The 71,617-nt window shown below is 48.3% G+C and overlaps 2 protein-coding genes across 2 annotated transcripts in view; both read left to right on the forward strand.

Annotated features, from left to right (window-relative positions):
- Positions 1–11,108: 11,108 nt before the first annotated feature.
- LOC142469835 (cadherin-1-like) lies at positions 11,109–26,414 on the forward strand. Its single transcript, XM_075576508.1, has 3 exons — positions 11,109–11,332; positions 12,896–13,004; positions 26,118–26,414. Exons 1-3 carry the CDS (start codon positions 11,291–11,293, stop codon positions 26,327–26,329), a joined length of 363 nt encoding a protein of 120 aa, XP_075432623.1. The 5' UTR covers positions 11,109–11,290; the 3' UTR covers positions 26,330–26,414.
- A 30,389-nt stretch (positions 26,415–56,803) lies between these two features.
- LOC142470274 (cadherin-1-like) overlaps positions 56,804–71,617 on the forward strand; it is a 28,642-nt gene continuing 13,828 nt past the window's right edge. Inside the window, exons 1-11 of the mRNA XM_075577214.1 lie at positions 56,804–56,959; positions 57,382–57,490; positions 57,978–58,192; positions 62,568–62,705; positions 63,215–63,370; positions 63,481–63,625; positions 63,733–63,908; positions 64,171–64,299; positions 65,313–65,495; positions 67,385–67,629; positions 68,172–68,314. Of these exons, the coding sequence (XP_075433329.1) occupies positions 56,906–56,959; positions 57,382–57,490; positions 57,978–58,192; positions 62,568–62,705; positions 63,215–63,370; positions 63,481–63,625; positions 63,733–63,908; positions 64,171–64,299; positions 65,313–65,495; positions 67,385–67,629; positions 68,172–68,314 (1,693 nt within the window). The 5' untranslated portion in view covers positions 56,804–56,905. The remainder of the gene's footprint in view (positions 56,960–57,381; positions 57,491–57,977; positions 58,193–62,567; positions 62,706–63,214; positions 63,371–63,480; positions 63,626–63,732; positions 63,909–64,170; positions 64,300–65,312; positions 65,496–67,384; positions 67,630–68,171; positions 68,315–71,617) is intronic.

Below are 71,617 nucleotides of genomic sequence, written 5' to 3' on the forward strand. Positions count from 1 at the left end.
AAAGATTGTACACTTTCTTCCCTCTTTCGATCAAACGTTTGGCGTCCCTTATAGCGTTCACATGTTCACCTCTGCGCACTTTCAGCGGACGTATGGTTTTCCCAATGTAATACTTATCACACGGGCAAGTGACCATATAGACAACGAAATTGCTGCGGCCATTAATAAAGTGGCTAATTCTGTATTCCTTCCCAGTACAACGATCTCTGAAAGATTTGTCCCGTGACATGAAGTGACACGTGACACATTTCCCACATGGCAAATTTCCCAGTGGTTTATCCAAACATTGAGTACCTGGGGTGACACTAGATGTTTTCTTTAAAACACCCGGAGACAATATAGTCTTCAAATTCTTTGCTTCTCTAAAGATCACTTTTGGTTTGGCGGAAAGTGTTTGCTTCAGGATTGGGTCAATTTTAAGGACATCCCAATGTGTATATAAAATCTTTCTAATGAAAGTCTCTTGTTTGCAATAATTTGCAATAAACATGGGAGTGACAACCTCCCACCCCCCAAACATGAGACACATACACACAGGGACATGAGATCCCCCCCTCCAAACTTGACACACCCATCACTACACCTCCTTCAGCTGCTGCTTATTTTAGTGAGGGCTGTTTCAGTGGAGTGAGCAGTGCGGAAGCCAGATTGTAGAGGGTCTAGGAGAGAATAAGTGTTGAGAAAATGGAGCAAGTGAAAGAATACAAGACGTTCAAGGAGTTTAGAGGCAAAAGGCAGGAGGGAGACAGCGGTCAATAGTTATAAAGACAGGTAGGGTCAAGCTTGCTGTTTTTGAGTAATGGTATAACTGTTGCATGTTTGAAGGAAGCGGGAAAAGTACCAGATTAGAGGGAGGAGTTAAAAATGTGTGTGTACACTGTGTGTACACTTATCCCCTCCCCTGGGACCCCCATCACCCTGTCCTTATGGACTCTCACCCCCTCCCCTGGGACACTCACCAGGATCCTCCTCACCCCCTCCCCTGGGACACCCTTACCTGGATCCTCCTCACCCCTCCCCTGGGACACACTCACCTGGATCCCCCTCATCCCCTCCCCTGAGACTCTCTCACCCCAGACCGAGCAGAGAAACGTTCCGTGGGATGAACAGCTACAAATAGAACAGAAATCTCGAGATCTCAATATCATCATCTATACTGTACCCCAAATGTGTAACTGCCCCAGCGACGAGGCAAATGTGTAACTCCTCCAGCGACGAGACAAATGTGTATCTGCCCCAGTGATTAGGCAAATCTGTAACTGCCCCAGAGACGAGGCAAATGTGTAACTGCCCCAGCGACGAGGCAAATGTGTAACTGCCCCAGCGACGAGGCAAATCTGTAAGTGCCCCAGCAACGAGGCAAATGTGTATCTGCCCCAGCGACGAGACAAATCTGTAACTGCCCCAGAGACGAGGCAAATGTGTAACTGCCCCAGAGACGAGGCAAATGTGTAACTGCCCCAGCGACGAGGCAAATCTGTAAGTGCCCCAGCAACGAGGCAAATGTGTATCTGCCCCAGTGATTAGGCAAATCTGTAACTGCCCCAGAGACGAGGCAAATGTGTATCTGCCCCAGTGATTAGGCAAATCTGTAACTGCCCCAGAGACGAGGCAAATGTGTATCTGCCCCAGCGACGAGGCAAATCTGTAACTGCCCCAGCGAAGAGGCAAATCTGTAACTGCCCCAGCGAAGAGGCAAATCTGTAACTGCCCCAGCGATGAGGCAAATCTGTAACTGCCCCAGCGAAGAGGCAAATCTGTAACTGCCCCAGCGATGAGGCAAATTGGTAAATGCCCCAGCGATGAGGCAAATCTGTAACTGCCCCAGCGAAGAGGCAAATCTGTAACTGCCCCAGCGATGAGGCAAATTGGTAAATGCCCCAGCGACGAGGCAAATCTGTAACTGCCCCAGCGATGAGGCAAATTGGTAAATGCCCCAGAGATTAGGCAAATCTGTAACTGCCCCAGCGATGAGGCAAATCTGTAACTGCCCCAGCGAAGAGGCACATCTGTAACTGCCCCAGCGATGAGGCAAATTGGTAAATGCCCCAGAGATTAGGCAAATCTGTAACTGCCCCAGCGACGAGGCAAATTTGTAACTTTGTTTGGGCATGTTATAGGGTTAGGGCATGCCTATTGAGTTTTCCATGCGCTATGGTACGAAGGGGTTAATAACATCCGAGGTGACTTTTAATCACAGGATGGGTGACATCTGGTCTATTGGGCAAATGATTATTCGGTGTGTTGGTTTTGCACCTGTAATTTCCCATCAGCCCCTGCGGCTACATCTCCTTCCTATAACACTAGCTCAACTGGACCAACCAATCAAGTGCCACAGTGCCACCTGGTGGGGAGTGGGTGCCAACATCCACACCTGGGGTTTGAAGGGGAGACATGGGCTTCTGCTGCCATCTGGTGGACAACCATAGTCAGTGCTGCACTATGTTGAGGGGGGTTGTGGTGGAATTGACACCCTGACTAATAAATCCCCAATGCTGTGCGGACTAATCCCTTTCATTGGGACGGAGCTGGACTCTCCTCCAGCACTGGGAAAACGGGTTCATAGCATTCAGACCAGTGGGAAAAAGTTCACATATAATCATACAGTGGAGGGTTTTTGTCACTTTTTTTGACCCCCCCCCCCCATAACTTATTTACTGTGGGGTTGAAACCTATTCCAGATTTACATTGCAAAGCCAGTAAAACCAGTCTCACAATGACGAGACCCAGAAGGCTGAAACGGCTGTCTGTGAGGAGGGTTGCTGGTTCTGCACTTCTTTAAGTGTGTGTGTCTGTGTGTGTGTGTGTGTAGGGGGGTGGGGGGAGAGCAGTGATACGTATGGGGGAAGGGATGTGTATGTGGGAGGGGGGATGGGATGTGGGAGGGGGTGGGATGTGTATGTGTGAGGGGGGGATGGGATGTGTATGTGTGAGGGGGGGATGGGATGTGTATGTGGGAGGGGGGGGTGGGATGTGTATGTGGGAGGGGGGGATGGGATGTGTATGTGGGAGGGGGGGATGGGATGTGTATGTGTGAGGGGGGGATGGGATGTGTATGTGGGGGGGGGTGTATGTGTGAGGGGGGGATGGGATGTGTATGTGTGAGGGGGGGTGTATGTGGGAGGGGGGTGGGATGTGTATGTGGGAGGGGGGGATGGGATGTGTAGTGTGAGGGGGGGATGGGATGTGTATGTGGGAGGGGGGGGTGTGTATGTGGGAGGGGGGGATGCGATGTGTATGTGGGAGGGGGGATGAGATGTGTATGTGGGGGGGGGGGTGGCATGTGTATGTGAGAGGAGGGGATGTGTATGTGGGAGGGGGGGTGGGATGTGTATGTGGGAGGGGGGGTGGGATGTGTATGTGGGAGGGTGGGATGTGTATGTGGGAGGGGGGGTGGGATGTGTCATGTGGGAGGGGGGGTGGGATGTGTATGTGGGAGGGTGGGATGTGTATGTGGGAGGGTGGTGGGATGTGTATGTGGGAGGGGGGGATGTGTATGTGGGAGGGGGATGTGTATGTGGGAGGGGGGGTGTATGTGGGAGGGGGGATGGGATGTGTATGTGGGAGGGGGGGATGGGATGTGTATGTGGGAGGGGGGGATGGGATGTGTATGTGGGAGGGGGGGATGGGATGGGATGTGGGGGGGGATGTGTATGTGGGAGGGGGGGTGGGATGTGTATGTGGGAGGGGGGGTGGGATGTGTATGTGGGAGGGGGGGGTGGGATGTGTATGTGGGAGGGGGGATGGGATGTGTATGTGGGAGGGGGGTGGGATGTGTATGTGGGAGGGGGGTGTGTGTATGTGGGAGGGGGGATGGGATGTGTATGTGGGAGGGGGGGATGGGATGTGTATGTGGGAGTGTGAATGGGATGTGTATGTGGGAGGGGGTGTGTGTGTATGTGGGAGGGGGTGTGTGTGTATGTGGGAGGGGGATGGGATGTGTATGTGGGAGGGGGGGATGGGATGTGTATGTGGGAGGGGGATGGGATGTGTATGTGGGAGGGGGGATGGGATGTGTATGTGGGAGGGGGGATGGGATGTGTATGTGGGAGGGGGGATGGGATGTGTATGTGGGAGGGGGGGATGGGATGTGTATGTGGGTGGGGGGATGTGTATTTGGGAGGGGGGGATGTGTATGTGGGAGGGGGGGATGTGTATGTGGGAGGGGGGATGGGATGTGTATGTGGGAGGGGGGATGTGTATGTGGGAGGGGGGATGTGTATGTGGGAGGGGGGGATGGGATGTGTATGTGGGAGGGGGGGATGGGATGTTTATGTGGGAGGGGGGATGGGATGTGTATGTGGGAGGGGGGATGGGATGTGTATGTGGGAGGGGGGGATGTGTATGTGGGAGGGGGGATGTGTATGTGGGAGGGGGGATGGGATGTGTATGTGGGAGGGGGGGATGGGATGTGTATGTGGGAGGGGGGATGGGATGTGTATGTGGGAGGGGGGATGGGATGTGTATGTGGGAGGGGGGGATGGGATGTGTATGTGGGAGGGGGATGGGATGTGTATGTGGGAGGGGGGATGGGATGTGTATGTGGGAGGGGGGGATGTGTATGTGGGAGGGGGGATGTGTATGTGGGAGGGGGTGTGTGTGTATGTGGGAGGGGGGATGGGGTGTGTATGTGGGAGGGGGGATGGGATGTGTATGTGGGAGGGGGGGATGGGATGTGTATGTGGGAGGGGGGATGGGATGTGTATGTGGGAGGGGGGATGTGTATGTGGGAGGGGGGATGTGTATGTGGGAGGGGGGGATGGGATGTGTATGTGGGAGGTGGGATGTGTATGTGGGAGGGGGGATGGGATGTGTATGTGGGAGGGGGGATGGGATGTGTATGTGGGAGGGGGGATGGGATGTGTATGTGGGAGGGGGGGATGGGATGTGTATGTGGGAGGGGGGGATGGGATGTGTATGTGGGAGGGGGGATGGGATGTGTATGTGGGAGGTGGGATGTGTATGTGGGAGGGGGGGATGGGATGTGTATGTGGGAGGGGGGGATGGGATGTGTATGTGGGAGGGGGGTGGGATGTGTATGTGGGAGGGGGGATGTGTATGTGGGAGGGGGAGGGGATGTGTATGTGGGAGGGGGGGATGGGATGTGTATGTGGGAGGGGGGATGGGATGTGTATGTGGGAGGGGGGATGGGATGTGTATGTGGGAGGGGGGGATGTGTATGTGGGAGGGGGGATGTGTATGTGGGAGGGGGGATGGGATGTGTATGTGGGAGGGGGGGATGGGATGTGTATGTGGGAGGGGGGATGGGATGTGTATGTGGGAGGGGGGGATGGGATGTGTATGTGGGAGGGGGATGTGTATGTGGGAGGGGGTGTGTGTGTATGTGGGAGGGGGGATGGGGTGTGTATGTGGGAGGGGGGATGGGATGTGTATGTGGGAGGGGGGGATGGGATGTGTATGTGGGAGGGGGGATGGGATGTGTATGTGGGAGGGGGGATGTGTATGTGGGAGGGGGGATGTGTATGTGGGAGGGGGGATGTGTATGTGGGAGGGGGGATGGGATGTGTATGTGGGAGGGGGGGATGGGATGTGTATGTGGGAGGGGGGATGGGATGTGTATGTGGGAGGGGGGATGTGTATGTGGGAGGGGGGGATGGGATGTGTATGTGGGAGGGGGGGATGGGATGTGTATGTGGGAGGGGGGATGGGATGTGTATGTGGGAGGGGGGATGGGATGTGTATGTGGGAGGGGGGGATGTGTATGTGGGAGGGGGGTGTGTATGTGGGAGGGGGGATGGGATGTGTATGTGGGAGGGGGGGGGTGGGATGTGTATGTGGGAGGGGGGATGGGGTGTGTATGTGGGAGGGGGGATGGGATGTGTATGTGTGAGGGGGGGATGGGATGTGTATGTGGGAGGGGGGATGGGATGTGTATGTGGGAGGGGGGGATGGGATGTGTATGTGGGAGGGGGGGATGGGATGTGTATGTGGGAGGGGGATGGGATGTGTATGTGGGAGGGGGGATGGGATGTGTATGTGGGAGGGGGTGTGTGTGTATGTGGGAGGGGGGATGTGTATGTGGGAGGGGGTGTGTGTGTATGTGGGAGGGGGGATGTGTATGTGGGAGGGGGTGTGTGTGTATGTGGGAGGGGGGATGGGGTGTGTATGTGGGAGGGGGGATGGGATGTGTATGTGGGAGGGGGGATGGGATGTGTATGTTTTGTGTATGATGGGGCAGAGATGTTTATGTGGGAGGGGGGGATGGATGTGTATGTGGGAGGGGGGATGGGGTGTGTATGTGGGAGGGGGGATGGGGTGTGTATGTGGGAGGGGGGGATGGATGTGTATGTGGGAGGGGGGGATGGGATGTGTATGTGGGAGGGGGGGATGTGTATGTGGGAGGGGGGATGTGTATGTGGGAGGGGGTGTGTGTGTATGTGGGAGGGGGGATGGGGTGTGTATGTGGGAGGGGGGATGGGATGTGTATGATGGGGGCAGGGATGTTTATGTGGGGTGGGTCCAGGGCCGCCGATAGGGGGGAGAGCCGGGATAAGTGTCCCAGGACAGGCGGCTACGGGGACCCGACTTGCCGGCCGGCGTTAGAATTAGGGTTAGGCCCAACTTCTGCGTCGGCCTCCAGACCCCGGCTCTCCCCAGCTCCTGCGGTCGTCTCCCCCACACCGCACCGCTCTCTCTCACCGCTGCACGCCGGAAGGCAGGCTCCCCAGGAGCTGGGGAGAGCCGGGGCACCCGACCACCAACAAGGAGGAGGGAGGGGTTATATTTTGCATGGGAGGAGGGGGTACTGTATTTTGTGTGTGGTTGTGTTTAGCAAGGGGGGGAACAGGGAATGAGTGTGTTTGGCAAGGGGGGGATCAGGGAATGAGTGTGTTTGGCAAGGGGGGGATCAGGGAATGAGTGTGAGGAGGGGATTGAGGAAGTGGGATTGAGTGAGAAGGGGTAATTACGTGATAGTAGAGGGGGGGAGTGTGGGAGGAGAAGGGGTGGAAGAGGGAGGTGGGAGAGTGCGAGGGTGGAAGGGGGGGGGGGCTTGCAAGGCTGCCGACATGGAGGGGGGTCCCCGGATGAAAGTCTAGTCCTTTGCTCCCAGGGAAATGAGTCAGGGACCCTGGATGAGGCAGGGATGTATGTGGGGTTGGTGGTGGTGGGGGGGGAGGGGTGAATGTGTGTGGGGGGAAAGGGTTGTTTATGGGGAGAGAGATGGGGATGTTTATGTGGGGGGCAGGGATGTATGTGGGGCTTTGGGGGGGTTTGTGTGGGGGGGATGGAATATTTATGTGGGAGGGGGCATGGATGTACCTGGGGGGACGGGATGTTTATGTGGGGGGGGGGGGGGTAGGGCTGTATCTGGGGGGGACAGGATGTTTATGTGGGGGGGACAGGATGTTTAAGTGGGGGGGCATGGATGTATTTGGGGGGGACGGGATGTATCTGGGGGGATGGAATATTTATGTGGGGAGGAGGGGAATGTTTATGTGGGTGGGGGGGCAGGGATGTATGTGGGTGGGGGGGCAGGGATGTATGTGGGTGGGGGGCAGCTGTGTATGTGAAGGGGATTTTTATCTGGGGGGCAGGGATGTATGTGGGTGGGGGGACAGGGATGTATGTGGGTGGGGGGCAGGGATGTATGTGGGTGGGGGGGCAGGGATGTATGTGGGTGGGGGGCAGGGATGTATGTGGGTGGGGGGCAGGGATGTATGTGGGTGGGGGACAGGGATGTATGTGGGTGGGGGGCAGGGATGTATGTGGGTGGGGGGCAGGGATGTATGTGGGTGGGGGGCAGGGATGTATGTGGGTGGGGGACAGGGATGTATGTGGGTGGGGGGCAGGGATGTATGTGGGTGGGGGGACAGGGATGTATGTGGGTGGGGGGCAGGGATGTATGTGGGTGGGGGGCAGGGATGTATGTGGGTGGGGGGCAGGGATGTATGTGGGTGGGGGGGCAGGGATGTATGTGGGTGGGGGGGCAGGGATGTATGTTATGTATGTGGGTGGGGGGCAGGGATGTATGTGGGTAGGGGGCAGGGATGTATGTGGGTGGGATGGGATGTTTATGTGGGTGGGGGGGGCAGGGATGTATGTGGGTGGGATGGGATGTTTATGTGGGTGGGGGGGGCAGGGATGTATGTGGGTGGGGGGCAGGGATGTATGTGGGTGGGATGGGATGTTTATGTGGGTGGGGGGGCAGGGATGTATGTGGGTGGGGGGGCAGGGATGTATGTGGGTGGGGGGCAGGGATGTATGTGGGTGGGGGGCAGGGATATATGTGGGTGGGGGGGCAGGGATGTATGTGGGTGGGGGGCAGGGATGTATGTGGGTGGGGGGGCAGGGATGTATGTGGGTGGGGGGGGCAGGGATGTATGTGGGTGGGGGGGCAGGGATGTATGTGGGTGGGGGGCAGGGATGTATGTGGGTGGGGGGGGCAGGGATGTATGTGGGTGGGGGGGCAGGGATGTATGTGGGTGGGGGGCAGGGATGTATGTGGGTGGGGGGGCAGGGATGTATGTGGGTGGGGGGCAGGGATGTATGTGGGTGGGATGGGATGTTTATGTGGGTGGGGGGGCAGGGATGTATGTGGCTGGGGGCAGGGATGTATGTGGGTGGGGGGCAGGGATGTATGTGGGTGGGGGGCAGGGATGTATGTGGGTGGGGGGGCAGGGATGTATGTGGGTGGGGGGGGCAGGGATGTATGTGGGTGGGGGGCAGGGATGTATATGGGTGGGGGGCAGGGATGTATGTGGGTGGGGGGCAGGGATGTATGTGGGTGGGGGGTCAGGGATGTATGTGGGTGAGGGGCAGGGGTGTATGTTATGTATGTGGGTGGGGGGCAGGGATGTATGTGGGTGGGGGGCAGGGATGTATGTGGGTGGGACGGGATGTTTATGTGGGCGGGGGGCAGGGATGTATGTGGGTGGGGGGCAGGGATGTATGTGGGTGGGGGGCAGGGATGTATGTGGGTGGGGGGCAGGGATGTATGTGGGTGGGGGACAGGGATGTATGTGGGTGGGGGGGCAGGGATGTATGTGGGTGGGGGGGGCAGGGATGTATGTGGGTGGGGGGCAGGGATGTATGTGGGTGGGGGGCAGGGATGTATGTGGGTGGGGGGTCAGGGATGTATGTGGGTGGGGGGCAGGGGTGTATGTTATGTATGTGGGTGGGGGGCAGGGATGTATGTGGGTGGGGGGCAGGGATGTATGTGGGTGGGACGGGATGTTTATGTGGGCGGGGGGCAGGGATGTATGTGGGTGGGGGGCAGGGATGTATGTGGGTGGGGGGGCAGGGATGTATGTGGGTGGGGGGGGCAGGGATGTATGTGGGTGGGGGGCAGGGATGTATGTGGGTGGGGGGCAGGGATGTATGTGGGTGGGACGGGATGTTTATGTGGGCGGGGGGCAGGGATGTATGTGGGTGGGGGGCAGGGATGTATGTGGGTGGGGGGCAGGGATGTATGTGGGTGGGGGGCAGGGATGTATGTGGGGGGTTTATGTATCAGGCTGTCTCTGTGGCACTTATCCTGCCCTCTTGCACCAAAGTATCACCGTGTGTCCCTGCGCTCCCGTTTGGGATTCTTGTTGCAGCTGATGTATGTGAAGGGGATTTTTATCTGGGGGGCAGGGATGTATGTGGGTGGGGGGACAGGGATGTATGTGGGTGGGGGGCAGGGATGTATGTGGGTGGGCAGGGATGTATGTGGGTGGGGGGCAGGGATGTATGTGGGTGGGGGGCAGGGATGTATGTGGGTGGGGGACAGGGATGTATGTGGGTGGGGGGCAGGGATGTATGTGGGTGGGGGGCAGGGATGTATGTGGGTGGGGGGCAGGGATGTATGTGGGTGGGGGGGCAGGGATGTATGTGGGTGGGGGGGCAGGGATGTATGTTATGTATGTGGGTGGGGGGCAGGGATGTATGTGGGTAGGGGGCAGGGATGTATGTGGGTGGGATGGGATGTTTATGTGGGTGGGGGGGCAGGGATATATGTGGGTGGGGGGGCAGGGATGTATGTGGGTGGGGGGCAGGGATGTATGTGGGTGGGGGGCAGGGATGTATGTGGGTGGGATGGGATGTTTATGTGGGTGGGGGGGCAGGGATGTATGTGGGTGGGGGGCAGGGATGTATGTGGGTGGGGGGGCAGGGGTGTATGTATTTGTATGTGGGTGGGGGGGCAGGGATGTATGTGGGTGGGGGGGCAGGGATGTATGTGGGTGGGGGGCAGGGATGTATGTGGGTGGGATGGGATGTTTATGTGGGTGGGGGGGCAGGGATGTATGTGGGTGGGGGGCAGGGATGTATGTGGGTGGGGGGCAGGGATGTATGTGGGTGGGGGGCAGGGATGTATGTGGGTGGGGGGCAGGGATGTATGTGGGTGGGGGGGCAGGGATGTATGTGGGTGGGGGGGCAGGGATGTATGTGGGTGGGGGGGCAGGGATGTATGTGGGTGGGGGGCAGGGATGTATGTGGGTGGGGGGGCAGGGATGTATGTGGGTGGGGGACAGGGATGTTTATGTGGGTGGGGGGGCAGGGATGTATGTATTTGTATGTGGGTGGGGGGGCAGGGATGTATGTGGGTGGGATGGGATGTTTATGTGGGTGGGGGGGCAGGGATGTATGTGGGTGGGGGGCAGGGATGTATGTGGGTGGGGGGCAGGGATGTATGTGGGTGGGGGGGCAGGGATGTATGTGGGTGGGGGGGGCAGGGATGTATGTGGGTGGGGGGCAGGGATGTATATGGGTGGGGGGCAGGGATGTATGTGGGTGGGGGGTCAGGGATGTATGTGGGTGGGGGGGCAGGGGTGTATGTTATGTATGTGGGTGGGGGGCAGGGATGTATGTGGGTGGGGGGCAGGGATGTATGTGGGTGGGGGGCAGGGATGTATGTGGGTGGGGGGCAGGGATGTATGTGGGTGGGACGGGATGTTTATGTGGGCGGGGGGCAGGGATGTATGTGGGTGGGGGGCAGGGATGTATGTGGGTGGGGGGCAGGGATGTATGTGGGGGGTTTATGTATCAGGCTGTCTCTGTGGCACTTATCCTGCCCTCTTGCACCAAAGTATCACCGTGTGTCCCTGCGCTCCCGTTTGGGATTCTTGTTGCAGCTGTTTGGGAAGTTATACGTCACTGGGGGAGTTCGGGAAACCGCTGGCTCAGCTGCATTACACATCTGTCTCTGACTGACCCTCACGTGTTTCCAAAAAATCCTGCAGCCCACTCCCTGTTTCTGGAGAGGAAGAGGGGGGGATAAGAAGACCCTCTCCTCATTCACACAGCACACCCCTCGCCGCTAGGAACCAGCCGCAGGATCTCTGTGAAAATGATGTTCTCACATCTGGTGCTCTTAATATTCCTGATTCAGGTAACAAGAGGGTGAGACTCACAGGTCAGGTATAGGGTGAGGGGTCCCTGTGATAGAGGAGTGATAGGTACAGGACAGGTATAGGGTGAGGGGTCCCTGTGATAGAGGAGTGATAGGTACGGGACAGTTATAGGGTGAGGGGTCCCTGTGATAGAGGAGTGATAGGTACAGGACAGTTATAGGGTGAGGGGTCCCTGTAATAGAGGAGTGATAGGTACAGGACAGTTATAGGGTGAGGGGTCCCTGTAATAGAGGAGAGATAGGTACAGGATAGTTATAGGGGGAGGGGTCCCTGTGATAGAGGAGAGATAGGTACAGGACAGTTATAGGGTGAGGGGTCCTTGTGATAGAGGAGTGATAGGTACAGGACAGTTATAGGGTGAGGGGTCCCTGTAATAGAGGAGTGATAGGTACAGGACAGTTATAGGGTGAGGGGTCCCTGTAATAGAGGAGTGATAGGTACAGGACAGTTATAGGGTGAGGGATCCCTGTAATAGAGGAGAGATAGGTACAGGATAGTTATAGGGGGAGGGGTCCCTGTAATAGAGGAGTGATAGGTACAGGACCGTTATAGGGGGAGGGGTCCCTGTAATAGGGATATAGGTACAGGACAGTTATAGGGTGAGGGGTCCTTGTGATAGATGTGTGAGGTACAGGACAGTTATAGGGTGAGGGGTCCCTGTAATAGATGAGTGATAGGTACAGGACAGTTATAGGGTGAGGGGTCCCTGTAATAGATGAGTGATAGGTACAGGACAGTTATAGGGTGAGGGTTCCCTGTAATAGAGTGATGGGTACAGGACAGTTATAGGGTGAGGGGTCCCTGTAATAGAGTGATAGGTACAGGACAGTTATAGGGTGAGGGGTCCCTGTAATAGAGTGATAGGTACAGGACAGTTATAGGGTGAGGGGTCCCTGTAATAGAGTGATAGGTACAGGACAGTTATAGGGTGAGGGGTCCCTGTAATAGAGTGATAGGTACAGGACAGTTATAGGGTGAGGGGTCCTGTAATAGAGTGATAGGTACAGGACAGTTATAGGGTGAGGGGTCCCTGTAATAGAGTGATAGGTACAGGACAGTTATAGGGTGAGGTGTCCCTGTAATAGAGGAGTGATAGGTACAGGACAGTTATAGGGTGAGGGGTCCTGTAATAGAGAAGTGATAGGTACAGGACAGTTATAGGGTGAGGTGTCCCTGTAATAGAGGAGTGATAGGTACAGGACAGTTATAGGGTGAGGGGTCCCTGTAATAGAGTGATGGGTACAGGACAGTTATAGGGTGAGGGGTCCCTGTAATAGAGTGATAGGTACAGGACAGTTATAGGGTGAGGGGTCTCTGCGGCGGTATGATTGTACTAATAGATAAGAATCCTCACTACTTTTAATAAGTACAAACGTTACAATGGTACATGCATTGTAATAAAAGGGGCTTTCCTGATGTTTACATTACAAACATAGTAGGTACATCTGTGTAAAGCTCTGTAATCAGTGTTTGGGAAATGGGACCATTCTCGGTGCCCCGGCTTATAAGTCCGTTTGATCGTTGGGTCTCCCGGTTTGTAGGTGACCCGCGGGCTCTCAGAGCAGCAGTGTGACCCGGGGTTCCGGGAGCAGCGCGTCACGTTCACTGTGTCGCGCACGGTGCTGGAGAGAGGGAGAGTGCTGGGGAAAGGTGAGTGAGACATCGCTCAGTGCACAGGACACAGAGTGACAGTAATATATAGTACTCCCTCTGGGACACTACAGGAGCTAGGTTATCACACACAGATTAACACTCGCTCACAGACATACTTACACTCACATTATAAATAACTCCCACAAACACACTCACACTGCACAGGCTCCGTAAAACACGCACACACACACACACGCTGCACAGGCTCCGTAAAACACACACACACACACACACGCTGCACAGGCTCCGTAACACACACACACACACACTGCACAGGCTCCGTAAAACACACACACACACACACTGCACAGGCTCCGTAACACACACACACACACACTGCACAGGCTCCATTGGGCTACGCTTATAGTGCCGGCGACGTGACGGTCGCTGGAAAATCAAATAGAGATGACTTCCAGCGATCGCGACCAGTCCGTCGCTCCGTCACGCCGCACTTACTATAAGCGCACGCAACGGCGGCAATGAATGTTTTGCCGCGACGTCGGGTCGCTGTCGCCAGAACTATAAGCGCAGCCTAACACACTCACACTGCATAGACTCTATTACACACTCACACACTGCACAGGCTCCATTACACACTCACACACTGCACAGGCTTAATTACACACTCACACTGCACAGGCTCCATTGCACAAGCTCATTTACACACTCACATGGCACAGGCTCCATTACACACACACACACACACACACACACACACACACACACACACACACACACACACACACACACACACACACACACACACACACACACACACACACACACACACACACACACACACACACACTGCACAGGCTTAGTTACACACTCACACTGCACAGGCTCCGTTACACACTCACACACACATACATACTCAGCCAGAAATCTCATGCAAACCCCACGAGAGCCTCAGGAACTCAGCCCAGAAATTCCAGGCTGTTAACAGTCCCGTAACCATCTTGTCTTTTCCTCTATGTTTATTTCACCATCTTTCTCTCTCCTCTGCTCACACTTTCTCTCTCCTCTGCTCACACTTTCTCTTCCTTCTGCTCACACTTTCTCTTTCCTCTTCTCACACTTTCTCTTCCTCTCTCCTCTGCTCACACTTTCTCTTCCTTCTGCTCACACTTTCTCTTCCTCTTTCCTCTGCTCACACTTTCTCTCTCCTCTGCTCACACTTTCTCTTCCTTCTGCTCACACTTTCTCGTCTCTCTCCTCTGCTCACACTTTCTCTTCCTCTTTCCTCTTCTCACACTTTCTCTTCCTCTCTCCTCTGCTCACACTTTCTCTTCCTCTTTCCTCTGCTCACACTTTCTCTCTCCTCTGCTCACACTTTCTCTTCCTTCTGCTCACACTTTCTCGTCTCTCTCCTCTGCTCACACTTTCTCTTCCTCTTTCCTCTTCTCACACTTTCTCTTCCTCTTTCCTCTGCTCGCTTTCTCTTCCTCTTTCCTCTGCTCACACTTTCTCTTCTCTCTCCTCTGCTCACACTTTCTCTCTCCTCCCTCTCCTCTGCTCACACCTTCTCTCATCTCCCTCTCCTCTGCTCACACTTTCTCTCTCTTCCCTCTCCTCTGCTCACACTTTCTCTCTCCTCCCTCTCCTCTGCTCACACTTTCTCTTCCTCTCTCATCTGCTCACACTTTCTCTTCCCTCTCCTCTGCTCACACTTTCTCTCTCCTCTGCTCACACTTTCTCTCTCCTCTGCTCACACTTTCTCTTCCCTCTGCTCACACTTTCTCTTCCCTCTACTCACACTTTCTCTTCCTCTTTCCTCTGCTCACACTTTCTCTTCTCTCTCCTCTGCTCCCACTTTCTCTCTCCTCTGCTCACACTTTCTCTTCCTTCTGCTCACACTTTCTCTTCCTCTTTCCTCTGCTCACACTTTCTCTTCTCTCTCCTTTGCTCACACTTTCTCTTCCTCTTTCCTCTGCTCACACTTTCTCTTCCTCTTTCCTCTGCTCACACTTTCTCTTCCTCTTCTCACACTTTCTCTTCCTCTCTCCTCTGCTCACACTTTCTCTTCCTCTTTCCTCTGCTCACACTTTCTCTTCCTTCTGCTCACACTTTCTCGTCTCTCTCCTCTGCTCACACTTTCTCTTCCTCTTTCCTCTGCTCACACTTTCTCTTCTCTCTCCTTTGCTCACACTTTCTCTCTCCTCTGCTCACACTTTCTCTTCCTTCTGCTCACACTTTCTCGTCTCTCTCCTCTGCTCACACTTTCTCTTCCTCTTTCCTCTTCTCACACTTTCTCTTCCTCTCTCCTCTGCTCACACTTTCTCTTCCTTCTGCTCACACTTTCTCTTCCTCTTTCCTCTGCTCACACTTTCTCTCTCCTCTGCTCACACTTTCTCTTCCTTCTGCTCACACTTTCTCGTCTCTCTCCTCTGCTCACACTTTCTCTTCCTCTTTCCTCTTCTCACACTTTCTCTTCCTCTCTCCTCTGCTCACACTTTCTCTTCCTCTTTCCTCTGCTCACACTTTCTCTCTCCTCTGCTCACACTTTCTCTTCCTTCTGCTCACACTTTCTCGTCTCTCTCCTCTGCTCACACTTTCTCTTCCTCTTTCCTCTTCTCACACTTTCTCTTCCTCTTTCCTCTGCTCGCTTTCTCTTCCTCTTTCCTCTGCTCACACTTTCTCTTCTCTCTCCTCTGCTCACACTTTCTCTCTCCTCCCTCTCCTCTGCTCACACCTTCTCTCATCTCCCTCTCCTCTGCTCACACTTTCTCTCTCTTCCCTCTCCTCTGCTCACACTTTCTCTCTCCTCCCTCTCCTCTGCTCACACTTTCTCTTCCTCTCTCATCTGCTCACACTTTCTCTTCCCTCTCCTCTGCTCACACTTTCTCTCTCCTCTGCTCACACTTTCTCTCTCCTCTGCTCACACTTTCTCTTCCCTCTGCTCACACTTTCTCTTCCCTCTACTCACACTTTCTCTTCCTCTTTCCTCTGCTCACACTTTCTCTTCTCTCTCCTCTGCTCCCACTTTCTCTCTCCTCTGCTCACACTTTCTCTTCCTTCTGCTCACACTTTCTCTTCCTCTTTCCTCTGCTCACACTTTCTCTTCTCTCTCCTTTGCTCACACTTTCTCTTCCTCTTTCCTCTGCTCACACTTTCTCTTCCTCTTTCCTCTGCTCACACTTTCTCTTCCTCTTCTCACACTTTCTCTTCCTCTCTCCTCTGCTCACACTTTCTCTTCCTCTTTCCTCTGCTCACACTTTCTCTTCCTTTTGCTCACACTTTCTCGTCTCTCTCCTCTGCTCACACTTTCTCTTCCTCTTTCCTCTGCTCACACTTTCTCTTCTCTCTCCTTTGCTCACACTTTCTCTTCCTCTTTCCTCTGCTCACACTTTCTCTTCCTCTTTCCTCTGCTCACACTTTCTCTTCCTCTTCTCACACTTTCTCTTCCTCTCTCCTCTGCTCACACTTTCTCTTCCTCTTTCCTCTGCTCACACTTTCTCTTCCTTCTGCTCACACTTTCTCGTCTCTCTCCTCTGCTCACACTTTCTCTTCCTCTTTCCTCTGCTCACACTTTCTCTTCTCTCTCCTCTGCTCACACTTTCTCTCTCCTCCCTCTCCTCTGCTCACACCTTCTCTCATCTCCCTCTCCTCTGCTCACACTTTCTCTCTCTTCCCTCTCCTCTGCTCACACTTTCTCTCTCCTCCCTCTCCTCTGCTCACACTTTCTCCTCCTCTCTCATCTGCTCACACTTTCTCTTCCCTCTCCTCTGCTCACACTTTCTCTCTCCTCTGCTCACACTTTCTCTCTCCTCTGCTCACACTTTCTCTTCCCTCTGCTCACACTTTCTCTTCCCTCTACTCACACTTTCTCTTCCTCTTTCCTCTGCTCACACTTTCTCTTCTCTCTCCTCTTCTCACACTTTCTCTTCCTCTTTCCTCTGCTCGCTTTCTCTTCCTCTTTCCTCTGCTCACACTTTCTCTTCTCTCTCCTCTGCTCACACTTTCTCTCTCCTCCCTCTCCTCTGCTCACACTTTCTCTCTCCTCCCTCTCCTCTGCTCACACTTTCTCCTCCTCTCTCATCTGCTCACACTTTCTCTTCCCTCTCCTCTGCTCACACTTTCTCTCTCCTCTGCTCACACTTTCTCTCTCCTCTGCTCACACTTTCTCTTCCCTCTGCTCACACTTTCTCTTCCCTCTACTCACACTTTCTCTTCCTCTTTCCTCTGCTCACACTTTCTCTCTCCTCTGCTCACACTTTCTCTTCCTTCTGCTCACACTTTCTCGTCTCTCTCCTCTGCTCACACTTTCTCTTCCTCTTTCCTCTTCTCACACTTTCTCTTCCTCTTTCCTCTGCTCGCTTTCTCTTCCTCTTTCCTCTGCTCACACTTTCTCTTCTCTCTCCTCTGCTCACACTTTCTCTCTCCTCCCTCTCCTCTGCTCACACCTTCTCTCATCTCCCTCTCCTCTGCTCACACTTTCTCTCTCTTCCCTCTCCTCTGCTCACACTTTCTCTCTCCTCCCTCTCCTCTGCTCACACTTTCTCTTCCTCTCTCATCTGCTCACACTTTCTCTTCCCTCTCCTCTGCTCACACTTTCTCTCTCCTCTGCTCACACTTTCTCTCTCCTCTGCTCACACTTTCTCTTCCCTCTGCTCACACTTTCTCTTCCCTCTACTCACACTTTCTCTTCCTCTTTCCTCTGCTCACACTTTCTCTTCTCTCTCCTCTGCTCCCACTTTCTCTCTCCTCTGCTCACACTTTCTCTTCCTTCTGCTCACACTTTCTCTTCCTCTTTCCTCTGCTCACACTTTCTCTTCTCTCTCCTTTGCTCACACTTTCTCTTCCTCTTTCCTCTGCTCACACTTTCTCTTCCTCTTTCCTCTGCTCACACTTTCTCTTCCTCTTCTCACACTTTCTCTTCCTCTCTCCTCTGCTCACACTTTCTCTTCCTCTTTCCTCTGCTCACACTTTCTCTTCCTTCTGCTCACACTTTCTCGTCTCTCTCCTCTGCTCACACTTTCTCTTCCTCTTTCCTCTGCTCACACTTTCTCTTCTCTCTCCTTTGCTCACACTTTCTCTCTCCTCTGCTCACACTTTCTCTTCCTTCTGCTCACACTTTTTCTTCCTCTTTCCTCTGCTCACACTTTCTCTCTCCTCTGTTCACACTTTCTCTTCCTTCTGCTCACACTTTCTCGTCTCTCTCCTCTGCTCACACTTTCTCTTCCTCTTTCCTCTTCTCACACTTTCTCTTCCTCTCTCCTCTGCTCACACTTTCTCTTCCTTCTGCTCACACTTTCTCTTCCTCTTTCCTCTGCTCACACTTTCTCTCTCCTCTGCTCACACTTTCTCTTCCTTCTGCTCACACTTTCTCGTCTCTCTCCTCTGCTCACACTTTCTCTTCCTCTTTCCTCTTCTCACACTTTCTCTTCCTCTCTCCTCTGCTCACACTTTCTCTTCCTCTTTCCTCTGCTCACACTTTCTCTCTCCTCTGCTCACACTTTCTCTTCCTTCTGCTCACACTTTCTCGTCTCTCTCCTCTGCTCACACTTTCTCTTCCTCTTTCCTCTTCTCACACTTTCTCTTCCTCTTTCCTCTGCTCACTTTCTCTTCCTCTTTCCTCTGCTCACACTTTCTCTTCTCTCTCCTCTGCTCACACTTTCTCTCTCCTCCCTCTCCTCTGCTCACACCTTCTCTCATCTCCCTCTCCTCTGCTCACACTTTCTCTCTCTTCCCTCTCCTCTGCTCACACTTTCTCTCTCCTCCCTCTCCTCTGCTCACACTTTCTCTTCCTCTCTCATCTGCTCACACTTTCTCTTCCCTCTCCTCTGCTCACACTTTCTCTCTCCTCTGCTCACACTTTCTCTCTCCTCTGCTCACACTTTCTCTTCCCTCTGCTCACACTTTCTCTTCCCTCTACTCACACTTTCTCTTCCTCTTTCCTCTGTTCACACTTTCTCTTCTCTCTCCTCTGCTCCCACTTTCTCTCTCCTCTGCTCACACTTTCTCTTCCTTCTGCTCACACTTTCTCTTCCTCTTTCCTCTGCTCACACTTTCTCTTCTCTCTCCTTTGCTCACACTTTCTCTTCCTCTTTCCTCTGCTCACACTTTCTCTTCCTCTTTCCTCTGCTCACACTTTCTCTTCCTCTTCTCACACTTTCTCTTCCTCTCTCCTCTGCTCACACTTTCTCTTCCTCTTTCCTCTGCTCACACTTTCTCTTCCTTCTGCTCACACTTTCTCGTCTCTCTCCTCTGCTCACACTTCCTCTTCCTCTTTCCTCTGCTCACACTTTCTCTTCTCTCTCCTTTGCTCACACTTTCTCTCTCCTCTGCTCACACTTTCTCTTCCTTCTGCTCACACTTTTTCTTCCTCTTTCCTCTGCTCACACTTTCTCTCTCCTCTGTTCACACTTTCTCTTCCTTCTGCTCACACTTTCTCGTCTCTCTCCTCTGCTCACACTTTCTCTTCCTCTTTCCTCTTCTCACACTTTCTCTTCCTCTCTCCTCTGCTCACACTTTCTCTTCCTTCTGCTCACACTTTCTCTTCCTCTTTCCTCTGCTCACACTTTCTCTCTCCTCTGCTCACACTTTCTCTTCCTTCTGCTCACACTTTCTCGTCTCTCTCCTCTGCTCACACTTTCTCTTCCTCTTTCCTCTTCTCACACTTTCTCTTCCTCTCTCCTCTGCTCACACTTTCTCTTCCTCTTTCCTCTGCTCACACTTTCTCTCTCCTCTGCTCACACTTTCTCTTCCTTCTGCTCACACTTTCTCGTCTCTCTCCTCTGCTCACACTTTCTCTTCCTCTTTCCTCTTCTCACACTTTCTCTTCCTCTTTCCTCTGCTCGCTTTCTCTTCCTCTTTCCTCTGCTCACACTTTCTCTTCTCTCTCCTCTGCTCACACTTTCTCTCTCCTCCCTCTCCTCTGCTCACACCTTCTCTCATCTCCCTCTCCTCTGCTCACACTTTCTCTCTCTTCCCTCTCCTCTGCTCACACTTTCTCTCTCCTCCCTCTCCTCTGCTCACACTTTCTCTTCCTCTCTCATCTGCTCACACTTTCTCTTCCCTCTCCTCTGCTCACACTTTCTCTCTCCTCTGCTCACACTTTCTCTCTCCTCTGCTCACACTTTCTCTTCCCTCTGCTCACACTTTCTCTTCCCTCTACTCACACTTTCTCTTCCTCTTTCCTCTGCTCACACTTTCTCTTCTCTCTCCTCTGCTCCCACTTTCTCTCTCCTCTGCTCACACTTTCTCTTCCTTCTGCTCACACTTTCTCTTCCTCTTTCCTCTGCTCACACTTTCTCTTCTCTCTCCTTTGCTCACACTTTCTCTTCCTCTTTCCTCTGCTCACACTTTCTCTTCCTCTTTCCTCTGCTCACACTTTCTCTTCCTCTTCTCACACTTTCTCTTCCTCTCTCCTCTGCTCACACTTTCTCTTCCTCTTTCCTCTGCTCACACTTTCTCTTCCTTCTGCTCACACTTTCTCGTCTCTCTCCTCTGCTCACACTTTCTCTTCCTCTTTCCTCTGCTCACACTTTCTCTTCTCTCTCCTTTGCTCACACTTTCTCTTCCTCTTTCCTCTGCTCACACTTTCTCTTCCTCTTTCCTCTGCTCACACTTTCTCTTCCTCTTCTCACACTTTCTCTTCCTCTCTCCTCTGCTCACACTTTCTCTTCCTCTTTCCTCTGCTCACACTTTCTCTTCCTTCTGCTCACACTTTCTCATCTCTCTCCTCTGCTCACACTTTCTCTTCCTCTTTCCTCTGCTCACACTTTCTCTTCTCTCTCCTCTGCTCACACTTTCTCTCTCCTCCCTCTCCTCTGCTCACACCTTCTCTTATCTCCCTCTCCTCTGCTCACACTTTCTCTCTCTTCCCTCTCCTCTGCTCACACTTTCTCTCTCCTCCCTCTCCTCTGCTCACACTTTCTCTTCCTCTCTCATCTGCTCACACTTTCTCTTCCCTCTCCTCTGCTCACACTTTCTCTCTCCTCTGCTCACACTTTCTCTCTCCTCTGCTCACACTTTCTCTTCCCTCTGCTCACACTTTCTCTTCCCTCTACTCACACTTTCTCTTCCTCTTTCCTCTGCTCACACTTTCTCTTCTCTCTCCTCTGCTCCCACTTTCTCTCTCCTCTGCTCACACTTTCTCTTCCTTCTGCTCACACTTTCTCTTCCTCTTTCCTCTGCTCACACTTTCTCTTCTCTCTCCTTTGCTCACACTTTCTCTTCCTCTTTCCTCTGCTCACACTTTCTCTTCCTCTTTCCTCTGCTCACACTTTCTCTTCCTCTTCTCACACTTTCTCTTCCTCTCTCCTCTGCTCACACTTTCTCTTCCTCTTTCCTCTGCTCACACTTTCTCTTCCTTCTGCTCACACTTTCTCGTCTCTCTCCTCTGCTCACACTTTCTCTTCCTCTTTCCTCTGCTCACACTTTCTCTTCTCTCTCCTTTGCTCACACTTTCTCTCTCCTCTGCTCACACTTTCTCTTCCTTCTGCTCACACTTTTTCTTCCTCTTTCCTCTGCTCACACTTTCTCTCTCCTCTGTTCACACTTTCTCTTCCTTCTGCTCACACTTTCTCGTCTCTCTCCTCTGCTCACACTTTCTCTTCCTCTTTCCTCTTCTCACACTTTCTCTTCCTCTCTCCTCTGCTCACACTTTCTCTTCCTTCTGCTCACACTTTCTCTTCCTCTTTCCTCTGCTCACACTTTCTCTCTCCTCTGCTCACACTTTCTCTTCCCTCTGCTCACACTTTCTCTTCCCTCTACTCACACTTTCTCTTCCTCTTTCCTCTGCTCACACTTTCTCTTCTCTCTCCTCTGCTCCCACTTTCTCTCTCCTCTGCTCACACTTTCTCTTCCTTCTGCTCACACTTTCTCTTCCTCTTTCCTCTGCTCACACTTTCTCTTCTCTCTCCTTTGCTCACACTTTCTCTTCCTCTTTCCTCTGCTCACACTTTCTCTTCCTCTTTCCTCTGCTCACACTTTCTCTTCTCTCTCCTCTGCTCACACTTTCTCTCTATTCTGCTCACACCTTCTCTCATCTCCCTCTCCTCTGCTCACACTTTCTCTCTCTTCCCTCTCCTCTGCTCACACTTTCTCTCTCCTCCCTCTCCTCTGCTCACACTTTCTCTTCCTCTCTCATCTGCTCACACTTTCTCTTCCCTCTCCTCTGCTCACACTTTCTCTCTCCTCTGCTCACACTTTCTCTTCCCTCTGCTCACACTTTCTCTTCCCTCTGCTCACACTTTCTCTTCCTCTTTCCTCTGCTCACACTTTCTCTTCTCTCTCCTCTGCTCACACTTTCTCTTCCTCTCTCCTCTGCTCACACTTTCTTTGCCTCTTCCTTCTGCTCACACTTTTTCGTCCTCTTTCCTCTGCTCACACTTTCTCTTCTCTCTCCTCTTCTCACACTTTCTCTCTCCTCCCTCTCCTCTTCTCACACCTTCTCTCACCTCCCTCTCCTCTGCTCACACTTTCTCTCTCCTCCCTCTCCTCTGCTCACACTTTCTCTCTCTTCCCTCTCCTCTGCTCACACTTTCTGTCTCCTCCCTCTCCTCTGCTCACACTTTATCTTCCTCTCTCATCTGCTCACACTTTCTTTTCCCTCTCCTCTGCTCACACTTTCTCTCTCCTCCCTCTCCTCGGCTCACACTTTCACTCACCTCCCACTTTTCTGCTCACACGTTCTCTCTCCTCTGCTCACACTTTCTCTCTCCGTCTCCTCTGCTCACACTTTCTCTTCCCCTCTCCTCTGCTCACTTTCTCTCTCCTCCCTCTCCTCTGCTCACACTTTCTCTCTCCTCTGCTCACACTTTCTCTTCCCTCTGCTCACACTTTCTCTTCCCTCTACTCACACTTTCTCTTCCTCTTTCCTCTGCTCACACTTTCTCTTCTCTCTCCTCTGCTCCCACTTTCTCTCTCCTCTGCTCACACTTTCTCTTCCTTCTGCTCACACTTTCTCTTCCTCTTTCCTCTGCTCACACTTTCTCTTCTCTCTCCTTTGCTCACACTTTCTCTTCCTCTTTCCTCTGCTCACACTTTCTCTTCCTCTTTCCTCTGCTCACACTTTCTCTTCTCTCTCCTTTGCTCACACTTTCTCTCTCCTCTGCTCACACCTTCTCTCATCTCCCTCTCCTCTGCTCACACTTTCTCTCTCTTCCCTCTCCTCTGCTCACACTTTCTCTCTCCTCCCTCTCCTCTGCTCACACTTTCTCTTCCTCTCTCATCTGCTCACACTTTCTCTTCCCTCTCCTCTGCTCACACTTTCTCTCTCCTCTGCTCACACTTTCTCTTCCCTCTGCTCACACTTTCTCTTCCCTCTGCTCACACTTTCTCTTCCTCTTTCCTCTGCTCACACTTTCTCTTCTCTCTCCTCTGCTCACACTTTCTCTTCCTCTCTCCTCTGCTCACACTTTCTTTGCCTCTTCCTACTGCTCACACTTTTTCGTCCTCTTTCCTCTGCTCACACTTTCTCTTCTCTCTCCTCTTCTCACACTTTCTCTCTCCTCCCTCTCCTCTTCTCACACCTTCTCTCACCTCCCTCTCCTCTGCTCACACTTTCTCTCTCCTCCCTCTCCTCTGCTCACACTTTCTCTCTCTTCCCTCTCCTCTGCTCACACTTTCTGTCTCCTCCCTCTCCTCTGCTCACACTTTATCTTCCTCTCTCATCTGCTCACACTTTCTCTTCCCCCTCCTCTGCTCACACTTTCTCTCTCCTCCCTCTCCTCTGCTCACACTTTCACTCACCTCCCACTTTTCTGCTCACACGTTCTCTCTCCTCTGCTCACACTTTCTCTCTCCGTCTCCTCTGCTCACACTTTTTCTTCCCCTCTCCTCTGCTCACTTTCTCTCTCCTCCCTCTCCTCTGCTCACACTTTCTCTTCCTCTCTCATCTGCTCACACTTTCTCTCTCTTCCCTCTCCTCCGCTGACACTTTCCCTCTCCTCTGCTCACACTTTCTCTTCTCTCTCCTCTGCTCACACTTTCTCTTCCTCTTTCCTCTGCTCACACGTCCTCTTCCTCTCTCCTCTGGTCACACTTTCTCTTCCTCTTCCCTCTGTTCACACTTTCTCTTCCTCTTTCCTCTGCTCACACTTTCTCTTCTCTCTCCTCTGCTCACACGTTCTCTCACCTCCCTCTCCTCTGCTCACACTTTCTCTCTCCTCCCTCTCCTCTGCTCACACTTTCTCTTCCTTCTGCTCACACTTTCTCTTCCTCTTTCCTCTGCTCACACTTTCTCTCTCCTCTGCTCACACTTTCTCTTCCTTCTGCTCACACTTTCTCGTCTCTCTCCTCTGCTCACACTTTCTCTTCCTCTTTCCTCTTCTCACACTTTCTCTTCCTCTCTCCTCTGCTCACACTTTCTCTTCCTCTTTCCTCTGCTCACACTTTCTCTCTCCTCTGCTCACACTTTCTCTTCCTTCTGCTCACATTTTCTCGTCTCTCTCCTCTGCTCACACTTTCTCTTCCTCTTTCCTCTTCTCACACTTTCTCTTCCTCTCTCCTCTGCTCACACTTTCTCTTCCTCTTCCCTCTGCTCACACTTTCTCTTCCACTTTCCTCTGCTCACACTTTCTCTTCCTCTTTCCTCTGCTCACACTTTCTCTTCTCTCTCCTCTGCTCACACTTTCTCTCTCCTCCCTCTCCTCTGCTCACACCTTCTCTCATCTCCCTCTCCTCTGCTCACACTTTCTCTCTCTTCCCTCTCCTCTGCTCACACTTTCTCTCTCCTCCCTCTCCTCTGCTCACACTTTCTCTTCCTCTCTCATCTGCTCACACTTTCTCTTCCCTCTCCTCTGCTCACACTTTCTCTCTCCTCTGCTCACACTTTCTCTTCCCTCTGCTCACACTTTCTCTTCCCTCTGCTCACACTTTCTCTTCCTCTTTCCTCTGCTCACACTTTCTCTTCTCTCTCCTCTGCTCACACTTTCTCTCTCCTCTGCTCACACTTTCTCTTCCTTCTGCTCACACTTTCTCTTCCTCTTTCCTCTGCTCACACTTTCTCTTCTCTCTCCTTTGCTCACACTTTCTCTTCCTCTTTCCTCTGCTCACACTTTCTCTTCCTCTTTCCTCTGCTCACACTTTCTCTTCTCTCTCCTCTGCTCACACCTTCTCTCATCTCCCTCTCCTCTGCTCACACTTTCTCTCTCTTCCCTCTCCTCTGCTCACACTTTCTCTCTCCTCTCTATCCTCTGCTCACACTTTCTCTTCCTCTCTCATCTGCTCACACTTTCTCTTCCCTCTCCTCTGCTCACACTTTCTCTCTCCTCTGCTCACACTTTCTCTTCCCTCTGCTCACACTTTCTCTTCCCTCTGCTCACACTTTCTCTTCCTCTTTCCTCTGCTCACACTTTCTCTTCCTCTTTCCTCTGCTCACACTTTCTCTTCCTCTCTCCTCTGCTCACACTTTCTCTTCCTCTTCCCTCTGTTCACACTTTCTCTTCCTCTTTCCTCTGCTCACACTTTCTCTTCTCTCTCCTCTGCTCACACTTTCTCTCACCTCCCTCTCCTCTGCTCACACTTTCTCTCGCCTCCCTCTCCTCTGCTCACACTTTCTCTCTCTTCCCTCTCCTCTGCTCACACTTTCACTCGCCTCCCACTTTCTGCTCACACTTTCTCTCTCCTCTGCTCACACTTTCTCTCTCCCTCTCCTCTGCTCACACTTTCTCTCTCCCTCTCCTCTGCTCACACTTTCTCTTCCCCTCTCCTCTGCTCACACTTTCTCTTCCTCTCTCCTCTTCTCACACTTTCTCTCCTCTCTCCTCTGCTCACACTTTCTCTCTCCTCCCTCTCCTCTGCTCACACTTTCTCTACTTTCTGATTCTTCTCTCTCCTCTGTTCTCTTTCTTATTCTAATGCCTGACCTCTCGATTCTCTCTCTTCTCCTCTTGCACTCTCTCTGTCCTCTTTAACTTCTCTCCCACCCTTCCCGCACTCTCCTCTCTCCCACACTCTCCCCTCTCCCACTCTCTTCCCTTCTCCTGCACTCTCCCCCACTTTCTTCTCTCCCTCACTCTCCCCTCTCCCGTACTCTCCCCTCTCCCGTAGTCTCCCCTCACCCGCATTCTCCCCTGTCCCGCATTCTCCCCTCTCCCGCACTCTCCTCTCTCTCCCCTCTCCCACACTCTCCCCTCTCCCACACTCTCCTCTCTCTCTCAGTGAGTTTTGACCCCTGCCCCATTGGCTCCCGCACACTCTTCTCCCCGGAGGACACGCGTTTCCGGGTGCACCCAGATGGGATGGTGACGGTGAAGAGGCCGCTGACGCTCCACGACGGCTCTGTCAACTTCGTGATAAACGCGTGGGACAGCGCCGGCAGGAAACACTCCGTGACCGTGTTTGTGTGGAATGGGCGTGCGCAGCAGGCGTAATCCGTGTCTCTCAGATACTATAGATTGAAATAACTGGAGAGCCTTGTAATCCATAAACTATTAATAAACAATGTACTGAGAATAACAGGTCTTAATGTGTCAGCCATCTTTTGTAAGACTGAATTATACAACATAATCCCAACACCCCCCCCCCCAATCCCAGCACTGACCCCCACCCCAGAATTATAGCACTCGATCCCCCCCAATTACAGCACTCGCTCCCCCCCCAATTACAGCACTCGCTCCCCCCCCAATTACAGCACTCGCTCCCCTCCAAATTATATCACTCGCCCCCCCGCCAAAATTACATCCCTCGCTCCCCAATTACAGCACCGCCCCCCAATTACGACACTTTCCTCCCTATTACACCACTCACCTCCACCCCCCAAATACAACACTCGCCTCCCCTCTCCCCAATTGCAACACTCAACGTTACATCCTTCGTCTTGTTTAAGCCAATGATAGTTCCCGCCGGATCACGGGCGATACTCTGCTCACACTCGCACTCACACCCAAGTGAATCCAGTTGTACGTCTCATATGCCTTAGTCCACGCCGGTTGTTTTCTCACTCTGCCACGGGACGTTCCAAGAGGAGAATCACTCACTTGTTCTTCAGCATGCGGCCGCCTGGCGGTGGGCGCGGGGGGAGGAGCTGGTGGCCTCGGTTGGCTTATGTGTTATATTGATTCTTTGTTATCGCTCTCCTGCTTGGTTCCTACAAATGTAACCCCTTCTCCCCCCTCCACCTCCCGTCACCCTGCAGATATATGGTCCTTCAGGCTCTCCACGTTTCTCACTGTCCCTTTCATCCATGTATTGCCCTGTCCTGTTTATTTAGCATCCCCTCTGCCATAGTTTGTGATCTTGTGTTTTACACCTGTGTTATCCCCCTGGGATCTCTGTAAATCAGAATCGCTGACCTGAGGAAGAGAGAGAACTCCATGTGTGTCTTATAACATCAATTGTTGGTCCAAATAAAAAAGGTATCACCTAGTACTCAAGTCCTCCTTTACTCTGCAATATCGCAACTGGACTAGCACGGCTATTTCTACTTAATTCATTTCATTTTCAACTAATCTTTATAATTCCTACTAAACAAATCTCCTTAAGCAGTTTCAAGCAGGTAAGACCCTGGAGCGTGGTGTATATACATGGTAAAGCATGGTGTAAATACATGGTGAAGCGTGGTGTAAATACATGGTGAAGCGTGGTGTAAATACATGGTGAAGCATGGTGTAAATACATGGTAAAGCGTGGTGTAAATACATGGTGAAGCGTGGTGTAAATACATGGTAAAGCGTGGTGTAAATACATGGTAAAGCGTGGTGTAAATACATGGTAAAGTGTGGTGTAAATACATGGTAAAGCGTGGTGTAAATACATGGTAAAGTGTGGTGTAAATACATGGTAAAGCGTGGTGTATATACATGGTAAAGCGTGGTGTAAATACATGGTAAAGCGTGGTGTATATACATGGTAAAGCGTGGTGTAAATACATGGTGAAGCGTGGTGTAAATACATGGTAAAGCGTGGTGTAAATACATGGTAAAGCGTGGTGTAAATACATGGTAAAGAGTGGTGTAAATACATGGTAAAGCGTGGTGTAAATACATGGTAAAGCGTGGTGTAAATACATGGTAAAGCGTGGTGTAAATACATGGTAAAGCATGGTGTATATACATGGTAAAGCGTGGTGTAAATACATGGTAAAGCGTGGTGTAAATACATGGTAAAGCATGGTGTATATACATGGTAAAGCGTGGTGTAAATACATGGTAAAGCGTGGTGTAAATACATGGTAAAGCGTGGTGTAAATACATGGTAAAGCGTGGTGTAGATCCATGGTAAAGCGTGGTGTAAATACATGGTAAAGCATGGTGTATATACATGGTAAAGCGTGGTGTAAATACATGGTAAAGCGTGGTGTAAATACATGGTAAAGCATGGTGTATATACATGGTAAAGCGTGGTGTAAATACATGGTAAAGCGTGGTGTAAATACATGGTAAAGCGTGGTGTAAATACATGGTAAAGCGTGGTGTAGATCCATGGTAAAGCGTGGTGTAAATACATGGTAAAGCGTGGTGTAAATACATGGTAAAGCGTGGTGTAAATACATGGTAAAGCGTGGTGTAGATCCATGGTAAAGCGTGGTGTAAATACATGGTGAAGCGTGGTGTAAATACATGGTAAAGCGTGGTGTAAATACATGGTGAAGCGTGGTGTAAATACATGGTGAAGCGTGGTGTATATACATGGTAAAGCGTGGTGTAAATACATGGTAAAGCGTGGTGTAAATACATGGTAAAGCGTGGTGTAAATACATGGTAAAGCGTGGTGTATATACATGGTGAAGCGTGGTGTAAATACATGGTAAAGCGTGGTGTAAATACATGGTAAAGCGTGGTGTATATACATGGTAAAGCGTGGTGTAAATACATGGTAAAGCGTGGTGTAAATACATGGTAAAGCGTGGTGTATATACATGGTAAAGCGTGGTGTAAATACATGGTAAAGCGTGGTGTAAATACATGGTAAAGCGTGGTGTAAATACATGGTAAAGCGTGGTGTATATACATGGTAAAGCGTGGTGTAAATACATGGTAAAGCGTGGTGTATATACATGGTAAAGCGTGGTGTAAATACATGGTGAAGCGTGGTGTAAATACATGGTAAAGCGTGGTGTAAATACATGGTGAAGCGTGGTGTAAATACATGGTGAAGCGTGGTGTAAATACATGGTGAAGCGTGGTGTAAATACATGGTGAAGCGTGGTGTATATACATGGTAAAGCGTGGTGTAAATACATGGTAAAGCGTGGTGTAAATACATGGTAAAGCGTGGTGTAAATACATGGTAAAGCGTGGTGTAAATACATGGTAAAGCGTGGTATATATACATGGTAACGCGTGGTGTAAATACATGGTAAAGCGTGGTGTAAATACATGGTGAAGCGTGGTGTAAATACATGGTAAAGCGTGGTGTAAATACATGGTAAAGCGTGGTGTAAATACATGGTAAAGCGTGGTGTAGATCCATGGTAAAGCGTGGTGTATATACATGGTAAAGCGTGGTGTAAATACATGGTAAAGCGTGGTGTAAATACATGGTAAAGCGTGGTGTAAATACATGGTGAAGCGTGGTGTAAATACATGGTGAAGCGTGGTGTAAATACATGGTAAAGCGTGGTGTATATACATGGTAAAGCGTGGTGTAAATACATGGTAAAGCGTGGTGTATATACATGGTAAAGCGTGGTGTAAATACATGGTAAAGCGTGGTGTAAATACATGGTAAAGCGTGGTGTATATACATGGTGAAGCGTGGTGTAAATACATGGTGAAGCGTGGTGTAAATACATGGTGAAGCGTGGTGTAAATACATGGTGAAGCGTGGTGTAAATACATGGTAAAGCGTGGTGTATATACATGGTAAAGCGGGGTGTAAATACATGGTAAAGCGGGGTGTAACTACATGGTAAAGCGTGGTGTAAATACATGGTAAAGCGTGGTGTAAATACATGGTGAAGCGTGGTGTAAATACATGGTAAAGCGTGGTGTAAATACATGGTAAAGCGTGGTGTAAATACATGGTGAAGCGTGGTGTAAATACATGGTAAAGCGTGGTGTAAATACATGGTGAAGCGTGGTGTAAATACATGGTGAGCGTGGTGTAAATACATGGTGAAGCGTGGTGTAAATACATGGTGAAGGGTGGTGTAAATACATGGTGAAGCGTGGTGTAAATACATGGTAAAGCGTGGTGTAAATACATGGTGAAGCGTGGTGTAAATACATGGTGAAGCGTGGTGTAAATACATGGTGAAGCGTGGTGTAAATACATGGTAAAGCGTGGTGTAAATACATGGTAAAGCGTGGTGTAAATACATGGTAAAGCGTGGTGTAAATACATGGTGAAGCGTGGTGTAAATACATGGTAAAGCGTGGTGTAAATACATGGTAAAGCGTGGTGTATATACATGGTAAAGCGTGGTGTAAATACATGGTAAAGCGTGGTGTAAATACATGGTAAAGCGTGGTGTAAATACATGGTGAAGCGTGGTGTAAATACATGGTGAAGCGTGGTGTAAATACATGGTGAAGCGTGGTGTAAATACATGGTAAAGCGTGGTGTAGATCCATGGTAAAGCGTGGTGTAAATACATGGTGAAGCGTGGTGTATATACATGGTGAAGCGTGGTGTATATACATGGTGAAGCGTGGTGTAAATACATGGTGAAGCGTGGTGTAAATACATGGTGAAGCGTGGTGTAAATACATGGTGAAGCGTGGTGTAAATACATGGTAAAGCGTGGTGTAAATACATGGTAAAGCGTGGTGTAAATACATGGTAAAGCGTGGTGTAAATACATGGTGAAGCGTGGTGTAAATACATGGTAAAGCGTGGTGTAGATCCATGGTAAAGCGTGGTGTATATACATGGTAAAGCGTGGTGTAAATACATGGTAAAGCGTGGTGTAAATACATGGTAAAGCGTGGTGTAAATACATAGTGAAGCGTGGTGTAAATACATGGTAAAGCGTGGTGTAAATACATGGTAAAGCGTGGTGTAAATACATGGTGAAGCGTGGTGTAAATACATGGTGAAGCGTGGTGTAAATACATGGTAAAGCGTGGTGTAAATACATGGTGAAGCGTGGTGTAAATACATGGTGAAGCGTGGTGTAAATACATGGTAAAGCGTGGTGTAAATACATGGTAAAGCGTGGTGTAAATACATGGTGAAGCGTGGTGTAAATACATGGTAAAGCGTGGTGTAAATACATGGTAAAGCGTGGTGTAAATACATGGTAAAGCGTGGTGTAAATACATGGTAAAGCGTGGTGTAAATACATGGTAAAGCGTGGTGTAAATACATGGTAAAGCGTGGTGTAAATACATGGTAAAGCGTGGTGTAAATACATAGTAAAGCGTGGTGTAAATACATGGTAAAGCGTGGTGTAAATACATGGTAAAGCGTGGTGTAAATACATGGTGAAGCGTGGTGTAAATACATGGTAAAGCGTGGTGTAAATACATGGGGAAGCGTGGTGTAAATACATGGTAAAGCGTGGTGTAAATACATGGTGAAGCGTGGTGTAAATACATGGTGAAGCGTGGTGTAAATACATGGTAAAGCGTGGTGTATATACATGGTAAAGCGTGGTGTAAATACATGGTGAAGCGTGGTGTATATACATGGTAAAGCGTGGTGTATATACATGGTAAAGCGTGGTGTAAATACATGGTGAAGCGTGGTGTATATACATGGTAAAGCGTGGTGTATATACATGGTAAAGCGTGGTGTAAATACATGGTAAAGCGTGGTGTAAATACATGGTGAAGCGTGGTGTATATACATGGTAAAGCGTGGTGTAAATACATGGTGAAGCGTGGTGTAAATACATGGTGAAGCGTGGTGTAAATACATGGTGAAGCGTGGTGTAAATACATGGTGAAGCGTGGTGTAAATACATGGTGAAGCGTGGTGTAAATACATAGTGAAGCGTGGTGTAAATACATGGTAAAGCGTGGTGTATATACATGGTAAAGCGTGGTGTAAATACATGGTAAAGCGTGGTGTAAATACATGGTGAAGCGTGGTGTAAATACATGGTAAATCGTGGTGTAAATACATGGTAAAGCGTGGTGTATATACATGGTAAAGCGTGGTGTATATACATGGTGAAGCGTGGTGTAAATACATGGTGAAGCGTGGTGTAAATACATGGTGAAGCGTGGTGTAAATACATGGTAAAGCGTGGTGTAAATACATGGTAAAGCGTGGTGTAGATCCATGGTAAAGCGTGGTGTAAATACATGGTAAAGCGTGGTGTATATACATGGTAAAGCGTGGTGTATATACATGGTAAAGCGTGGTGTAAATACATGGTGAAGCGTGGTGTAAATACATGGTAAAGCGTGGTGTAAATACATGGTGAAGCGTGGTGTAAATACATGGTGAAGCGTGGTGTAAATACATGGTGAAGCGTGGTGTATATACATGGTAAAGCGTGGTGTATATACATGGTGAAGCGTGGTGTAAATACATGGTAAAGCGTGGTGTAAATACATGGTGAAGCGTGGTGTATATACATGGTAAAGCGTGGTGTAAATACATGGTAAAGCGTGGTGTATATACATGGTGAAGCGTGGTGTAAATACATGGTGAAGCGTGGTGTAAATACATGGTAAAGCGTGGTGTAAATACATAGTGAAGCGTGGTGTAAATACATGGTGAAGCGTGGTGTAAATACATGGTAAAGCGTGGTGTAGATCCATGGTAAAGCGTGGTGTAAATACATGGTAAAGCGTGGTGTATATACATGGTAAAGCGTGGTGTAAATACATGGTAAAGCGTGGTGTAAATACATGGTGAAGCGTGGTGTAAATACATGGTAAAGCGTGGTGTAAATACATGGTAAAGCGTGGTGTAAATACATGGTGAAGCGTGGTGTAAATACATGGTGAAGCGTGGTGTAAATACATGGTGAAGCGTGGTGTAAATACATGGTGAAGCGTGGTGTAAATACATGGTGAAGCGTGGTGTATATACATGGTAAAGCGTGGTGTAAATACATGGTGAAGCGTGGTGTAAATACATGGTGAAGCGTGGTGTAAATACATGGTGAAGCGTGGTGTAAATACATGGTGAAGCGTGGTGTAAATACATGGTAAAGCGTGGTGTAAATACATGGTAAAGCGTGGTGTAGATCCATGGTAAAGCGTGGTGTAAATACATGGTGAAGCGTGGTGTATATACATGGTGAAGCGTGGTGTATATACGTGGTAAAGCGTGGTGTAGATCCATGGTAAAGCGTGGTGTAAATACATGGTGAAGCGTGGTGTAAATACATGGTAAAGCGTGGTGTAAATACATGGTGAAGCGTGGTGTAAATACATGGTAAAGCGTGGTGTATATACATGGTAAAGCGTGGTGTAAATACATGGTGAAGCGTGGTGTATATACATGGTAAAGCGTGGTGTATATACATGGTAAAGCGTGGTGTAAATACATGGTGAAGCGTGGTGTATATACATGGTAAAGCGTGGTGTATATACATGGTAAAGCGTGGTGTAAATACATGGTAAAGCGTGGTGTAAATACATGGTGAAGCGTGGTGTATATACATGGTAAAGCGTGGTGTAAATACATGGTGAAGCGTGGTGTAAATACATGGTGAAGCGTGGTGTAAATACATGGTGAAGCGTGGTGTAAATACATGGTGAAGCGTGGTGTAAATACATGGTGAAGCGTGGTGTAAATACATAGTGAAGCGTGGTGTAAATACATGGTAAAGCGTGGTGTATATACATGGTAAAGCGTGGTGTAAATACATGGTAAAGCGTGGTGTAAATACATGGTGAAGCGTGGTGTAAATACATGGTAAATCGTGGTGTAAATACATGGTAAAGCGTGGTGTATATACATGGTAAAGCGTGGTGTATATACATGGTGAAGCGTGGTGTAAATACATGGTGAAGCGTGGTGTAAATACATGGTGAAGCGTGGTGTAAATACATGGTAAAGCGTGGTGTAAATACATGGTAAAGCGTGGTGTAGATCCATGGTAAAGCGTGGTGTAAATACATGGTAAAGCGTGGTGTATATACATGGTAAAGCGTGGTGTATATACATGGTAAAGCGTGGTGTAAATACATGGTGAAGCGTGGTGTAAATACATGGTAAAGCGTGGTGTAAATACATGGTGAAGCGTGGTGTAAATACATGGTGAAGCGTGGTGTAAATACATGGTGAAGCGTGGTGTATATACATGGTAAAGCGTGGTATATATACATGGTGAAGCGTGGTGTAAATACATGGTAAAGCGTGGTGTAAATACATGGTGAAGCGTGGTGTATATACATGGTAAAGCGTGGTGTAAATACATGGTAAAGCGTGGTGTATATACATGGTGAAGCGTGGTGTAAATACATGGTGAAGCGTGGTGTAAATACATGGTAAAGCGTGGTGTAAATACATAGTGAAGCGTGGTGTAAATACATGGTGAAGCGTGGTGTAAATACATGGTAAAGCGTGGTGTAGATCCATGGTAAAGCGTGGTGTAAATACATGGTAAAGCGTGGTGTATATACATGGTAAAGCGTGGTGTAAATACATGGTAAAGCGTGGTGTAAATACATGGTGAAGCGTGGTGTAAATACATGGTAAAGCGTGGTGTAAATACATGGTAAAGCGTGGTGTAAATACATGGTGAAGCGTAGTGTAAATACATGGTGAAGCGTGGTGTAAATACATGGTGAAGCGTGGTGTAAATACATGGTGAAGCGTGGTGTAAATACATGGTGAAGCGTGGTGTATATACATGGTAAAGCGTGGTGTAAATACATGGTGAAGCGTGGTGTAAATACATGGTGAAGCGTGGTGTAAATACATGGTGAAGCGTGGTGTAAATACATGGTGAAGCGTGGTGTAAATACATGGTAAAGCGTGGTGTAAATACATGGTAAAGCGTGGTGTAGATCCATGGTAAAGCGTGGTGTAAATACATGGTGAAGCGTGGTGTATATACATGGTGAAGCGTGGTGTATATACATGGTAAAGCGTGGTGTAGATCCATGGTAAAGCGTGGTGTAAATACATGGTGAAGCGTGGTGTAAATACATGGTAAAGCGTGGTGTAAATACATGGTAAAGCGTGGTGTAGATCCATGGTAAAGCGTGGTGTAAATACATGGTGAAGCGTGGTGTAAATACATGGTGAAGCGTGGTGTAAATACATGGTGAAGCGTGGTGTATATACATGGTAAAGCGTGGTGTAAATACATGGTGAAGCGTGGTGTAAATACATGGTGAAGCGTGGTGTAAATACATGGTGAAGCGTGGTGTAGATCCATGGTAAAGCGTGGTGTAAATACATGGTGAAGCGTGGTGTAAATACATGGTAAAGCGTGGTGTAAATACATGGTAAAGCGTGGTGTAAATACATGGTGAAGCGTGGTGTAAATACATGGTGAAGCGTGGTGTAAATACATGGTGAAGCGTGGTGTATATACATGGTAAAGCGTGGTGTAAATACATGGTGAAGCGTGGTGTAAATACATGGTGAAGCGTGGTGTAAATACATGGTGAAGCGTGGTGTAAATACATGGTGAAGCGTGGTGTAAATACATGGTAAAGCGTGGTGTATATACATGGTGAAGCGTGGTGTAAATACATGGTGAAGCGTGGTGTAAATACATGGTGAAGCGTGGTGTAAATACATGGTGAAGCGTGGTGTAAATACATGGTGAAGCGTGGTGTAAATACATAGTGAAGCGTGGTGTAAATACATGGTGAAGCGTGGTGTAAATACATGGTGAAGCGTGGTGTAAATACATAGTGAAGCGTGGTGTAAATACATGGTGAAGCGTGGTGTAAATACATGGTGAAGCGTGGTGTATATACATGGTGAAGCGTGGTGTATATACATGGTAAAGCGTGGTGTATATACATGGTGAAGCGTGGTGTAAATACATGGTAAAGCGTGGTGTAAATACATGGTGAAGCGTGGTGTATATACATGGTAAAGCGTGGTGTAAATACATGGTAAAGCGTGGTGTATATACATGGTGAAGCGTGGTGTAAATACATGGTGAAGCGTGGTGTAAATACATGGTAAAGCGTGGTGTAAATACATAGTGAAGCGTGGTGTAAATACATGGTGAAGCGTGGTGTAAATACATGGTAAAGCGTGGTGTAGATCCATGGTAAAGCGTGGTGTAAATACATGGTAAAGCGTGGTGTATATACATGGTAAAGCGTGGTGTAAATACATGGTAAAGCGTGGTGTAAATACATGGTGAAGCGTGGTGTAAATACATGGTAAAGCGTGGTGTAAATACATGGTAAAGCGTGGTGTAAATACATGGTGAAGCGTGGTGTAAATACATGGTGAAGCGTGGTGTAAATACATGGTGAAGCGTGGTGTAAATACATGGTGAAGCGTGGTGTAAATACATGGTGAAGCGTGGTGTATATACATGGTAAAGCGTGGTGTAAATACATGGTGAAGCGTGGTGTAAATACATGGTGAAGCGTGGTGTAAATACATGGTGAAGCGTGGTGTAAATACATGGTGAAGCGTGGTGTAAATACATGGTAAAGCGTGGTGTAAATACATGGTAAAGCGTGGTGTAGATCCATGGTAAAGCGTGGTGTAAATACATGGTGAAGCGTGGTGTATATACATGGTGAAGCGTGGTGTATATACATGGTAAAGCGTGGTGTAGATCCATGGTAAAGCGTGGTGTAAATACATGGTGAAGCGTGGTGTAAATACATGGTAAAGCGTGGTGTAAATACATGGTAAAGCGTGGTGTAGATCCATGGTAAAGCGTGGTGTAAATACATGGTGAAGCGTGGTGTAAATACATGGTGAAGCGTGGTGTAAATACATGGTGAAGCGTGGTGTATATACATGGTAAAGCGTGGTGTAAATACATGGTGAAGCGTGGTGTAAATACATGGTGAAGCGTGGTGTAAATACATGGTGAAGCGTGGTGTAGATCCATGGTAAAGCGTGGTGTAAATACATGGTGAAGCGTGGTGTAAATACATGGTAAAGCGTGGTGTAAATACATGGTAAAGCGTGGTGTAAATACATGGTGAAGCGTGGTGTAAATACATGGTGAAGCGTGGTGTAAATACATGGTGAAGCGTGGTGTATATACATGGTAAAGCGTGGTGTATATACATGGTAAAGCGTGGTGTAAATACATGGTGAAGCGTGGTGTAAATACATGGTGAAGCGTGGTGTAAATACATGGTGAAGCGTGGTGTAAATACATGGTGAAGCGTGGTGTAAATACATGGTAAAGCGTGGTGTATATACATGGTGAAGCGTGGTGTAAATACATGGTGAAGCGTGGTGTAAATACATGGTGAAGCGTGGTGTAAATACATGGTGAAGCGTGGTGTAAATACATGGTGAAGCGTGGTGTAAATACATAGTGAAGCGTGGTGTAAATACATGGTGAAGCGTGGTGTAAATACATGGTGAAGCGTGGTGTAAATACATAGTGAAGCGTGGTGTAAATACATGGTGAAGCGTGGTGTAAATACATGGTGAAGCGTGGTGTAAATACATAGTGAAGCGTGGTGTAAATACATGTGAAGCGTGGTGTAAATACATGGTGAAGCGTGGTGTAAATACATGGTGAAGCGTGGTGTAAATACATGGTGAAGCGTGGTGTAAATACATGGTGAAGCGTGGTGTAAATACATGGTGAAGCGTGGTGTAAATACATGGTGAAGCGTGGTGTAAATACATAGTGAAGCGTGGTGTAAATACATGGTGAAGCGTGGTGTAAATACATGGTGAAGCGTGGTGTAAATACATAGTGAAGCGTGGTGTAAATACATGGTGAAGCGTGGTGTAAATACATAGTGAAGCGTGGTGTAGATCCATGGTGGAGCGTGGTATAGATCCATGCTGGAGCGTGGTGTAGATCCATGCTGGAGCGTGGTGTAGATCCATGGTGGAGCGTGGTGTAGATCCATGCTGGAGCGTGGTGTAGATCCATGCTGGAGCGTGGTGTAGATCCATGGTGGAGCGTGGTGTAGATCCATGCTGGAGCGTGGTGTAGATCCATGCTGGAGCGTGGTGTAGATCCATGCTGGAGCGTGGTGTAGATCCATGCTGGAGCGTGGTGTAGATCCATGCTGGAGCGTGGTGTAGATCCATGCTGGAGCGTGGTGTAGATCCATGGTGGAGCGTGGTGTAGATCCATGCTGGAGCGTGGTGTAGATCCATGCTGGAGCGTGGTGTAGATCCATGGTGAAGCGTGGTGTAGATCCATGGTGGAGCATGGTGTACATCCATGCTGGAGCGTGGTGTAGATCCATGGTGGAGCGTGGTGTAGATCCATGGTGGAGCGTGGTATAGATCCATGCTGGAGCGTGGTGTAGATCCATGCTGGAGAGTGGTGTAGATCCATGCTGGAGAGTGGTGTAGATCCATGCTGGAGCGTGGTGTAGATCCATGCTGGAGCGTGGTGTAGATCCATGCTGGAGCGTGGTGTAGATCCATGCTGGAGCGTGGTGTAGATCCATGGTGGAGCGTGGTGTAGATCCATGCTGGAGCGTGGTGTAGATCCATGCTGGAGCGTGGTGTAGATCCATGCTGGAGAGTGGTGTAGATCCATGCTGGAGCGTGGTGTAGATCCATGCTGGAGCGTGGTGTAGATCCATGCTGGAGAGTGGTGTAGATCCATGCTGGAGCGTGGTGTAGATCCATGCTGGAGCGTGGTGTAGATCCATGGTGGAATTTGGCATAAATCAATGGTGGAGGGTAGTGTAGATCCAAGGAGCTCCAGAAGGGCCATTACAGACTCTATCTACGACTTTTAGACTCACAGCACCGGGACCAGCTGACCGTGGTGAACTTGACGGTGTGCGACTGCGAGGGCAGCATGGTCCGTTGCAGTGAGCGTGTGGCTGCCATCCAGCTGCCCATTATACTGGTCATCCTGGGCTCCATCCTCGCTCTGCTAAGTGAGTACATTGGGGACAAGTCACCACTCCCAGTCCTGCTTGAAACATCACGCTGGCAAACGGCGGGTTCTCTGCCAGTTGTGTTCCCTAGGTGTTTGCACTCAACTTCTGGGTCCCAACCCAATGCCCACATGCCACCACTCGTATTACCCGGGTCCTAACCCAGCACACCCACATGCCACTGCTCACAGTATTTATTTCTTTATTTATGTAGCCCTGATAGGTTTTGGGGCTATTATTCTGTCCTCCTGGCAGCAATCCCTGGTAAGGGCAGGTTGCCAGGAGTAATCATGGGTTTTCCCCACACCTTGCAGCTCAGTGAGTCAGTAAATTTAGTGCAATCAGACCTGCTGTCCAATCAGGGACAGGGGGCTGGTTCTTACTGGAACTGACTTAACTAGCTGCACATATCAATTTAGTCAAATACATAGTTACATTAAGTTGACAGGGTTATACATTATATACAAGACATTGCATGAACAGTTTAACATATTTTATCTTTTAGGCGTATGTAACCGTTACAGACCAGATTAAAATGCGAGACAGCCTTAGTTGGGAAAGAACTTAGACTGGTGGTGGCTGTGAGAGTCTCCGGTAGACTGTTCCAGTTTTGGGGTGCACGATAAGAGGAGGAGCGGCCGGATACTTTGCTGAACCTTGGAACCATGAACAGTCTTTTAGAGTCAGATCTCAGATGATAAGTGCTGCATGTGGTAGGGGTGAGGAGCTTGTTCAGATAGGTGGGTAGCTTGCACAGAAAGTATTTGAAGGAAAGATGAACTTTGCGCCTAGACACGAGTGACGGCCAATCTAGTTGTTTGAGCATTTCGCAGTGATGTGTGTTGTAGTTACATTGGAGGACAAAGAGTCACATTGAATTGTAGAGGGTTTCTAGTTTGCTAAGGTGAGTTTCGGGTGCTGAGCCGTACACAATGTCCCCACAGTCTATAATTGACATTAGCATCTGCTGTGTGATGTGTTTTCTGACCAGCGGCTTAGGGAGGATTTGTTCTTATAAAGGTACACCTAGTTTGGCATAGGTTTTAGATATGAGGGTATCAATGTGCAACCCAAATGTTAAATGGGAGTCAAACCATATGCCCAGATATTTTAAACTAGTAACGGGTTAGGATGGTGTTAGCGTTGGTTCTGATCTGAAGCTCTGTCATTAGAAGCTTTAGAAATTTTGCCTTGGTCCCAAATACCATGTTACAGTCTTGTCAGTGTTTAAAAACAGATTGTTTTGCGAAAATCCCATTTTCAAGTTTAAAAAATAATCTGATTGAAGTATGTGTTCAAGGTCTGGGAGGCTAGGGCTGTGTGCATATAAGGCTGCGTCCCCGCTAGCGCTGAGCGGCCGGCGCTTGGCGAGGTGACTTGCATATATATATATATGCATGTCTCCGCTCACGCGATGTATGCGCGGGCACACACGCTCACCGGCGCTGGGATAAACACATTTTTTAAACTTCCTAGCGCTCAGCTTCCCCTGCAGCGTCCCCCCCACCCCCTCGCGAACGCTTGCGAAAATTTTAAAGGACACCCGGCGCTCATGCTTGGATAGCTCTCCGTGTCACCCGCATACATGTGTATCGAGGCGCCCTTTCAAGCTGTAGGAAGATAATTGATAAACACTGAGAAGAGTTGGGGCCCCAGAACAGAGCCTTGCGGGACACCCGGGTACCAAGCTAACACACCCACATGCCACTGCTCATAGTACCCGGGTACCCACCTAACACACCCACATGCCACTGCTCATAGTACCCGGGTACCCACCTAACACACCCACATGCCACTGCTCATAGTACCCGGGTACCCACCTAACACACCCACATGCCACTGCTCATAGTACCCGGGTACCCACCTAACACACCCACATGCCACTGCTCACAGTACTCAGATACCCACCTAACACACCCACATGCCACTGCTCACAGTACTCAGGTACCCACCTAACACACCCACATGCCACTGCTCATAGTACTCAGGTACCCACCTAACACACCCACATGCCACTGCTCACAGTACTCAGGTACCCACCTAACACATCGACATGCCACTGCTCACAGTACTCAGGTACCCACCTAACACACCCACATGCCACTGCTCATAGTACTCAGGTACCCACCTAACACACCCACATGCCACTGCTCACAATACTCAGGTACCCACCTAACACCCACATGCCACTGCTCACAGTACTCAGGTACCCACCTAACACATCGACATGCCACTGCTCACAGTACTCAGGTACCCACCTAACACATCGACATGCCACTGCTCACAGTACTCAGGTACCCACCTAACACACCCACATGCCACTGCTCATAGTACTCAGGTACCCACCTAACACACCCACATGCCACTGCTCACAGTACTCAGGTACCCACCTAACACACCCACATGCCACTGCTCACAGTACTCAGGTACCCACCTAACACATCGACATGCCACTGCTCATAGTACTCAGGTACCCACCTAACACACCCACATGCCACTGCTCATAGTACTCAGGTACCCACCTAACACACCCACATGCCACTGCTCACAGTACTCAGGTACCCACCTAACACCCACATGCCACTGCTCACAGTACTCAGGTACCCACCTAACACACCCACATGCCACTGCTCACAGTACTCAGGTACCCACCTAACACACCCACATGCCACTGCTCACAGTACTCAGGTACCCACCTAACACATCGACATGCCACTGCTCACAGTACTCAGGTAACCACCTAACACACCCACATGCCACTGCTCACAGTACTCAGGTACAGGCATACCCCGCTTTAAGTACACTCACTTTAAGTACACTCGCGGGTAAGTACATATCGCTCAATAGGCAAACGGCAGCTCACGCATGCGCCTGTCAGCACGTCCTGAACAGCAATACCGGCTCCCTACCTGTACCGAAGCTGTGTGCAAGCGGGGAGACTATAGAGCCTGTTACACATGCCTTATTTACATCAGTTATGCACGTATATGACGATTGCAGTACAGTACATGCATCGATAAGTGGGGGAAAAGGCAGTGCTTCACTTTTTTTTTTTTCAACTTATATTTTTATTTTGTGCATTACATAATATGCATACAGTGAAAAGGCTCGTGAAAACAAACATTATCAGCTTACTGCATGTGTCATTCAACTTTGCAATCGGGTATAGGGTTATGGACAGACGGGGTAGACGGACAGACAGACTGGGGGGGGGGGGATCTCCGGCCAGGAGTCGGAGAGGGGAGACAAACAAAAAGAGGGGAAGACGAAAAGAGAGAGAGGGGGGGGGGGGTCTCCTTCCATGGATCTGCCTCCGCCTCCCTCATGCTGGTCATCTGCGTCTAAGGACTTTATGCATACCCCGTAGGACCTCTGACTCCTGACTGGTTTGTCTCTCTCATTTTCTTATAGGTCCCTTCTGGGGCAGGCGAGGTTTTGGAGTGGGGGGGGGAGGGGGCAGGAGGGGGCAGGGGGGGGGGATGATACGTATGCTAAAGTGTGATGTGGGCTCCGTCATTAAGCACTCTCTCATGGGAGAACGTATTCGTCTCTATTAAGGCCAAATTGAGGTCCTCTCCACTCCCTGGATTTCTTTTCGGGCTAGCCATGGAGCCCATACTTTTTCAAAATTTTCGCCAGTGTCATTGACCAAGCTTGTCAGCATCTCCATCTGGCATACCGTCCAAATTCTATGTCTAATGTTTGGAATTGAGGGAATTGCGTTTTGTTTCCAGCGTGCTGCGGTCTCTCCCCTCATCGCCATAGCAACGTGGGCTATCAACTTATTTTCTCCTTTAGTAAACCCGGTTGCTGGCCTGTTCAGGAGGAACAGCCATGGGTCTAATGGGACAGGTTTACCTGTAATAATGTTCAACCAGTCCTTAATTGAGTCCCAGACTGGAACGATTTTGGGGCAGGACCACAGCATGTGCAACAAATCTGCCTGCTGTCCACATTGTCTTGGACACAATGGGGAGTAACTAGGCAGGAATTTAGCTAATTTTGTGGGAGTGTGGTACCAGCGCATCATAACCTTATATGCGTTCTCCCTTAAGGTCGTGCACTTTGAGCTTTTGGAGGTTGCCGTAACTATTTTTGTCCAGTCCTCTACCTCCAACTCCTCTCCTAGGTCTGTTTCCCATTGAGTCATGTATCTGGTTTTGCTCTTTACTGTCGTGCTAGAACCGGTCACTTCTTTGTACATCTGCGATGTGAGTCTCACCGTGGATGTCCCTGATCGACAGAGCTTTTCGAAATTTGTCATAGGGGATTTTGGCTGAACTTTTTGGTAGAACGCCCTGATCTGGAGGTACCTAAAGATCTCGGCGTTCGGGATATGGAAGTCTGATTTGACTATTTCGAAGATTTTTATTCCTTGTCTCCCCTCCAGATCGATCAATCGCTTTATGTTGTTTTGTTTCCAGATAGCGAAATCTGTGCTGGACTGGCCTGGAGCAAAGAGGGGGTTATTCCAGATTGGTGTCATGCCCGATGCCCTGCTAGTCAGGCCACATTTGATCCTTGTGCCCTCCCAGATTGACAGCGAGTTGGTCATTGAGGATAGCGGCAGTTTGGTGCTATTGCGCACCTTTTTAGGGTACCAAATTAGGTGCTCTAGTTCCATTGGGGAGCACGCCTCTCGTTCTAACGCGACCCACCTTTTAGAGTCGGGGTTAGTGTGCCATTGCACAATTTGACATAATTGGGCCGCTCGATAGTATGATAACAAACAAGGTACTGCTAGCCCTCCCGCCCCCGTTTGTGTGCGCATTATCTGTTTGCTCACTCTCGCCTTTTTACCTCCCCAGATGAACTTATCTATCTCGGTTTGGAGGGAGAGAGTTTCCTTCAAACTTAACGGCACTGGGAGCGTTTGAAAAAGATACAGAAGGCGAGGGAGCAAGTTCATTTTTACGCAGTGGATTTTGCCAATCCATGAAATTTTATTTTTGGCCCACCTGTGGAGATCCTCTCTCAGGGTCCGTATCAGCCGCGGGTAGTTAGCTGGGCCGATCAAATTATATGTCCGCGTGATATTGACCCCCAAATATTTAATTTGCTGTTTTTGCCAGCGGAAATTGAAGTTAAGGGCAAGTAATTTTTCTACGTGTTCAGGGAGGTTTACGTTGATAGCCTCCGACTTGTTCTGGTTGATCTTGAACCCGGAGACCCTATTGAAGCGTCCCAGCAAATCAAACAGGTTCGGCAGGGAGGTGAGGGGCCTGGATATTGTCAGGAATACATCATCCGCATAGAGTGCCACCTTATGCGTCTGGTTTCCGATGGCAATACCTGAGATGTCTTTGCTGTCTCTGATCTGGGCCGCCAGCGGCTCCATGCATAGTGCAAAGAGGAGGGGGGAGAGCGGGCAACCCTGTCGCGTACCGCTCTTAATTTGGAAGGGTTCTGAAGCGAATCCCTGATGGGTGACCCTAGCCGACGGGGTCGAATATAGCGCGAAAATGGCTTTGGTTAATTTGTCCCCCATTCCGAACGCTCCAAGCGTGGCCTCCAAGTATGGCCAGTCTATCCTATCGAACGCTTTTTCCGCATCCAGACTGAGCGCCATAACTGGTATATCTTTGTAATTGGCTATTTCTATCAGATCAATAATCCGTCGGGTGTTATCTGCCGACCCTGGATAAACCCGACTTGATCTGGGTGCACCAGTCTGGGTAGGATAAGACTCAATCTATTGGCCAACAGTTTAGAGTAGATTTTGATGTCCGAATTAATTAGGGATATAGGTCTGTAACTTTTACAGTCCTGTGGGTCTTTCCCTGTTTTGTGGATTACTGAGATGGACGCTTGGAGCATTTGGCTAGGGAACTGGGACCCGTTCAGCACTTGGTTGAACATGCGAACATGCGGAGTAAATAGGGGGCTAGTTGTTTTCTAAATTTTTTATAGTAAAGGTTCGAGTACCCGTCGGGGCCCGGGGCTTTAGAGGGTTTCAGGTTTTTCAAAACCTCCGATAGTTCCTCCATTGTGAAATCTCTACCCATCACCTCTCTGTCCCCCCCGCTCAAGCAGGGCACATTTGAGTTTGCTAGGAAATTCACCAGGGCCTCCTTGCTCGCTGGGGATCTAGTTACTTTATCCCCGTCGTATAGTTTTGCATAGAAGTCCTTGAATTCCCTTACAATTTGCTTGGGGTTGGCGGTTATTTCCCCTGATTCTCGCCGTAGCGCTTGGATATTATAATTACGTGATTTGGAGTTAATCATATTGGCTAGTAAGGTATCTGGTTTGTTTGCCTTCTCGAAATATCTTCTCTTTGACCAACTTAACGCTTTCTCAGCCTGGGAAGTGAGCAGAAGGTTTAGTTTGATCTGGGTATCTTTAATTTGTTGCAAGGTCGCAGCATTGGGTAACCTTCTATGTTGTTCCCATAGCTGCTTTAGTTCTGCTTGCACCTTATTAATTTTTGCGTTGCGCTCCTTTTTCTTGCGGGCTCCCATACTAATCAAAACCCCCCTCAGTGTTGCTTTATGTGCCTCCCAGAGGGTTATATGTGAGTCAACGCTATCTTTATTTTCACTAAAGAAGTATTTAATCTCCTCTTTAATCTTTCTCTCGAGGTCTGGGATCTTTAGCAGGGAGTCGTTTAGTTTCCAATTTGCTCTCGGTCTTTCCAGCCCTATCTGCGTGCACCTTAGCTCGATCGGTGCGTGGTCCGACCATGAAATATCATGGATCTCCGTATGGGTGACCGCGGAGACCAGTCTACTAGACACAAAGAAGTAATCGATTCTGCTAAACGAGTCGTGTGGGTGTGAATAGAAGGTATAGACTTTTTCTAATGGGTGGGTTTCTCTCCATGCGTCCAAAAGCTGGAGGTCTTTTAACTCTTGCTCTAGCGCGGAAGAGCCGGGGTTAGCCTTATGTTTGTGAGGCCTAGAGCGATCTAGGGTTGTGTTCATAGCCACGTTGAAGTCCCCTCCTAGGATTAGGGCTCCTTCCCTAAAAAAAATTATGACGCCGAATGTCTTCTTAAAGAATTCAGCCTCGTAGGTATTTGGGGCATACAATGTGGCTATTGTTATGGGTAGTGTGTTGATGGATCCTACGAGCATCAGAAACCTACCCTCTTGATCTTTCTTTACTTTATCTACTATTAGGCCTACCCTGTTGTGAACTAAGATTGCTACGCCTCGCTTCTTTTCTAGGGCGGAGGATAGGAATACTTGGTTATATTGTTTATCAAAGTATTTGGGAGCACTAGTGGTACTGAAGTGTGTTTCCTGGAGTAGGATGAAATCTGCCCCCTTTTTTTTGTAATCAGTGAGAGCTATCTTTCGTTTACATGGGGAGTTTAGTCCCTTAGTGTTGTGGGATATAAATGTTAGAGGCATGTTGATGCGGGGTACTGACCTTGTGTCCTTAATGTTGCTCTTGGGTGCATCGAGCCGCTACGGTGCTGCTTCTGTTCCTCTGCAGTACTCAGCATTGTGCGGAGCTTCGGCGGTGAACCACATATGGAGGAGACAGTTTGGGGGGGGGGTGGACACAGTAGGTACATGGGAAACATGAGGGTAGGAAAAAAACACATTTAAAACACATAGTAACTTGGGAGAGTGGTCAGCGGCATAGTACCGCTTTCTCTCCCTTGCCTGTGGGTCGGTGGATCTCTGAAACACGCCCTCCAACTCCCTCCTTCTCCAGGGGGCCATGTCTCTCCACCTCTTCCCCAGGACTTTCTCAGGTTCTAGGGCAATTGCCCCAGCCCGAGGATAGACACACACGGCGACTGTAGGACCGCCGTCCCATCCGACTAACTATTAACTTTATTAATTCTAGAATAATTAACCTCTGGTGTTAGAACAAACCCATAACTGGGCATATAATCATAACTTTCCGCAACTTGCCCTGCTTTCCTCTGTAGTTCTCGATGCCTCCCCTATTGCCTGTTGAGCTCAAGCCATCTACTATATCCTGTCGAACTACTTCTTTCCCCTTTAGCTCCCGGCTTAGGATTAGCGCTGATTAGCTCCCCTTACTTTAATTGCCCCCCCCAGAGGCACCAGTCCGTCAGGGTCCACCCCTGAGTCTCCCCCTCTCCTCCCTCCTAGCGTTGCTGTTACGCCCTTTACAAGTTTCTACTCTGGCACCGCCACTGCCTATCATACTGGGGTTACCTAATTAGCCTTTGTTTCTGTGGGCACTCCAACCTTTACCCCTCTCTCTTCTTGCTTCCTTTACTCCCTCCTCCTCCTCCTCCTCTTAGGGGGCCCCTACCTTATTCTCCTGCTGCCCTCCGCTCTAGCTCTCTGCTGTATCTCGCTGGGCTTTGTAACCTATATTCCCTGTGGCGTTTAGCTAATGTGTGGTGTTTGGTGCATTGTAGCAGTCCGCACTGTCTCCCCGGCGCTTTGTGGTGCTGGGATGCTGGGCCGCTTCCGGGATCTCGAACTTGTTCCCTCCCCTTCCGGCTTGTTCCGCCTGTCGCCATCTTGTATGTGGCGCCTCGATCCCGCACCTCTCGCGTGAAGTGCCGCCTCCTTCCTGCTGACGTCGTCTGCTGCCGCCCCTTCTCAGTTGGTCTCCGGAGCCGATCCAAGATGGCCGCTATTCTGCTGCCGCCGTCAAGGGTACAGGTAAGTGGTGCAGCGGTGTTGCGCGGGATTAGGACTTTGGCTCTGCTAGGTGATGGTGAGAGAGTCAGGGGGGGGGGGTGCTGTGCAACCGTCCGGGGGCTCCTGGTGGGGATTACCTGGGCATCTTAAGCGAACGAAGAGGAAGGGCCAACTTTAACTGTGGGGGAAACACTGTCTCCTTGTTTGCTCAATTACCGTGGGCTGCGGGTCTGATTGTGCTTCTTGGGTCTTCCTGCCTCCCGCCATGTTGGTTCCAGGGCTGCTCTGTTTCCCGCCACTTCCTCTGTAATTTTATCTTGCAAGCCCAGCTTTGTAAGGAAGGAACCGCCATCTTCAGCTTTTTTTATTGTAGTGGATGCCCCATTTCTGGACACCAGGAGCCCGAAAGGGAAGATCCAGCGGTATTTAACCCCTTCATCTCTGAGGATCTTCGTGATCGGGGTAAGTTGCTTTCTTTTCAGCAACGTGGTGGGGGAAATGTCCTGGAAAACTTGGATCTTGTGAGATTCAAAGGACGGGTTATTGCGGGTCATCTGGGCAAACAGTTCTTTTATTCGGAAGAAGTGGAAGCGGGCGATGATATCCCGCGGGGGGTCTCCCTGTTGCGGTCTGGACCTCAGGGCCCTGTGGCAGCGATCCAACTGCAGCTCCTGGGACGTTTTGTCCGGCATCAGCTGGGTCAGCCACCGGGCCATGAAATCCTCCGGGTCGGTCTCCTCTTCTGGGACTCCCCTTATCCTCATGTTGTTTCGCCGCTCCCGATTTTCGGAGTCCTCCTGTTTGTCCAGTATGTCCTGAATAGTGTCTTTCACTTGGGCCATTTGCTTGTCCGTCCTTTGGAGTGCTTTCACCGTAGTGTCCAGCTTCCTTTCCAAGGCGTCGGTTCTGGACCCGATGGTACTTATATCAGCCCTTAGGGACGCCACTTCAGCTTGCAGGCATCTCTTTATGTCCGCGCAGAATTCCTGCATATCACGTCTCCGCATGATTCTGTTGCCATTATCATTTTCCCCCTCTCCCTCCGATTCGGAGCCGCTTAGCGGGAGGCCCTCTTGACTGCGGGCGCGTGGCTGATCCCCTTTACTGTAGTAGTCTGTCATTACTGTGGAGGGGCGCTTTGATCGGGTTCCCTTAGACATCCTGGGGGTATCTGCGGGCTATGTGGGCAGTTTTTGTCAGAATTAGTGAGGTTTTAGCGCATTTATTGAGTTTTTAGTGCCGGCTGGGAACGGAGCTGAAGGTTCAAGCAGCCATTCAGTCCGCTGTCGCGCATGCGCCCCGCAGTGCTTCACTTTAAGTACATTTTCGCTTTACATACATGCTCCAGTCCCATTTCGTACGTTAATGCGGGGTATGCCTGTACCCACCTAACACATCGACATGCCGCTGCTCACTGTACTCAGGTACCCACCTAACACCCACATGCCGCTGCTCACTGTACCCAGGTACCCACCTAACACCCACATGCCACTGCTCACAGTACCCGGGTACCAACCTACTGTAATACCCTGATTTATTAAACTTTAATTTCAGGGCAAACGAAAGCTGATCATGAACCCCGTGAAGTAAATAATAATAACTTTTTCATATAGCACCTTTCTCCCAATGGGAATTCTTACAGACACCACCCCTGCCCCGTGGAGCTTACAATCTATGATGTTGGTGCCTGAGGCACAGGGAGATAAAGTGACTTGCCCAAGGTCACAAGGAGCCGACACCGGGAATTGAACCAGATGCAAACTCTGTTTTGTTGTTCACAGAGTGAGTGTCTTTATCCACTGGGCCGCTCCTTCTCCCAAATCACACTGAAGAGAACACGCGGCTCTTCAAGTTGCTTCTCACTTCTATGGCTGTGAATCTCACATGTTGGTCAGGCAGAGTTGAAGTTCTTCTCTTGACCATACAGAATATGGCAGCTCTGTTTGTCCGGCCACCGGCCCCTGACTGCCTCTTCTTCTCCTCTCCTGCAAGTCCTCGTCCTGCTGCTGCTGCTCTTCCTGAGGAGGAGGAGGAAGGTGGTGAAGGAGCCTCGGCTTCTGCCGGAGGATGACACCAGGGACAATATCTTCTACTATGGCGACTATTTTATTCGGAGTCCGATTTACTGGGGACAGCGTGGGAAACCCGCACCTTCAGCATGTTTGGGGTGTAAAAGTTTGTCTGTATACAGCACAGAGGAGACACTGATTCCATGGAAGGGGTTAATTTCCAATAGATCCATTTCCTGAGAGCGGACATTGCATATTTCCCGCCCCCGAGCCGTCCGGAGCAGCTCCTGATGGGAAACTGCTTCTTAATGGATTCTTTGCTTCATTAAAAGCAGAAATTGCCCCTGAACGAGCTGACGTCCCTGACAGAAGCATTAGGCTGTCTCCTGAGCGGCTGCCGCTGCTTATCTTTAACCTCTGACTCCCCATGAAGTACATGGGAGTTTGGCTCTGCTTCAGACCCATTCCATCACTGCAGGAGTTGGGTTACCCTCTGCTAACGATGTAAGCACTGGTCTCTTATGTGGCCCTGGCCTCTTTAGCGAGTGATAAACTCGTATTAACCTTTGCTAAATGCTTCCTTGTGTAGATTTTATTTATTTATAAGATATTTTACCAGGAAGTAATACGTTGGGAGTTACCGCTCGTTTTCAGGATTTGCTGCTGAATCCCGTTCTTCCTCCGCAGAACCTGCACGCTGCCTTCTACTTCCCTCACGGACAACATGTGACCGGCCTGGGTCTGTACACCTCGTACGAACCGGGTGCCCCCCCTGTGGGGCAGCGCGGGCGCAGTACTGAGGCTATCAGTCCTAGCCGAGCTTGTCCCGCGGTTTGCGGAGGGGAACCAGGATTGCGAGAGCAGCGACACGTTCTCCGCTTGGAGACCCGGATATCGGCAGCCGCAGCGCCGCTTACCAGCAATTACTACAAGGGATCCCATACTGAACGGATCTGTCCGGGACCAGGGATCCCATACTGAACGGATCTGTCCGGGACCAGGGATCTCATACTGAATGGATCTGTCCGAGACCAGGGATCCCATACTGAACGGATCTGTCCGGGACCAGGGATCCCATACTGAACAGATCTGTCCGGGACCTGGGATCCCATACTGAACGGATCTGTCCGGGACCAGGGATCCCATACTGATCGGATCTGTCCGGGACCAGGGATCCCATACTGAACGGATCTGTCCGGGACCAGGGATCCCATACTGAACGGATCTGTCCGGGACCAGGGATCCCATACTGAACGGATCTGTCTGGGACCAGGGATCCCATACTGAACGGATCTGTCCGGGACCAGGGATCCCATACTGAACGGATCTGTCCGGGACCAGGGATCCCATACTGAACGGATCTGTCCGGGACCAGGGATCCCATACTGAACGGATCTGTCTGGGACCAGGGATCCCATACTGAACGGATCTGTCCGGGACCAGGGATCCCATACTGAACGGATCTGTCGGGGACCAGGGATCCCATACTGAACGGATCTGTCCTGAATTTGGCTCCACAATGGTAGCTCCAGACTCGGGATAACGGCGCCCAAAGGTGCTTCTTTCCAGCTCATTAACGGCAGGATTAGCGAGGAGACCAACGCCAATCCTGTGCCAATAAATCAGATTGATCTCTGATCACCCACACTGTCACTATATACACTTTACTTGCTCTGGACAAGAAGGCGTCTAATCCACTAACTATAGTGACAGTATCAGAGGTATAGTGGCAGTATCAGAGTTATAGTGACAGTATCAGAGGTATAGTGGCAGTATCAGAGGTATAGTGGCAGTATCAGAGGTATAGTGGCAGTATCAGAGTTATAGTGACAGTATCAGAGGTATAGTGACAGTATCAGAGTTATAGTGGCAGTATCAGAGGTATAGTGACAGTATCAGAGTTATAGTGACAGTATCAGAGGTATAGTGACAGTATCAGAGTTATAGTGGCAGTATCAGAGGTATAGTGACAGTATCAGAGTTATAGTGGCAGTATCAGAGGTATAGTGACAGTATCAGAGTTATAGTGACAGTATCAGAGGTATAGTGGCAGTATCAGAGGTACAGTGACAGTATCAGAGGTATAGTGACAGTATCAGAGTTATAGTGACAGTATCAGAGGTATAGTGGCAGTATCAGAGGTATAGTGACAGTATCAGAGGTATAGTGACAGTATCAGAGGTATAGTGACAGTATCAGAGGTATAGTGGCAGTATCAGAGTTATAGTGACAGTATCAGAGGTATAGTGGCAGTATCAGAGGTATAGTGGCAGTATCAGAGGTATAGTGGCAGTATCAGAGTTATAGTGACAGTATCAGAGGTATAGTGACAGTATCAGAGTTATAGTGGCAGTATCAGAGGTATAGTGACAGTATCAGAGTTATAGTGGCAGTATCAGAGGTATAGTGACAGTATCAGAGTTATAGTGACAGTATCAGAGGTATAGTGGCAGTATCAGAGGTACAGTGACAGTATCAGAGGTATAGTGACAGTATCAGAGTTATAGTGACAGTATCAGAGGTATAGTGGCAGTATCAGAGGTATAGTGACAGTATCAGAGGTATAGTGACAGTATCAGAGGTATAGTGACAGTATCAGAGGTATAGTGGCAGTATCAGAGTTATAGTGACAGTATCAGAGGTATAGTGGCAGTATCAGAGTTATAGTGGCAGTATCAGAGGTATAGTGACAGTATCAGAGTTATAGTGACAGTATCAGAGGTATAGTGGCAGTATCAGAGGTATAGTGACAGTATCAGAGGTATAGTGACAGTATCAGAGGTATAGTGGCAGTATCAGAGTTATAGTGACAGTATCAGAGGTATAGTGGCAGTATCAGAGTTATAGTGACAGTATCAGAGGTATAGTGACAGTATCAGAGTTATAGTGACAGTATCAGAGGTATAGTGGCAGTATCAGAGGTATAGTGACAGTATCAGAGGTATAGTGGCAGTATCAGAGTTATAGTGACAGTATCAGAGTTATAGTGACAGTATCAGAGGTATAGTGACAGTATCAGAGGTATAGTGGCAGTATCAGAGGTATAGTGGCAGTATCAGAGTTATAGTGACAGTATCAGAGGTATAGTGGCAGTATCAGAGGTATAGTGGCAGTATCAGAGGTATAGTGACAGTATCAGAGTTATAGTGACAGTATCAGAGTTATAGTGACAGTATCAGAGGTATAGTGGCAGTATCAGAGGTATAGTGGCAGTATCAGAGGTATAGTGACAGTATCAGAGTTATAGTGACAGTATCAGAGTTATAGTGACAGTATCAGAGTTATAATGGCAGTATCAGAGGTATAGTGACAGTATCAGAGTTATAGTGACAGTATCAGAGGTATAGTGACAGTATCAGAGTTATAGTGACAGTATCAGAGGTATAGTGACAGTATCAGAGTTATAGTGACAGTATCAGAGTTACAGCAGCAGTATCAGAGTTACAGTGACAGTATCAGAGATACAGTGACAGTATCAGAGATATAGTGACAGTATCAGAGTTATAGTGACAGTATCAGAGCTTTAGTGACAGTATCAGAGGTATAGTGACAGTATCAGAGTTATAGTGACAGTATCAGAGTTATAGTGACAGTATCAGAGGTATAGTGGCAGTATCAGAGGTATAGTGGCAGTATCAGAGGTATAGTGACAGTATCAGAGTTATAGTGACAGTATCAGAGTTATAGTGACAGTATCAGAGTTATAATGGCAGTATCAGAGGTATAGTGACAGTATCAGAGTTATAGTGACAGTATCAGAGGTATAGTGACAGTATCAGAGTTATAGTGACAGTATCAGAGGTATAGTGACAGTATCAGAGTTATAGTGACAGTATCAGAGTTACAGCAGCAGTATCAGAGTTACAGTGACAGTATCAGAGATACAGTGACAGTATCAGAGATATAGTGATCGTATCAGAGATATAGTGATAGTATCAGAGGTATAGTGGCAGTATCAGAGTTATAGTGACAGTATCAGAGTTATAGTGACAGTATCAGATTTATAGTGACAGTATCAGAGGTATAGTGACAGTATCAGAGGTATAGTGACAGTATCAGAGCTTTAGTGACAGTATCAGAGTTATAGTGACAGTATCAGAGTTATAGTGACAGTATCAGAGTTATAGTGACAGTATCAGAGCTTTAGTGACAGTATCAGAGGTATAGTGACAGTATCAGAGTTATAGTGACAGTATCAGAGTTATAGTGACAGTATCAGAGGTATAGTGACAGTATCAGAGTTATAGTGACAGTATCAGAGTTATAGTGACAGTATCAGAGTTATAGTGACAGTATCAGAGTTATAGTGACAGTATCAGAGTTATAGTGACAGTATCAGAGTTATAGTGACAGTATCAGAGCTTTAGTGACAGTATCAGAGGTATAGTGACAGTATTAGAGTTATAGTGGCAGTATCAGAGGTATAGTGACAGTATCAGAGTTATAGTGACAGTATCAGAGTTACAGTGGCAGTATCATAGTTATAGTGGCAGTATCAGAGTTATAGTGACAGTATCAGAGTTATAGTGACAGTATCAGAGTTATAGTGACAGTATCAGAGTTATAGTGACAGTATCAGAGGTATAGTGACAGTATCAGAGCTTTAGTGACAGTATCAGAGTTATAGTGACAGTATCAGAGTTATAGTGACAGTATCAGAGTTATAGTGACAGTATCAGAGGTATAGTGGCAGTGTAACAGGGGAGTTATCCCTGTTCAGGTAATGTGCCTCTAATCCAGCAGTGTGGTGGTTAACTGCTGGTAGTCCATTAACAAACACCACCTGCCTGATTAGATTGCTTAGAAAAGCCTGTCTTTTGAGACAGGAAGGGAGACTCCTTAGCTCACACCTGAGCTGAACTTGTAGACAGAGCAGAGATTGTCCTTGACTCTCACAACTTGTGAGACTGACATGGGGACACTTGTCTTGAGCCCTGCCAAGAGAAACAGAAGAGCTGCTTTCAAGACAAAGGAGACAAGATTCTAACCTGGAGCCTGATATTTCTTGTGCACACAAGGGTGCGGTTCCAAGAGAGCAGAGAAGCTTCCCCTACAGCAGCCCAGCTAACAGATAAGACTTTCATTTACAAGACTTTTTATATCTGTTCATTTTATGCTATATGTTTGGGGCTGGGAGACATGCTTATCTAAAGGGAGTTGTGGATTGCATAGTATTTCACTAGAAATACTCCCGAGTAGAAGCTTTGTTTTCTCCGTGTTTGGATGGTTTCCTGAAGGAAACAGGCGCAATAAAAGCCTTATTTAATTTCACCATAACCAGTCTCCCTTGCATACCTCTGTGAGCGTCCGCCTACAGGCAGTATCAGAGTTACAGTGGCAGTATCAGAGTTATAGTAACAGTATCAGGGGTATAGTGACAGTATCAGAGTTATAGTGCCCGTATCAGAGTTATAGTGCCCGTATCAGAGTTATAGTGCCAGTATCAGAGTTATAGTGCCAGTATCAGAGTTACAGTGCCAGTATCAGAGTTACAGTGCCAGTATCAGAGTTACAGTGCCAGTATCAGAGTTACAGTGCCAGTATCAGAGTTACAGTGCCAGTATCAGAGTTACGGTGACAGTATCAGAGTTACGGTGACAGTATCAGAGTTACGGTGACAGTATCAGAGTTATAGTAGCAGAGTTATAGTGATAGTATCAGAGGTATAGTGACAGTATCAGAGTTATAGTGACAGTATCAGAGTTATAGTGACAGTATCAGAGTTATAGTGACAGTATCATAGATATAGTGACAGTATCAGAGATATAGTGACAGTATCAGAGTTATAGTGACAGTATCAGAGTTATAGTGACAGTATCAGAGTTACAGCGGCAGTATCAGAGTTACAGTGACAGTATCAGAGATACAGTGACAGTATCAGAGATATAGTGATAGTATCAGAGATATAGTGATAGTATCAGAGGTATAGTGGCAGTATCAGAGTTATAGTGACAGTATCAGAGTTATAGTGACAGTATGGAAAATAGTTGAAGCGCTCAAATGCAGGTATATCTCAAAATAATAATAAGCCAGACCACTGTACCAGGGTACTAACAATTGATATAGTACCTATTGTGTCATATAATGGGTACTATCCTCCTGAAGACAGGTTGTGTGTGGTGCAACCCACTCACCATCTGTCTCATCGGCAGGTTCCCCTGAAAAATATGCAAATACTCACATCCTGGTAGGGCAGGCAGGCTGCTCCGTTTGTGCTGGTGCGCTTTTTGGTCTCCCTTTTCCCTGTATTATAGTGACAGTATCAGATTTATAGTGACAGTATCAGAGGTATAGTGACAGTATCAGAGGTATAGTGACAGTATCAGAGCTTTAGTGACAGTATCAGAGTTATAGTGACAGTATCAGAGTTATAGTGACAGTATCAGAGCTTTAGTGACAGTATCAGAGGTATAGTGACAGTATCAGAGTTATAGTGACAGTATCAGAGATATAGTGACAGTATCAGAGATATAGTGACAGTATCAGAGTTATAGTGACAGTATCAGAGTTATAGTGACAGTATCAGAGTTTTAGTCACTTGCTCCAACCATGGTTCAATCACACTGTATTTGTATTTCATTCCACCCCATTTGTTTGGTTTCTGGTTACAAGAAGATAGATTGCGCAATCTTGTGCTTTTTATATTGTGTTTTTTTTACTGTTTATTATCTGGGTCAATTTATACGTCTGTCAGCAGTAAATAGTTTGCGATGTAAATATATTCTGATTCGGGGAGATCTTTCTTGGCCTTTTCCCCTTGTATCAACCCACAGACACGTCTGTCTGTAATCCAGAGCAGCACATGAACCCAGGGGTTAATACTATGTTATGTATAATTATTTTCTCTTATTAATGAACATTAATAATTGATTAATATATAATCCGTATTTATATCATCTTTTTTTCACTTTTGTGATTGCACTTTATTCTTTTGAGATATATATATTCCCATTTTATGTGTTTATATAACACTTAATATGTAGTTATATTTATGTATACACATTAATAATTATGTAAGGTATACATCCCCCTGTATTCACATTTTATTAGTATTATTAGAGCACTTCACAACTTTTTCTCCTAAAAAAGTGAGATTTTCACTCCAGTGATTGAGTTAGATTGCCCCCCTCACCCCATAAGTGAGACTGCCCCAGTGGGTGAGTCTATCCCCAGGGACTGATTGAGACTGCCCCCCCCCCCCAGTGAGGGAGACTGCCCCCCCCCCAGTGATTTAGTTAGATTGCACCCCCCCCCCCCCCACCAATGAGTGAGACTGACCCAGTGGGTGAGTCTATCCTCAGGGACTGTGAGACTGCCAAACACCACCCAGTGAGACTGCCCCACTCCCCCAGTCAGTGAGTTACCTGGCAGTAATCTGTAGTGACACCCACTCTTGGTAGATGTAGGAGGTGCCTCAGTCACACCCGGGACAGAGAGAGACAGGCAGACCCGGAGCAGGACACCTGAGTGACCCCTCGCAACTCCCAGAGTTCCCCATGGGGAAGAAGATCAGTGCCCCGAGTGTGGGGCTCCTGTGTCTGCTCCTACAGGTCAGTACTGCCCCCTCCAAACAACTGCCCCTGTTCCTCCGTGCAACAGCTGCCCTGATTCTCCCCCCCCCCCCCAAAAAAATTACTCTGTTTCCAACTTCCCCTACCCTGTCCGCCCTGACCCCCTCTCTATCCCCCCTGTGTGCTCATGTCACTGTGTGCAGCTCCCCACTATATGACATGTGACAGTGGGGTGAATGTGGCAGGCCTGGGGCACACACAGGCACAGTTAGGGCTGCTTGTCACTGCTGCACCTTGTACTCTGGGGACAGCTGTGTCACTCACTGTAATGTGTGTCAGTGTCAGTGGTGCAATGAGGGAGCTGGTGCTCTGTGTACATGGGGCCAGTGTTAGATTAGAGATGTTGGGGGTGACACATACTCTCTGTGGGGTCCCCTCATGGCTCTGTTCCTCTATGGCAGGTCACAGGAGGGTTGGCAGAGTGGGTACAATGCCGCCCCGGCTTCACTGAGGACAGATACACCTTCTCCGTGCCCGGGACCCTGGAGCCGGGCACCGTGCTGGGCAAAGGTAAGATGCACTACAATAAGCAGAGACGCGCCAATGCTGCAGCCAATAGGACACATTATTTACTACATTACTATGTGTTTTTGTATATATTTTTCTTCTCCCTCGTGACCGGGACATTTAAACTTGCAGGAGATTCCGGCACCCCATACTACGGCCTGTACCTCGGGAAACGGGTCCCCGGACCTGAAATTATTGCAGTTCAGCACTGGAGACCCCCGCTTCAGTCCTATGTACTACTACTAATAAAAACACGATCTGCTGTAAGGCCACGTCCCTGCTGGCTACTGCAGCGCCCGCTGTGGCGGACGCTGCAGGGACAAGAGCTCTCCCCTCAATAGGCCCGCTGCGAGGGGGGGGGGCATTAACCCATTAACCCCTTCAGTAGACAATAGTAATCCCACTAGGGGGGTTACACTTGAAAACCTTCAATGCTGCAGCAGGATGTACTGAGAGTCTGTGCTGATGATTCCTCTTCTTGTCTTTGCAGTGAGCTTTGACAGGTGTACGGAGCAGAAGACCACACACTATGTGTCTGAGGACCCAGGTTTCGAGGTCCAAGTGGATGGCATAGTCTTGGCAAAGCATCAGATAAAGCTGCACGGCTCAAAAAGGAACTTCATTGTTCACACTCGGGCTGACGCAGACTGGACATTCTTCACGGTTGTTGCCCTGCAGAGTAAAAAGCACCACCACAAAAAGCAGGTACGGCCACCCACCTGGGACGGGAATCGGTTACAAAAGGTTACCAGGAAAGATACACCGGGAATGGTGGAGAACAGATTGCCTATGGCTGCTGTCTGCGGTGGGATGGCATTTGGAGACATGTCCCAAGTAAAAGGTTCCTGATCCAGAGATGAGCCGGCTGCACCAATCCTTATGTGTTTATTGTACTCGCGGATAAGTCTTTGTAACCTCCCTTTGGGATTTATAAGCGGTAAACTGTGTGGGCCCACACAGAGTAATGCCCCTTCCCTATCACATTGTGCTTGGTGACTAGACCGAATCATGGCTCTGTCCATTTCTGCCCAGTGATTGTAACATAATGGTAGGATATATATATATATATATATAAAGAGGAAAAAAGGTTCTGGAAGTCAGGTCCTGGGAGTAGACACAGGAGTAGGACCTCACTGTACATAGTGTATATAAGTTCAGAAAATAGATAGGTATAGGATAGCCGGGTCAGCCCAAGTGGAGGTTGCATAGCCAACTCTTATCCAAAAGGCCATATGGTGGCACTCAGTACCCAAAATGGGGATACTACCCGGGGAGAGACACAGCTTGTTACAAGGGTTCACCAGAGATGGAGCAATATCAATGCTATAGAGCAGGGGTGCACAATGTGTGTGTGTGTGTGTGTGTATATATATATATATATATATATATATATATATATATATATATATATATATATATATATATATATCAAAAAAGAAAGTAGCGCCAGTTCCGTACAATGAATAATATAAAGTGGAATTTATTAATAACCAGAATAGTCTCAAGGACAATGCAAAACTAGTGTGTTTAAAAAGCAATATTGACAAAAAATAAAATGAAATGGTTAGCAGCAATATGCAAGTGACATATATGAGGAACTTGTGAGCGAGGAGGCAATTGATGGTAAGGAGGAAGTAACCACTGGAGCATATAAGAGTAATTGTACAATGGACACACCTCCCACCGCCGTAGAGAAAAATCGCTAGGAAGGCTGAGTTGGTGACTGGAAAAGTTTATTGAGGTTTCATGGTAAAAGTCTGGCGGATCCTCTGACGCGTTTCAGCCGCAGCGGGCCTTTGTCAAAGAGTGATCCGCCAGTGAACAGATAGCCCTAATATGGAGTGTCAGATCCAAAACACCTGTGGAATCTAATCACCACATGATGATCAGCAGGTATCAGGAGTGACATCACCATATAAGGAAACACACATACATAAACAAATAAAATAACCAGGTTCATATATAACATACTCGATAAATATGTACTATTTCAAATAAACATACATATAACAGAAACATGAATCAGGTAATAGTAGGCTTCATGTGCTGTGATTGCAGCAACCATGTCCTCGACATCCTGGTCCACATATTCCAGTCCATATTCACGGCACTTGTCTTTTAGCTGATTTCTAGTTTTAAGTAATAGGCACTCTCCGCTTCACTCATGGTTCTGGGTCGCAGCAGGTGAGGTGGTGTGACAACTTGCGTTACTTGTTGCACTAATGTGTGTTCAATATCTTTAGACCCAGGAACTCGCAATTACCATCGAGTCCCCACTAGATCACAGTACCCTGCAGAATACTGTAATCTAGGTCCAGTTCAATCCCGCCGCTGCCACCAGTTAACTTATAACGCCTGTCACGGTGAGATTATGGCAGGCTGTATAAGGTCACATAAATATATATAACAGATTATATATATTTATCACTGGGTCTGAACTGAAGCGAGTCTTAGATATAATAAAGTATATTTATTCCTTTGGATAGGTGAACACACGAATACTACAGTAACAGACAAGAAGTACACTTACTTAGGGGTTGGGGAATGAGAAGTATGATGTAGCATTTCTCTCAGCAATCAGGTAATCATTCAGGGGATATCAGGTAACCATATCAGCAAACGAAGACAAAGGATATAGGGGGGACAGCAGTTTATAAACCTTTTGTCCCTCTATCCTTAACATTAAGTACCTGTGATTGGTTTTCAATTACCTCCAGCCAATCTTTAACGTGGGAACACATTTTAATACATGCCCCCCTGCTAGCTGGCACAGGCGCAGTAGAACTCTGGGGTCTCATTTCTGTAGCCCCACATATGCAAATAGAATGCCAGCCAGTCTACCCATTTGGATCTCTGGCAGGAAAACCTTTGTTTGAAGGTGTTAAATGGGACACTTAAAAACCGCTCTGGTTTGAGCCTTCTCCGCCCTCACATAAACAGGGAGGGTGACAAAACCCTTTAAACAATACTTAAGTCCTAGACATTGGGTCGCCTCTAGGGCCATCTGCTATCCTGGCATGCAAAAGAATTTCCTCTGGGTTCTATCCATACCTTGGGATACAGTATTGAACATAAAACATAAACGTATTAAAATATCCGGTTCCGTTGGGTCCAGCAGGTCCAAACTTCCCAGTTCTCAATGTCGGAACTGAGACACTGTATGGTCCAAAAGGCGACGTGCTACGACCTTCGGGACCGGAGTTACACAAATGCACCTTAAATCATTTTTCATTTTAATACAAAAATCTCCGCTTCAAGAAATCACGGTTTTTCACTAAATCCCCATTGAAAACAACGGGCTTCGCCGCCATAGACCTTCAATGGCAAACCGCCGCCGTTGGTGGCTATGGGAATCCCCGCCATAGACTTTCAACGGGGCGATGCCGCCGTTGAAGTCAATGGGAGTTTTCCGCCGTAGCCGGTCAATGGGGTTTGGCCGCCATTGGAGTCTATGGGAAAAATCCCGAACTTTCAAGAGGGTCCATACTCCGTCGGGTTTGTCCCAGAGGGTCAAGGATGGTTCTGCAGCGATGCCGGAGCAGTGGCTACAGATACCCCAAACCCTGACTCTCTGGACCCTCCGGAACCGGAGTTATGGAATACCAAAATTCAGCTTTTCACACTTAGCCGTTTTCCTGAGCTGGTTCGGCCGCCGCCATTGGAACCTATGGCGCGGCCCGCTCTTATGGGTTCGACCCTTATCGGGGGTCCAGGATACGGGGACCCGGTTGTGGTCGAGTGGGGGGAGGTCTAGGAACTAGGGACAGAAAGAATTTTATTCCTAGGGGCCCTAGAACTGTTTATTCCCACGCCACTTGTCGTTGAACTTGACTTGTAAGTGATCAAAGCTCTCCTATTGAAAATGTATCCGCTTTGCGGTTAAGCGGTTTGGACAGCAGCCAACTTGTTCCTGGAAAGCTCTTTCGAGGGTTTCTCCATTGAAGTCAATGAGCCCATAGACTTTCAATGGAAAACCGCCGCTCTCCCTCTCGGACGCCATCTGCTGGTCTTCTCAGGAACCGGACTCCACAGCAAGATTCTCCATTAAAAAGCATTGAGTCCTAATGGCGGCCTATGGGAACCTGCAAAATGGTGCCTGAAAAGGTGGGAAAATCTACACAAAGGGCTATAATCACTATACAACTATTAACCCTTGTGCTCCCAGATGGATCCCAGTGTGTGTGGGCTGCAGACCAGTTGTTACAATAAAACAGGGGAAACAGGGGAATACACATGTACATGTACATGTCATTACAGGGGTTAAATCACCGTTCTGGGTCTTAGCCCAGTTAACCCTTTGACTCCCGGGTGAGGTCAGGGGATGGCCAAATGGGGTGTAACCCCTTTAATCCCGGGCCACCCCTTTTCTCCCTCTACATTGTTTTGTTTGTCTTTATTTATATAGTGCTATTAATGTACATAGCGCTTCACAGCAGTAATACACGTGGTAATCAAATAAATAACAGATCATGGGAATAAGTGCTTTAGACATAAAAGTAACATTAAGGAAGAAGAGTCCCTGCCCCGAGGAGCTTACAGTCTAATTGGTAGGTAGGGAGAACATACAGAGTGAGTTCTGGTAAGTGCGTCTGCAGGGGGCCAAGCTTTATGTATCATGTGTTCAGAATATCCACAGTGCTATTCATATGCTTCTTTAAGCAAGTGTGTCTTAAGGTGGGTCTTAAAGGTGGATAGAGAGGGTGCTAGTCGGGTACTGAGGGGACGGGCATTCCAGAGGTGTGGGGCAGTCAGTGAAAAGGGTTTAAGGCGGGAGAGGGCTTTAGATACAAAGGGGGTAGAAAGAAGACATCCTTGAGAAGAACGCAAGAGTCTGGATGGTGCATAACGAGAAATTAGGGCTGAGATGTAAGGAGGGGCAGAAGAGTGTAAAGCTTTAAAAGTGAGGAGTCGAATGGAGTGTCACTGTTAGTGAATAGGCCCCTTAGAGAGAGATGGGGAAATTGTGTAGACAATTTTTGTTATACAGAGTGCAGGGGTAAATTTGACTTTAACACCTACTACCTAAAAATAGTTTCCTCTCTTGTTCTAAACAATTCTCTTCCTGTTTTCCCACCCGCAGGAATCTTCCCCTGAGGAACATGCAGGTCTTCTCCCCAAATCTATGTCTGGGCGGAAAAGACAGAAGAGAGACTGGGTTATCCCCCCAAACTCACTGTCTGAGAATGAGAAGGGTCCATTTCCCAAAAACATGGTGCAGGTACGTTAAGTTTCTTGTGAGAACAAAAAGTTTGGGATGGAGGCGCCCCCAATAAAGAGAGCACCAACTAAAACTATAGTGGAGTATATATACTGCACGCTATATATGGGGGAGGGGGGGGTGAAGCATTAATCAATTCATGTGTTAAAGCTGATTCATATCATAAACTGGTTTGACGGGTGTAGTATTACTGCTGGAAAGTGTTTGTTTCACATGGTAGTTCTGATTTGTGTGATACTGTATGTTTTAGGGACCAACATTAGACTTGATTTATAAATTATATGATCGTGTACAGAAGTTTCAGAACCTCACACGTCTCCGCGTGTACTGTGTAAGCAATACCTCCTGGGGAGTAGAGTTTCACCTAAAGATACAGAATCTTCCGTTGAGGGGCAGATTCAATCCAAGATTGCATTTTGGGTAGGAAAAAGTAGCATTTTACATTTTTGCTAAATATGTTTAATTTGTTGGTTGGGGAGACTACATGAAATATCTGCTTTATTACTCAGATCAAGTCCAATAAAGACAAGGAGATCAGATTGTTCTACAGCATCACTGGGCAGGGGGCTGATACCCCACCTGTAGGGGTCTTCATCATTGAAAGGGAAACTGGTTGGATGAAGGTGACCAGAACCCTGGACAGAGAAGACATTGCTCAGTATAGTGTAAGTATTTAACCCAATATGAACTGGAAAACGATGTTCAGGATGGGACCACAGTGTGATTACACTGCCCCAACGCTCACATTTTACTGAGGTGTCAATCTGTGTTTTAGCTTTCTTGCCATGCGGTGTCGGCGAATGGACAATCAGCGGAGGACCCCATGGAAATCGTCATTAAAGTCATAGATCAGAATGATAACCACCCACAATTCACAGAGAAGGTCTTCCATGGCTCCGTGGCTGAAGGGTCTCGGCCAGGTGTGTCTTGTTATTGTGTGTTATTGTGTGTTATTGTGTGTTATTTCTTACAAATGACATGTAACATTTTTAATGGCAACATGGTCACTGATTTATTATTTGTTAAGGCACTTCTGTGATGACCGTAACCGCGACGGATGCCGACGATAGTGTGGACACCGACAATGGGGTGATTGGTTATTCCATCATCAGTCAAGATCCCCAAGTTCCCAGTGACCAGATGTTTACAATCAATAATCAGACTGGAATGATCAGTATGATCACAACTGGATTAGACCGCGAGGTTTGTGACCTGTTTATCTTGGAGATTTCTACTCTTCATGTCCCAAAATTCACCATTTTGGTGAATACTGAATACTGCAGAATACCAAATATATCTAGTCAGTGTCTATTTGTAAACACGATTCTGTATGTATATTTTGGCTCCACTCGTGTTTCTTACAATAATTATTGCTCCTGCCTGCCTGGAATTGTCTCCATGCTGCCAGGAGGCCGAGCTCTGGTATCTTTCTCCAGTCACACCTTAACACCTCTCATTCTTTCAGACCACCCCACAATACACAGTCTACATCAAAGCTGCAGATCAAATGGGGGCCGGATTGGTAACGACTGGTACCGCTGTGATCACCGTGACAGACATGAATGACAACCCTCCCATATTTGACCCCAAAACGGTAAGTGGATATTTTTCTTTGGTTAAGATGTTCCTATGAGAGCGCAGTCCTATAAGGGCCATAAACGTCTTTAGAAAAATGAAACAATGTGAGGGTTATCTTCAAAAAAAAGGTTGGACATCTTTTTAGCAAGGAAAAGTATACAGGGATATACCTAATAAGTGGGAAGTATGTTCATCCAGGGAATAATCTGATTGCCAATATTTGGAGACAGGAAGGAATTTATTTTTCCCGTTATGAGATATCATTGGATGATATGTCACTGGGGTTTTGTGTTTGCCTTCCTCTGGATCAATAAGTAAGTATAGATATAGGATAAAGTATAAATCTAAATTTACTTAGGTTGAACTTGATGAACGTATGTCTTTTTTCAACCTCATCTACTATGTAACGCTGTATCTCTGTAACGCTGTATCTCTGTAACGCTGTATCTCTGTAACGCTGTATCTCTGTGACGTTGTAACGCTGTATCTCTGTGACGCTGTATCTCTGTGACGCTGTATCTCTGTAACGCTGTATCTCTGTAACGCTGTATCTCTCTAACGCTGTATCTCTGTAACGCTGTATCTCTGTAACGCTGTATCTCTGTGACGTTGTAACGCTGTATCTCTGTGATGCTGTATCTCTGTGACGCTGTATCTCTGTGACACTGTATCTCTGTAACGCTGTATCTCTCTAACGCTGTATCTCTGTAACGCTGTATCTCTGTAACGCTGTATCTCTGTAAGGTGCATTTAGATTTCTCCGGGTGTTGGGTTTTCCTTTGTAGAAATATAAAATAACACTGTGACAAGCTGCCTTTTAAATAACTACATGACATCCCAAACACTAACTGTACAGATATCAACGGCTTTGTTGAAGGTAAAACTGATATAACTGCAGTGTTTCAGGCTAAATTCCTTAACTTACCACAAGCGGAGATGCCAGAGATGCTCCGTTTGGTCTTGGGGCTAATATCCAGATTGGAGCCTTTTGGAAAGTCTCATGTCATCTCATGTTTGTCTTATTTCCAGTACACCGCTAATGTCCCTGAGAATGAGGCGGGTGTTGAGGTCTCGCGCCTGATTGTCACAGATGCTGATGTTGCCAATACAGATGCTTGGCATGCGGTCTACAATATTGTAAAGGGAAATGAGGCAAACCTTTTTGGTGTCACAACCGTTAACAACAACATTGGTCTCTTGAAAACAATCAAGGTAAGTTGGGTTCAGTATGCGTCTTCCAACAGGAGAAGACCTCAGCACTTTGCGGGTGTTTAATATTAAACTGCAAATAGTACAGATCAGGGGAACTATCGCAAATGACAATATTTTACCCTGAGGGTCACAGATACACGACAGAGAGACACTCAATAGGTGCCTGTGTAAGCAGCCAATGTGGACCTGACTTACTGCAATCTAAGTTCCTACGACTTGGTGCCCCAGCCATCGCTAAACCGCTTGCTTCCCTAATCAACTCTATCCTGTCTGCAGGCCATATCATTAACACCTGGAAAACTGACAGAGTTGAACCAATCTTCAAAAGTGGGGACAGAAATGCAGTTTCAAACTACAGGCCAATCTATCTTCTCCCAATACTATTCAAAGTCATGGAAAAATGTGTTCACTCCCAATTATGCGATTACTATACCAAGATACATTTCCCTAGCCAATGCCATACTGGATTTCGCCCCAAACACTCCACAGTACCTACCCTGCTAAAAGTTTGCAATGAGATCCAGTGTGGAATGGAACGGAGACAACTCACTGGTGCAATAATCCTAGATTTTGCAAAGGCTTTTGATACTGTTGATCATGGTATCTTGCTAAATAAACTTCAGTGCTCTGGAATAGGGAAACATGCATTAAACTGGTTCCCAACATGGGTCTATCTCAGGTTCTGACTCCATACTCTTGGATATCACCTGTAGTGTCCCGCTTGGCTCTGTTCTGGGGCCCCTACTCTTCTCAGTCTTGATGAAGTAATATTGCTGAAATGAAGATACTGTTGATATTATGGAAATGGACTGGGGGGGTCTATGGAGAGGAAATTGTTAGCTGTGTTTGGAATCCATCTTGTCTTTTAGTATGTCTTTTTCTATGTGTTATATGTCAGTATGCGTGTTGTTGCAAGAGTGAACTTTGCTCCGGGGGGGGGGGGGGGAATATGGGCTGTGCCTTGTTGCTCAAACACTCAAATTGCTGTGGTCAGCTAAAAGAACCAGTTTAGGCTAGATGAGTTGATCTTTGAAGTCAGTCTTGGATAGTAAAGATGACCTGTAACTTGATTGGTTTAGAAGATGATTATCCCCTCATGTTCAGGGAGTGCATTTTGTGATGTCATTATATTCTGCTTAGCAACCTATTTTAAACAAATTAATCTGAAATGTGTACATAAGACCTGCTTTGGCCCTCCCTTAACAGAGTGTCTAATGGAAAACTTTCGTGTATGATCATACTATATATTAATAAACTACTCATTATCTACGAACCCTTGTTTGTGAGTTTGCAAACAACGACAGTGTTCATCAATGATCTTCCTACAGCTTGTAAGGAAGCTTCAATACACATGTATGCAGATGACACAATCTTATATGCACACAGCCCTAGCCTCCCCGACCTTGAACACATACTTCAGTCTGATTTTTTGAGACTCGAAAACTGGATTTCCCAAAACAAACTGTTTTTAAACACTGACAAGACTGTAACAATGGTATTTGGGACCAAGGCTAAGTTTCTAAAGCTTCAAATGACAGAGCTTCAGATCAGAACCATCTCTAATACCATCCTAGTCCCTGTCACTAGTTTAAAATATCTGGGCATATGGTTTGACTCCCATTTAACATTTGGGTTGCACATTGATACCCTGACATCCAAAACCTGTGCCAAACTAGGTGCACTTTATAAGAACAAATCCTCCCTAAGCCTGCTGGTCAGAAAGCGTATCGTACAGCAGATGCTAATGCCAACTATAGACTATGGGGACATAGTATATGGCTCGGCACCCCAACCTCACCTTAGCAAAACTGATTTTACAGTGCTACTGTATGTTTCATTCAAACTCTGATTTCTCTTGTGTTTATATAAACCTCTCCTTCCTGTTTCAGCCCTTGGATTTTGAGGTAAAGAAGGAGTATATTCTCTATGTCGCTGTCACAAACACAGTCAACTTTTCAGTGCCACTGCCGACCTCCACTGCCACAATCACGGTGACTGTTCTGGATGTGAATGAGGCCCCAGTGTTCCAACCACCAACAAAAACAGTAGATATCTCCGAGGATCTTCCCAATGGGCAGGAAGTTGCCTCTTACACGGCACAGGATCCGGATAAGGCGCAGAATCAGAAGATACTGTGAGTAGCTGGATGCTTGTTCTGGGGTTGGTACCCGGAGACTTGCGTTGCATATTTCTTATGTTTTCTATTCATTCTAACTTCCTTTCCCAGTAATCGCGACACTTTCTTCGCTGTTGCACTGTATAGGAATAACCTTTCCTAATTTCGGAACCTCGCCATTCCTTGGCGTCCTCCTTTTATTGTTGAACTCAGGATAGGTTCTGTGATGGTCTCATGGGGAGTCTTACATTGGGCATGTCATGGACCTATCCCCCCTCCAAAGCATAACAAGTTTGCCCCTTTTATAATTTAATTTTAATCTACTAACATAATGAAAGATTGATTCACAAATTAATATTTTGTCTGAAAATAAATAACCTAATATCGAAGGAAATGCACTAAATGTATTTTCCTGTATATTTCTTATATCTCAATGCGCTTGTTTAATTGTTTAATGACTGAGTTACTATGTTTTCAGTGTTCTTGCACCTCCATTATAAAGCATTGAGCACTGTGGATTCAGTGACCTGTTCCTGTAACTGAACTTCTCTTCTCTGCAGTTACAGCATCGGGTTTGACCCGGCTGGGTGGCTCTCTGTGGACAAGGACAATGGGATCATCACTGGAAAAGGCAACTTGGACCGGGAGTCACAGTTTGTGCAGAACGGCAATTACAAAGCGATTATCTTGGCTGTGGACAATGGTAAGGATTTAATCATTGTAAAGCACTAGAGCTAAATACTACAATAAATATGCAACCCTATACATTGTTTCAATGTACAGGGGACTCCAACTAGACTGGGTTCCAGTAACCATCATGGCACCTTTACCAGCAGCCCCCGGGGCCTTCTTGGTCTTAGCCATGGGCGTAGGGGAGAGACCTAGAAAGGATGTTAATGCGCTATGCAAGAGCAGAACATTACATTGTATAATAGGGATATGCAACTCGCCTCTGGCTCCTGTCTCTATAGAAAAACATCAGTCCTCTTTTATGAAGGCATATGCATGCTGGTAACACAACACTGCCAGCGCAGTCCCAAGATAAAAGAAAAAAAGGGAAGAGAAAAAAAATAATGAATTAAAATAATTGTGCATTATTGTAAGGATTCTTTTATAAATCTTAGTCATTTTTGTATTGCGCTCACGTGGAGTGCGTGGGACATAGGGGTTAGTGATGAATGTATTCCGCTCACGTGGAGTGCGTGGAACATAGAGGTTAGTGATGAATGTATTGCGCTCACGTGAAGTGCGTGGGACATAGGGGTTAGTGATTAATGTATTGCGCTCACATGGAGTGCGTGGGATATAGGGGTTAGTGATGTATGTATTGCGCTCACGTGGAGTGCGTGGGACATAGGGGTTAGTGATGAATGTATTGCACTCACGTGGAGTGCGTGGGACATAGGGGTTAGTGATGAATGTATTGCGCTCACGTGGAGTGCGTGGGACATAGAGGTTAGTGATGAATGTATTGCGCTCACGTGGAGTGCGTGGGACATAGGGGTTAGTGATGTATGTATTGCGCTCACATGGAGTGCGTGGGACATAGGGGTTAGTGATGAATGTATTGCGCTCACGTGGAGTGCGTGGGACATAGGGGTTAGTGATGAATGTATTGCGCTCACGTGGAGTGCGTGGGACATAGCGGTTAGTGATGAATGGATTGCGCTCACGTGGAGTGCGTGGGACATAGGGGTTAGTGATGAATGTATTGCACTCACATGGAGTGCGTGGGACATAGAGGTTTGTGATGAATGTATTGCGCTCACGTGGAGTGCGTGGGACATAGGGGTTAGTGATGAATGTATTGCGCTCACATGGAGTGCGTGGGACATAGGGGTTAGTGATGAATGTATTGCGCTCACATGGAGTGCGTGGGACATAGGGGTTAGTGATGTATGTATTGCACTCACGTGGAGTGCGTGGGACATAGGGGTTAGTGATGAATGTATTGCACTCACGTGGAGAGCGTGGGACATAGAGGTTAGTGATGAATGTATTGCGCTCACGTGGAGTGCGTGGGACATAGGGGTTAGTGATGTATGTATTGCGCTCACATGGAGTGCGTGGGACATAGAGGTTAGTGATGTATGTATTGCGCTCACATGGAGTGCGTGGGACAAAGGGGTTAGTGATGTATGTATTGCGCTCACGTGGAGTGCGTGGGACATAGGGGTTAGTGATGAATGTATTGCGCTCACGTGGAGTGCGTGGGACATAGAGGTTAGTGATGAATGTATTGCGCTCACATGGAGTGGGTGGGACATAGGGGTTAGTGATGAATGTATTGCGCTCACGTGGAGTGCGTGGGACATAGGGGTTAGTGATGAATGTATTGTGCTCACGTGGAGTGCGTGGGACATAGGGGTTAGTGATGAATGTATTGCGCTCACAAGGAGTGCGTGGGACATAGAGGTTAGTGATGAATGTATTGCGCTCACGTGGAGTGCGTGGGACATAGGGGTTAGTGATGAATGTATTGCGCTCACGTGGAGTGCGTGGGACATAGGGGTTAGTGATGAATGTATTGCGCTCACGTGGAGTGCGTGGGACATAGGGGTTAGTGATGAATGTATTGCGCTCACGTGGAGTGCGTGGGACATAGGGGTTAGTGATGAATGTATTGCACTCACGTGGAGTGCGTGGGACATAGCGGTTAGTGATGAATGTATTGCGCTCACATGGAGTGCGTGAGACATAGGGGTTAGTGATGAATGTATTGCACTCACGTGGAGTGCGTGGGATATAGAGGTTAGTGATGAATGTATTGCGCTCACGTGGAGTGCGTGGGACATAGGGGTTAGTGATGTATGTATTGCGCTCACATGGAGTGCGTGGGACATAGGGGTTAGTGATGAATGTATTGCGCTCTCGTGGAGTGCGTGGGACATAGGGGTTAGTGATGAATGTATTGCGCTCACGTGGAGTGCGTGGTACATAGGGGTTAGTGATGAATGTATTGCGCTCACATGGAGTGCGTGGGACATAGGGGTTAGTGATGAATGTATTGCGCTCACGTGGAGTGCGTGGGACATAGGGGTTAGTGATGAATGTATTGCGCTCACATGGAGTGCGTGGGACATAGAGGTTAGTGATGAATGTATTGCGCTCACGTGGAGTGCGTGGGACATAGGGGTTAGTGATGAATGTATTGCGCTCACGTGGAGTGCGTGGGACATAGCGGTTAGTGATGAATGTATTGCGCTCACGTGGAGTGCGTGGGACATAGAGGTTAGTGATGAATGTATTGCGCTCTCGTGGAGTGCGTGGGACATAGGGGTTAGTGATGAATGTATTGCGCTCACGTGGAGTGCGTGGGACATAGGGGTTAGTGATGAATGTATTGCGCTCACGTGGAGTGCGTGGGACATAGGGGTTAGTGATGAATGTATTGCGCTCACGTGGAGTGCGTGGGACATAGAGGTTAGTGATGAATGTATTGCGCTCTCGTGGAGTGCGTGGGACATAGGGGTTAGTGATGAATGTATTGCGCTCACGTGGAGTGCGTGGGACATAGGGGTTAGTGATGAATGTATTGCGCTCACGTGGAGTGCGTGGGACATAGGGGTTAGTGATGAATGTATTGCGCTCACGTGGAGTGCGTGGGACATAGGGGTTAGTGATGAATGTATTGCGCTCACGTGGAGAGCGTGGGACATAGGGGTTAGTGATGAATGTATAGCGCTCACATGGAGTGCGGGGGACATAGGGGTTAGTGATGAATGTATTGCGCTCTCGTGGAGTGCGTGGGACATAGGGGTTAGTGATGAATGTATTGCGCTCACGTGGAGTGCGTGGGACATAGGGGTTAGTGATGAATGTATTGCGCTCACGTGGAGTGCGTGGGACATAGGGGTTAGTGATGAATGTATTGCGCTCACGTGGAGTGCGTGGTACATAGGGGTTAGTGATGAATGTATTGCGCTCACGTGGAGTGCGTGGGACATAGGTGTTAGTGATGAATGTATTGCGCTCACGTGGAATGCGTGGGACATAGAGGTTAGTG

Source organism: Ascaphus truei, chromosome 19 (genome assembly GCF_040206685.1).
Source record: "Ascaphus truei isolate aAscTru1 chromosome 19, aAscTru1.hap1, whole genome shotgun sequence".
Classification (NCBI taxonomy): Eukaryota; Metazoa; Chordata; class Amphibia; order Anura; family Ascaphidae; genus Ascaphus; species Ascaphus truei.

What these genes read in the sequence shown, in the direction of transcription:
- LOC142469835 (XM_075576508.1), top strand. Translation starts at nt 11,291, where the DNA reads ATGATGTTCTCACATCTGGTGCTCTTAATATTCCTGATTCAG. An exon ending in TCTTAATATTCCTGATTCAG is followed by an intron (nt 11,333 to 12,895) that starts GTAACAAGAGGG and finishes CCCGGTTTGTAG; the next exon opens with GTGACCCGCGGGCTCTCAGA. An exon ending in AGGGAGAGTGCTGGGGAAAG is followed by an intron (nt 13,005 to 26,117) that starts GTGAGTGAGACA and finishes TCTCTCTCTCAG; the next exon opens with TGAGTTTTGACCCCTGCCCC.